Below are 72,089 nucleotides of genomic sequence, written 5' to 3'. Positions count from 1 at the left end.
ACCGGCTCGTGGTTCACACTTTGATGCTACCGGCTCGTGGTTCACATCTCATTTTATAGTGCTACCGGCTCGTGGTTCACACTTTGATGCTACCGGCTCGTGGTTCACATCATGACACTCGTCACATACATGTTATGGTACTACTGGCTCGTTGGTTCATACTATAACATTCACAAATAAATACACTATATACATACATTCATAATTATTCCACTTACCTCGAAATGCCCGCACAAGTCATGTATGTAAATCGCCTCCAAACGCCAGCGAGCAAACCTTTACCTATAATACACATATAGGTATACACATAATCAACATACATTCTCTATAAGAGAATTCGACGCCATCACCCTTAACCAAGGGTTTATACCTACCTCCACAATCCGCCCATTTAGACACCTAAAGTGGACTTCACCAATTACCACTACGGGTGGTAATTCTGACCCATCAAACAAGTACAATTTAACCTAAATTATACTTTACACCAATTAGACCAAACCTAGGTCTTAACACTAAATTACTACTTAGGTAGTAATCATTTCAAACGCCAATTACAACAAAACCCCAACACGTGTAATATTGACCCATATTGCTTTTGACCACGTTTGACTTATGTTAAAAAGATCATTTTAACCCAAAATCACTTCCCACGATTTCTTTCATTCAAAAATGCCATTTAACACTTAACAAAAGTGTTTAACATCCATTTAGTTCAATTTAGTGTCATCCTCAATTTAACCCAATTCAATTACCCATTTTGACCAAAGTCATAAAAACGCCCAAACTAACCAATAATCACTAACACAAGTGAAAATGGCCCTAATACACTAATTAAATCAAATCACAAGTGTTAAACACTTAACTTACCCAATTTGACACATAAACCCTAATTTTGACCCATTTTCAAAATTAATCAACCAAATACACTCAAATGTGTTTCAATACTTCCATAATCACTAAACTAAGTGATTACACCCAAAATCAAAGCCTAATCATGGCTAAAACGTCAATCAACCCAAAACCCGCCATGTATCAAAAATAACTAGTTTCCATAAACCCACTTCATCATCTAAATGGGTTTTACAACTAAAAAGCTCAAAACCCTAACTTGAAATCAAATCATAAAGATGAATTTTGGAGTTAGAACTTACCAACACTATCAAAACGTAGCCGTTCACGAGATGAACAACTTTAACACTTGCGACTTGACCCAGTTCACTCTTCTTCTTCCCCAAATCTCCAAATCTCTCTCTCTCTAAGATTGGGAGTGTTTGAATGGATAAAAAATGAGGATAAGATAAGCTTGGAACCAGTTTTGTGGCCAAAAAACCGACCCTCAAGTGAAAAGACTCAAATACCCCTCAAAAACCCTAAATTTAAGGTTAAATTCGTAACCTGTCAGCACCAAATATTACGGCCGTAATCCACAAAATTGCGGCCGTAATCCCCAATATTATGGCCGTAATCCTCAATGTTATGGCCGTAACTTGGCTGTTTTCAGAAATATGTCTCCCTGCTCAAAAGTTGCGGCCGTAAGGCCATAAATTGCGGCCGTAAGTTTTGGTTTTCAAACCCTTTTTCGTTTTATGACTAGATTAAACAAACTTGGCTAAAGTCAAACACAATAAAGATCGAATACGCACCTTTGAACTTCGTACGTCGACCAAAACAATATACCAAAGGAAAAATGGGGTGTTACAACTCTCCCCCACTTATAATGGATCACGTCCCCGTGATCCTCATCGTTTACCAAGAGGTAAATACTACATTGCCTTAACCCATACATACAATAAGGACCACGCCCTACGATCCTACGAAACACAACCAGGCTCGACATCCATAATATCTTCCGTTAATCCAAAAATTTCACCACATGCTAATAATCACTAGCGTGCATTACCGCAACCAGCGGTATCTCGTACACTCAACGTCAAAATACGGAATACACCATTATCCCTTCAAATTCTCTCGACTAAAACTCGCAACAAGCTGCATCCATAACTATATCGCTCAACGCGATCTACTAGGTCCACTACGCCGTGAACCATGTCTTGCATTAATCCAAATCGAGAAGGATCCATGCCTCATTAAAACTCCGTACTTCATCGGTTCGTAAACCAGCCAATCAAGAATGTTCTCTGAATCAAGAACCAACTTTCCCCGTCTCCAACACCGGGTCATTCCTTGAACGAAGAAATTTCGGTATCACCAAAAAAAAATTCACACTAGGGACACAAACTACCCCATCAATCGATCTGCACATGACCATCAGTCTCCGGATTAATCCAGGGCGATAATAAATACACCACGAACTAGGAAAAACATCAACACTCGACACAGGTTTCTCCTCTAAACCCTACAACACAACCACGTAAGACGGTTTCCTAGTACTAGCATAGAAACCATTTGTGTACTAGAATTCCATCAACAGCGAATTATCATCACAATAAATTCACAATTCGCCACACGACCTACACAAATATCCACCAATGCCGGGTGAATCCTCCAACTTAGACTTCCGTTAAGGTATGGCCTCGACATTTCGATGCGTCCAACGGGTCACAACACTAGGGAAACACCCCCTCACAACAATCAATATATGCGTGTCTCTATGTGAGACAATCGGAACCGGCACTCCCCGCCACACAATCATCCATAAGGTGAAATAATTCGACGACAATTTTCACGACCACATTTCCCGATAGGGAAAATACAGTGTCCATCACCAAATCGAACCCGTACCTACTCAACAGTACTATCTGGGTTTCACACCAACCCAAAATTACATCACGAGAGCACCCGCAACGACATTTACATTCTCTTACTCCGGGATCTCAAATTTTACATTTGGTCTCATACCGCACATTGGTACTACACGACCACTGATAATGCTAAAAACGAACATATATTTCATAGCATTATCCCTCAAGAAAGACAAGCTTTTAGTTGCAACTGTTTTATTTACAAGTGATATTCGTTTAAATAATAAAAGGTGAAGAAAAAAGACAAATTCGACGAATTGAAGACGCAAACGACCAAAAAGCTCAAAAGTACAAAATACAATCAAAGTGGTTCCAATTATTGATAAGAAACGTCTCAAAATTACAAGAGTACAAGATTCAAAACGCAAAGTACAAGATATTAAATTGTACACAAGGACGTTCGAAAATCCGGAACCGGGACCAGAGTCAACTCTCAATGCTCGACGCAACGGACTAAAAATTACAAGTCAACTATGCACATAAATAAAATATAATATTTAAATAATTCTTATAATTATTTATATATTATATTATTATTTATAAACCGTCGGCAGAAGAAACAAACACATGTGAGCCTCCCCAGTTGGCCATGCGATCGCATGGCCTTTAAGGGCAAAGCACATGCAATCCCATGAGCCTCTTTTCCAGCCCACATGTCTATAAAAATCGAGCTTTGGTGCATCATTATACATCCATCCATCCAACTCTCAACGTATATATATATATATATATATATATATATATATATATATATATATATATATATATATATATATATATATATATATATATATATTTTTATATTTTAATTTTAATTTTAATTTTAATTCTAATAATAAGGGTATGTTAGCGAATATTGTAAGGGTGTAAGTCGAAATTTTGTCCGTGTAACGCTACGCTATTTTTAATCATTGTAAGTTATGTTCAACCTTTTTAATTTAATGTCTCATAGCTAAATTATTATTATGCTTATTTAAGCCGAAGTAATCATGATGTTGGGCTAAAAATATTTAAATTTGGGTAATTGGGCTTTGTACCATAATTGGGGTTTGGACAAAAGAACGACACTTGTGGAAATTAGACTATGGGCTATTAATGGGCTTTACATTTGTTTAACTAAATGATAGTTTGTTAATTTTAATATAAAGATTTACAATTGGACGTACCTATAAATAACCATATACACTCGATTGGACACGATGGGCGGGATATTTATATGTACGAATAATCGTTCATTTAACCGGACACGGGAATGGATTAATAGTCTATGGAATTATTAAAACAGGGGTGAAATTATGTACAAGGACACTTGGCATAATTGATAACAAAATATTAAAACCTTGGGTTACACGCAGTCGATAATCTGGTGTAATTATTAAACAAAGTATTAAAACCTTGTTACAGTTTAAGTCCCCAATTAGTTGGAATATTTGACTTCGGGTATAAGGATAATTTGACGAGGATACTCGCACTTTATATTTATGACTGATGGACAGTTATGGACAAAAACCAGAAGGACATATTAAATAATCCAGGACAAAGGACAATTAACCCATGGGCATAAAAGTAAAATCAACACGTCAAACATCATGATTATGAAAGTTTAAATAAGCATAATTTCTTTATTTTCATATTTAATTGCACTTCTAATTATTGCATTTTTATTTATTGTTATTGTATTTAATCGCACTTTTATTTATTGTCATTATATTTAATTGCACTTTTAATTATCGTACTTTTTAATTATCGCAATTTTATTTTATCGCACTTTTATTTATCGCAATTTCATTATGATATATCCATTCTATAAATAAATAAATATCTTGTGTAAAATTGTATCGTATTTAATAGTATTTCGTTGTAAAATATAAGCTATTTCATATACACCTCTACGTACATCAAGTATTTTTGGCGCCGCTGCCGGGGAACAATTTCTGCTTAAACGCCAGAAGCGCAACGCTATATAAAAAAAAAGATTTTTATTTTTAAGTTTACTTTTATAAAAAATACGCTTTTGTAAAAATACGTTTTAAATATTCTAAAATATAAAAAGAAAAACAAAAATATAAATATTTTTAAGAGTTTGTTAAATATTTAAGTTTTATAAAGTTTCTTTATTTCTATTTTTAGTTTGTAAAAATATAAGTTTTATTTAAATTATAAAAATATATTATATATATTTATTTCAACACAAAAAAAATATAAATAAATTCGAGTCCAGTATTGTAGCAGCCCAGACACTGGCCCGAAACCCTAGCCCATGCGATCGCATGGCCGGGTAACTTAGAACTCATGCGATCGCATGAGGGCACCTGACACGCCTGTTTTGACCTATTTCAGCATTAATTACGGGGTATTATTTATTATTATACTTTAACCCTAATTAGGTTATATTTTTATATTATTTAGTTTAGTTTATTTATTATTTGTATTATTTAGTTAAATTAGTTTAATTAATTTATAAATTAATAGTTTTATAAAATAAATAATATAAAAATAATATTTTTATAAAAATTGTACTTTTTACAACTTTTAGTATATTTTTATATTTTGTCCCTTTTTATTCGTTTTAGGTAATATTTGTATTTTTCGCTCGTATTTAGTTTTAAGATATAGTTTTTGCCATAGTTATTTTTACTTCTAGATTTTTAAGATTTGCCGTAAAATCCCTTAAGTGCTTTTTCTTTAGACTAAGATTTAGGTGCTTTAGAATTTTGCGACGCTGTTCTAAGTTTTTAGTACCTTTTTAAGATATTTCCATCTGGGATATAGTTTTATTTGTAAGCTTTAATATTTTTAGACGCAACTTTTAATTCTTAGTTTTTAGTTCCTTTTTAAGTTTCAACGCGCTACTTTCTTATTTTTATTTTTTGACGCCTTTTACCTATGTATCAATTATCACTCCAATTAGTAATCTCAATTTGCAATTTTAATTTTAAGTTAGTGATAATAATAAGGTTGGGTTAGTCGAGTGTTTTAAAGTTTTATAAGTCACTTTTTTTCTTTCTTATTTCTCCAATTTTAATTGTAATTCCGACGCGCTCTTTTTCTTTCTTATTTCTCGCCATTCTAGTTTTTAGGACATAGAATTTTTCTACTTCTTCTCTAAATTTCTTAAAATTACGAAAATTTATTTTAAGTGGTTAAATTGATAGATATCAAAATTTTCTGGTTCGTAGTAATAGTTGGATTTGTATGTGGACCGGGTTATTGGAGACAAATAGTACTCAATTATATTGAGACCAAATGAATCCTGCCCCTCTGCTGCATCTTTTGGCTATTCGAAACGTGGGCAAAATCAAAAAAGTCTATTAATTGGATAACTTATATAATTTTTCTTTCTTTTAAAAAACTAATAGGATATTCAGTGAATGCACCGAGCAAAACGTTCACCACCTTTTGTACGTTCACCACCTGTAACTCGATCAAGACATCTAGCAAATATTGTCGCCGTTGATTTTTCTTTAGAATCGTCATCCAGTCGACCAAGTACTCCAATTCAAATTTTCGATAATTCATTTTTTGAACCCAACCTCACAATTGAGAATCCGGAGAATATTCAGGGACGATTCATAGATCCTGAACCATTAATTTTTCCTCCAGAACCACCAATCATTCAAACAGAGATTGTTGAGGAACGAACCATTGAGGAACGAACCATTAAATCAGAATCCTCTAGTGATTCAGATTCAACAAATTCAATCATGGAGAATCTAGAACCTTTAAGTATGGAAGACCGAATGAGAGCTAAACGCACTGGCCAAGGTCACGCAATTACTCATCCAGACATTAATGCACCAGATTATGAAATCAAAGGACAAATTCTACACATGGTGACTAATCAATGCCAATTTAGTGGTGCGCCGAAGGAAGATCCAAATGAACATCTTCGTACCTTTAATAGGATCTGCACTCTATTTAAAATCCGAGAAGTTGAAGATGAACAGATATATCTCATGTTATTTCCCTAGACTTTAAAGGGAGAAGCTAAAGATTGGTTGGAATCGTTACCTGAAGGGGCGATTGATACATGGGATGTTTTAAATGAAAATTTTCTTAAACAATTCTTTCCGGCATCTAAAGCCGTAAGACTTCAAGGAGAAATTGTTACATTCATACAAAAGCCAAATGAAACTCTATATGAGGCATGGACAAGATTTGGAAAGTTATTAAGAGGATGTCCGCAACATGGTTTAGACACCTGTCAAATAGTACAAATATTCTACCAAGGATGCGACATCACTACAAGGAAAGACATAGATATAGCAGCTGGTGGTTCTATTATGAAGAAAACCGAAACTGACGCTTATAAGATTATTGATAACACTGCTTCCCACTCACATGAGTGGCACCAAGAAAAAGATATCGTTAGATCATCTAAAGCAGCTAGAGCCGATTCTAGCCATGACTTAGATTCCATTTCTACAAAGATAGATGCTGTCGAGAGACGAATGGAAAAGATGACTAAAGATATCCACTCAATACGAATTAGTTGTGAGCAGTGTGGAGGACCACATTTAACAAAAGATTGTCTCAGTATTGAACTGACAATGGAACAAAGAGAGAATGTTTCATATCTAAACCAAAGGCCTGGAAATAATTATCAGAATAATTATCAACCGCCAAGACTGATTTACAATCAAAACCAGAATTATAATCGAAATGTTCCATACAACAACCAACAAGGTCCTAGCAATCAACAAGTATGTAGTGACCCGAACTTTTCCATGTTTATATATATTAATTGAGATTGATATTTACATGATTAAATGTTTCCAATATGTTAAGCAATCAAACTTGTTAAGACTTGATTAATTGAAATATGTTTCATATAGACAATTGACCACCCAAGTTGACCGGTGATTCACGAACGTTAAAACTTGTAAAAACTATATGATGACATATATATGGATATATATATATATAGTTAACATGATACTATGATAAGTAAACATATCATTAAGTATATTAACAATGAACTACATATGTAAAAACAAGACTACTAACTTAATGATTTTTAAACGAGACATATATGTAACGATTATCGTTGTAAAGACATTTAATGTATATATATCATATTAAGAGATATTCATACATGATAATATCATGATAATATAATAATTTAAAATCTCATTTGATATTATAAACATTGGGTTAACAACATTTAACAAGATCGTTAACCTAAAGGTTTCAAAACAACACTTACATGTAACGACTAACGATGACTTAACGACTCAGTTAAAATGTATATACATGTAGTGTTTTAATATGTATTTATACACTTTTTAAAGACTTCAATACACTTATCAAAATACTTCTACTTAACAAAAATGCTTACAATTACATCCTCGTTCAGTTTCATCAACAATTCTACTCGTATGCACCCGTATTCGTACTCGTACAATACACAGCTTTTAGATGTATGTACTATTGGTATATACACTCCAATGATCAGCTCTTAGCAGCCCATGTGAGTCACCTAACACATGTGGGAACCATCATTTGGCAACTAGCATGAAATATCTCATAAAATTACAAAACTATGAGTAATCATTCATGACTTATTTACATGAAAACAAAATTACATATCCTTTATATCTAATCCATACACCAACGACCAAAAACACCTACAAACACTTTCATTCTTCAATTTTCTTCATCTAATTGATCTCTCTCAAGTTCTATCTTCAAGTTCTAAGTGTTCTTCATATATTCTACAAGTTCTAGTTACATAAAATCAAGAATACTTTCAAGTTTGCTAGCTCACTTCCAATCTTGTAAGGTGATCATCTAACCTCAAGAAATCTTTGTTTCTTACAGTAGGTTATCATTCTAATACAAGGTAATAATCATATTCAAACTTTGGTTCAATTTCTATAACTATAACAATCTTATTTCAAGTGATGATCTTACTTGAACTTGTTTTCGTGTCATGATTCTGCTTCAAGAACTTCGAGCCATCCAAGGATCCGTTGAAGCTAGATCCATTTTTCTCTTTTCCAGTAGGTTTATCCAAGGAACTTAAGGTAGTAATGATGTTCATAACATCATTCGATTCATATATATAAAGCTATCTTATTCGAAGGTTTAAACTTGTAATCACTAGAACATAGTTTACTTAATTCTAAACTTGTTCGCAAACAAAAGTTAATCCTTCTAACTTGACTTTTAAAATCAACTAAACACATGTTCTATATCTATATGATATGCTAACTTAATGATTTAAAACCTGGAAACACGAAAAACACCGTAAAACCGGATTTACGCCGTCGTAGTAACACCGCGGGCTGTTTTGGGTTAGTTAATTAAAAACTATGATAAACTTTGATTTAAAAGTTGTTATTCTGAGAAAATGATTTTTATTATGAACATGAAACTATATCCAAAAATTATGGTTAAACTCAAAGTGGAAGTATGTTTTCTAAAATGGTCATCTAGACGTCGTTCTTTCGACTGAAATGACTACCTTTACAAAAACGACTTGTAACTTATTTTTCTGACTATAAACCTATAATTTTTCTGTTTAGATTCATAAAATAGAGTTCAATATGAAACCATAGCAATTTGATTCACTCAAAACGGATTTAAAATGAAGAAGTTATGGGTAAAACAAGATTGGATAATTTTTCTCATTTCAGCTACGTGAAAATTGGTAACAAATCTATTCCAACCATAACTTAATCAACTTGTATTGTATATTATGTAATCTTGAGATACCATAGACACGTATACAATGTTTCGACCTATCATGTCGACACATCTATATATATTTTGGAACAACCATAGACACTCTATATGTGAATGTTGGAGTTAGCTATACAGGGTATAGGTTGATTCCAAAATATATATAATTTGAGTTGTGATCAATACTGAGATACATATACACTGGGTCGTGGATTGATTCAAGATAATATTTATCGATTTATTTCTGTACATCTAACTGTGGACAACTAGTTGTAGGTTACTAACGAGGACAGCTGACTTAATAAACTTAAAACATAAAAATATATTAAAAGTGTTGTAAATATATTTTGAACATACTTTGATATATATGTATATATTGTTATAGGTTCGTGAATCAATCAGTGGCCAAGTCGTACTTCCTGACGAAGTAAAAATCTGTGAAAGTGAGTTATAATCCCACTTTTAAAATCTAATATTTTTGGGATGAGAATACATGCAGGTTTTATAAATGATTTACAAAATAGACACAAGTACGTGAAACTACATTCTATGGTTGAATTATCGAAATCGAATATGCCCCTTTTTATTAAGTCCGGTAATCTAAGAATTAGGGAACAGACACCCTAATTGACGCGAATCCTAAAGATAGATCTATTGGGCCTAACAAACCCCATCCAAAGTACCGGATGCTTTAGTACTTCGAAATTTATATCATATCCGAAGGATGTCCCGGAATGATGGGGATATTCTTATATATGCATCTTGTTAATGTCGGTTACCAGGTGTTCACCATATGAATGATTTTTATCTCTATGTATGGGATGTGTATTGAAATATGAAATCTTGTGGTCTATTATTATGATTTGGTATATATAGGTTAAACCTATAACTCACCAACATTTTTGTTGACGTTTTTAGCATGTTTATTCTCAGGTGATTATTAAGAGCTTCCGCTGTCGCATACTTAAATAAGGACGAGATTTGGAGTCCATGCTTGTATGATATTGTGTAAAAACTGCATTCAAGAAACTTTTTTTGTTGTAACATATTTGTATTGTAAACCATTATGTAATGGTCGTGTGTAAACAGGATATTTTAGATTATCATTATTTGATAATCTACGTAAAGCTTTTTAAACCTTTATTGATGAAATAAAGGTTATGGGTTATTTTAAAATGAATGCAGTCTTTGAAAAACGTCTCATATAGAGGTCAAAACCTCGCAACGAAATCAATTAATATGGAACGTTTTTAATCAATAAGAACGGGACATTTCAGTTGGTATCCGAGCGTTGGTCTTAGAGAACCAGAATTTTGTATTAGTGTGTCTTATCGAGTTTGTTAGGATGCATTAGTGAGTCTGGACTTCGACCGTGTTTACTTGAAAAATGATTGCTTAACAAATTTTGTTGGAAACTATATATTTTTTAACATGTGAATATTATGTGATATATTAATCTCTTAACGCGTTTGATATTATGTGATAGATGTCTACCTCTAGAACAAGTCCCATTGACTCACCTAATAATAATGAAGAGTCAAATGTAAATTGGAATGATTCGTGGACTGATTCACAAGTTCCCGAAGAGGAACCGGAAGAAGAGTCGGAACCGGAAGAAGAATCGGAACTGGAAGAAGAATCGGAACCGGATGAAGAAATAGAACCGGTGGGGGAAATAATAAAACGGTTAAGTAAAAGAAAATCCTCAACCAACCGACCAAGGTTAATTATGGTCAATGGTGTTTCCGCCAAGGAAGCAAAATATTGGGAGGATTACCAATTCTCCGATGAATCAGATTCCGACGAGAATTCCGATGATGTTATAGAAATTACCCCAACTGAATTTAAAAAGGCAAAAGAAAATAATAAGGGAAAGGGCATAAAAATAGAGAAATCTAATTCCAACCCCGATGAACTTTATATGTATCGTCAACCCCCGAAGTCCTTAGGGGAACATCATATATCCCTAGAAACTTGGCAAAACGAACCAAAACCGAAGAAGAAGAAACAAGCGAGTCGGAATAAGATAGTTGTATTCGTGTGGTGTAATATATGTAATATAGTGTACTTATGCTTTATGATATATGTAAAAATTGCTTGTATTAATAAGTATTTTTTTTTATGAATCTAACACTTGTCTATTTTACAGTATAAAAACACAAAATGGATAGACAACCCAATATTTTAAGAGACCTACCCGGAGACATGATTGATGAAATCTTGTCTAGAGTCGGTCAAAATTCTTCGGCACAACTATTTAAGGCGAGATCAGTTTGTAAGACATTCGAAGAACGTTCCAAGAATGCCTTGGTTTAAAAAAGGCTTTCGTTCGAAAGATGGGGGATATCACATTGGGAAATCCATAAGTTACGATGTGTTTACTTTGACGCATATATTGCGGGGAACCCAAATGCTATTTTACGCAATGGGTTAAGAAATTATTTTGACTCAATATATCCGAATATTGGACTTCGTGATTTAGAAAAAGCGGCTAACATGCAACATAAAGAAGCATGTTATGCTTACGGATTAGTAATGTTCGCTTCTCACCAAAGTGAGAACAAGAACATCGGGCTACAACTATTAAACAAAACGTTCCTACAAGTGACGGAGTCGGTAATTGGGGTAAGAAATGAGGTTTTTAGATTGTTACGGGACTGTTGGACATTACGTAACCCTCGTCCCTTTGACGACGTTACAACACGCTGTCTTATCAACGGCCATAATGGTTATGTTCCACAAGACCAAGGATGGGAAGTAATCCTAGTAAAACCAGAATGCATGACTTGTTTCTGGACGTATGAATTACGTGACTTTATTGCCTTTGCTGAACGACTTGTGTACTAGCTAGAATTATCTTCACAACCATCTTGTATCAAATTTATTGTGTGTTATATTTCATGCTATATGTAAAATAAGCGGTATTGTAAGTTTGTAAAATATTGTGTAAAAGTTTGAACGCGAAATATTATTATAATCAGTTTTTCATATAGAATTGTAGTAGTTGAATTGTATATTAGCTACTAAGTATGAACTTAACGGGTAGGTACTACCCGAATTTAAACTTATAAAACGCTAATATGAAGAAAAAGCTTTTATAAATGAGTTCATATTATGCTACGAAATACTATTAACTACTCTTAATATTCTGTATGATTAACTTGTTCCATTTGACTATTTTGAAGGAAATGGCACCGACTACTCGACACACCGTGAATATGAATGAAGAGGAATTTCGTACTTTTCTAGCTTCAAACATAGCCGCAGTACAGGCTGCGCTACATACCAACAATAACCTTGGATCTAGCAGTACAGGAAATCGTGTAGGATGCACCTACAAAGAATTCACTGCCTACAAACCTTTGGAATTTGATGGAACCGAAGGACCGATCGGATTGAAACGGTGGACCGAGAAGGTCGAATCGGTGTTTGCCATAAGTAAGTGTACTGAAGAGGACAAAGTGAAGTACGCTACGCATACCTTCACAGGTTCTGCGTTAACATGGTGGAATACCTATCTAGAGCAAGTGGAACAAGACGATGCGTACGCACTACCGTGGTCAGCATTCAAGCACTTGATGAACGAGAAGTACCGTCCCAGAACCGAGGTCAATAAGCTCAAGACAGAACTTAGAGGGTTACGAACCCAAGGATTTGATATTACCACGTACGAAAGACGATTCACAAAATTGTGCCTATTGTGTCCGGGAGCATTCGAAGATGAGGAAGAGAAGATCGACGCGTTTGTGAAAGGATTACCGGAAAGAATCCAAGAAGATATAAGTTCACACGAGCCCGCCTCCATACAACAGGCATGTAGAATGGCTCACAAACTAGTGAACCAGATTGAAGAAAGAATTAAAGAACAGACTGCTGAAGAGGCCAATGTGAAGCAAGTCAAAAGAAAGTGGGAGGAAAATGGTGATAAGAATCACCAATACAACAACAACAGCAATTACAACAATAATCGCAACAATTATCCCAACAATCGCAACATCAATCGCAACTACAACAAACGGCCCAACAACAACAACAACAACAACAACAACAACAACAACAACTACAAAAATCATCCCAACAACAATAATAACCGCAACAACAACAACAATCAGAAGCAGCTATGCCAAAGGTGTGAAAAGTATCACTCAGGGTTCTGCACCAAATTTTGCAACAAGTGTAAAATAAATGGTCATAGCGCGGCGAAGTGTGAGGTCTACGGACCAGGGGTTAATAGAACGAAAGGAACAAATGGTGTCGGAACGAGTAATGGCGGAGCAAGTAGTGTCGGAGCAAGTTATGCCAATGTAGTTTGTTATAAATGTGGAAAACTGGGCCACATTATTAGAAATTGCCCGAACCAGGAGAACACGAATGGATAAGGCCGCGGAAGAGTTTTCAATATTAATGCGGCAGAGGCACAGGAAGACCCGGAGCTTGTTACGGGTACGTTTCTTATTGACAATAAATCTGCTTACGTTTTATTTGATTCGGGTGCGGATAGAAGCTATATGAGTAGAGATTTTTGTGCTAAATTAAGTTGTCCATTAACGCCTTTGGATAGTAAATTTTTACTCGAATTAGCGAATGGTAAATTAATTTCAGCAGATAATATATGTCGGAATCGAGAAATTAAACTGGTTAGCGAAACATTTAAGATTGATTTGATACCAGTAGAGTTAGGGAGTTTTGATGTGATAATCGGTATGGACTGGTTGAAAGAAGTGAAAGCAGAGATCGTTTGTTACAAAAAATGCAATTCGCATTATACGAGAAAAAGGAAAACCCTTAATGGTGTACGGAGAAAAGGGCAACACGAAGCTACATCTTATTAGTAATTTGAAGGCACAAAAACTAATAAGAAAAGGTTGCTATGCTGTTCTAGCACACGTCGAAAAAGTACAAATTGAAGAAAAGAGCATCAATGATGTTCCCATTGCAAAAGAATTTCCTGATGTATTTCCGAAAGAATTACCGGGATTACCCCCACATCGATCCGTTGAATTTCAAATAGATCTTGTACCAGGAGCTGCACCAATAGCTCGTGCTCCTTACAGACTCGCACCCAGCGAGATGAAAGAACTGCAAAGCCAATTACAAGAACTTTTAGAGCGTGGTTTCATTCGACCAAGCACATCACCGTGGGGAGCTCCTGTTTTATTTGTCAAGAAGAAAGATGGTACATTCAGGTTGTGTATCGACTACCGAGAGTTGAACAAACTTACCATCAAGAACCGCTACCCACTACCGAGAATCAACGACTTATTTGATCAACTACAAGGCTCGTCTATTTATTCAAAGATTGACTTACGTTCCGGGTATCATCAAATGCGGGTGAAAGAAGATGATATTCCAAAGACTGCTTTCAGAACACGTTACGGTCATTACGAGTTTATGGTCATGCCGTTTGGTTTAACTAATGCACCAGCTGTGTTCATGGACCTTATGAACCGAGTGTGTGGACCATACCTTGACAAGTTTGTCATTGTTTTCATTGATGACATACTTATTTACTCAAAGAATGACCAAGAACACGGTGAACATTTGAGAAAGGTGTTAGAAGTATTGAGGAAGGAAGAATTGTACGCTAAGTTTTCAAAGTGTGCATTTTGGTTGGAAGAAGTTCAATTCCTCGGTCACATAGTGAACAAAGAAGGTATTAAGGTGGATCCGGCAAAGATAGAAACTGTTGAAAAGTGGGAAACCCCGAAAACTCCGAAACAAATACGCCAGTTTTTAGGACTAGCTGGTTACTACAGAAGGTTCATCCAAGACTTTTCCAGAATAGCAAAACCCTTGACTGCATTAACGCATAAAGGAAAGAAATTTGAATGGAATGATGAACAAGAGAAAGCGTTTAAGTTATTGAAGAAAAAGCTAACTACGGCACCTATATTGTCATTGCCTGAAGGGAATGATGATTTTGTGATTTATTGTGACGCATCAAAGCAAGGTCTCGGTTGTGTATTAATGTAACGAATGAAGGTGATTGCTTATGCGTCTAGACAATTGAAGATTCACGAACAAAATTATACGACACATGATTTGGAATTAGGCGCGGTTGTTTTTGCATTAAAGACTTGGAGGCACTACTTATATGGGGTCAAAAGTAATATATATACCGACCACAAAAGTCTTCAACACATATTTAATCAGAAACAACTGAATATGAGGCAGCGTAGGTGGATTGAATTATTGAATGATTACGACTTTGAGATTCGTTACCACCCGGGGAAGGCAAATGTGGTAGCCGATGCCTTGAGCAGGAAGGACAGAGAACCCATTCGAGTAAAATCTATGAATATAATGATTCATAATAACCTTACTACTCAAATAAAGGAGGTGCAACAAGGAGTTTTAAAAGAGGGAAATTTAAAGGATGAAATACCCAAAGGATCGGAGAAGCATCTTAATATTCGGGAAGACGGAACCCGGTATAGGGCTGAAAGGATTTGGGTACCAAAATTTGGAGATATGAGAGAAATGGTACTTAGAGAAGCTCATAAAACCAGATACTCAATACATCCTGGAACGGGGAAGATGTACAAGGATCTCAAGAAACATTTTTGGTGGCCGGGTATGAAAGCCGATGTTGCTAAATATGTAGGAGAATGTTTGACGTGTTGTAAGGTCAAAGCTGAGCATCAGAAACCATCAAGTCTACTTCAACAACCCGAAATCCCGGAATGAAAATGGGAAAACATTACCATGGATTTCATCACTAAATTGCCAAGGACTGCAAGTGGTTTTGATACTATTTGGGTAATAGTTGATCGTCTCACCAAATCAGCATACTTCCTGCCAATAAGAGAAGATGACAAGATGGAGAAGTTAGCACGACTGTATTTGAAGGAAGTCGTCTCCAGACATGGAATACCAATCTCTATTATCTCTGATAGGGATGGCAGATTTATTTCAAGATTCTGGCAGACATTACAGCAAGCATTAGGAACTCGTCTAGACATGAGTACTGCCTATCATCCATAAACTGATGGGCAGAGCGAAAGGACGATACAAACGCTTGAAGACATGCTACGAGCATATGTTATTGATTTCGGAAACAGTTGGGATCGACATCTACCGTTAGCAGAATTTTCCTACAACAACAGCTACCATTCAACCATTGAGATGGCGCTGTTTGAAGCACTTTATGGTAGAAAGTGCAGGTCTCCGATTTGTTGGAGTGAAGTGGGGGATAGACAGATTACGGGTCCGGAGATTATACAAGAAACTACCGAGAAGATAATCCAAATTCAACAACGGTTGAAAACCGCCCAAAGTCGACAAAAGAGCTACGCTGACATTAAAAGAAAAGATATAGAATTTGAAATTGGAGAGATGGTCATGCTTAAAGTTGCACCTTGGAAAGGCGTTGTTCGATTTGGTAAACGAGGGAAATTAAATCCAAGGTATATTGGACCATTCAAGATTATTGATCGTGTCGGACCAGTAGCTTACCGACTTGAGTTACCTCAACAACTCGCGGCTGTACATAACACTTTCCACGTCTCGAATTTGAAGAAATATTTTGCTAAAGAAGATCTCACTATTCCGTTAGATGAAATCCAAATCAACGAAAAACTTCAATTCATCGAAGAACCCTTCAAAATAATGGATCGTGAGGTTAAAAGACTTAAGCAAAACAAGATACCAATTGTTAAGGTTTTATGGAATGCTCGTAGAGGACCCGAGTTCACCTGGGAGCATGAAGATCAGATGAAGAAGAAATACCCGCATCTATTTCCAGAAGATTCGTCAACACCTTCAACAGCTTAAAATTTTAGGACGAAATTTATTTAACGGGTAGGTACTGTAGTGACCCGAACTTTTCCATGTTTATATATATTAATTGAGATTGATATTTACATGATTAAATGTTTCCAACATGTTAAGCAATCAAACTAGTTAAGACTTGATTAATTGAAATATGTTTCATATAGACAATTGACCACCCAAGTTGACCGGTGATTCACGAACGTTAAAACTTGTAAAAACTATATGATGACATATATATGGATATATATATAGTTAACATGATACTATGATAAGTAAACATATCATTAAGTATATTAACAATGAACTACATATGTAAAAACAAGACTACTAACTTAATGATTTTTAAACGAGACATATATGTAACGATTATCGTTGTAAAGACATTTAATGTATATATATCATATTAAGATATATTCATACATGATAATATCATGATAATATAATAATTTAAAATCTCATTTGATATTATAAAAATTGGGTTAACAACATTTAACAAGATCGTTAACCTAAAGGTTTCAAAACAACACTTACATGTAACGACTAACGATGACTTAACGACTCAGTTAAAATGTATATACATGTAGTGTTTTAATATGTATTTATACACTTTTGAAATACTTCAATACACTTATCAAAATACTTCTACTTAACAAAAATGCTTACAATTACATCCTCGTTCAGTTTCATCAACAATTCTACTCGTATGCACCCGTATTCGTACTCGTACAATACACAGCTTTTAGATGTATGTACTATTGGTATATGCACTCCAATGATCAGCTCTTAACAGCCCATGTGAGTCACCTAACACATGTGGGAACCATCATTTGGCAACTAGCATGAAATATCTCATAAAATTACAAAAATATGAGTAATCATTCATGACTTATTTACATGAAAACAAAATTACATATCCTTTATATCTAATCCATACACCAACGACCAAAAACACCTACAAACACTTTCATTCTTCAATTTTATTCATCTAATTGATCTCTCTCAAGTTCTATCTTCAAGTTCTAAGTGTTCTTCATATATTCTACAAGTTCTAGTTACATAAAATCAAGAATACTTTCAAGTTTGCTAGCTCACTTCCAATCTTGTAAGGTGATCATCCAACCTCAAGAAATCTTTGTTTCTTACAGTAGGTTATAATTCTAATACAAGGTAATAATCATATTCAAACTTTGGTTCAATTTCTATAACTATAACAATCTTATTTCAAGTGATGATCTTACTTGAACTTGTTTTCGTGTCATGATTCTGCTTCAAGAACTTCGAGCCATCCAAGGATCCGTTGAAGCTAGATCCATTTTTCTCTTTTCCAGTAGGTTTATCCAAGGAACTTAAGGTAGTAATGATGTTCATAACATCATTCGATTCATACATATAAAGCTATCTTATTCGAAGGTTTAAACTTGTAATCACTAGAACATAGTTTAGTTAATTCTAAACTTGTTCGCAAACAAAAGTTAATCCTTCTAACTTGACTTTTAAAATCAACTAAACACATGTTCTATATCTATATGATATGCTAACTTAATGATTTAAAACCTGGAAACACGAAAAACACCGTAAAACCGGATTTACGCCGTCGTAGTAACACCGCGGGCTGTTTTGGGTTAGTTAATTAAAAACTATGATAAACTTTGATTTAAAAGTTGTTATTCTGAGAAAATGATTTTTATTATGAACATGAAACTATATCCAAAAATTATGGTTAAACTCAAAGTGGAAGTATGTTTTCTAAAATGGTCATCTAGACGTCGTTCTTTCGACTGAAATGACTACCTTTATAAAAACGACTTGTAACTTATTTTTCTGACTATAAACCTATACTTTTTCTGTTTAGATTCATAAAATAGAGTTCAATATGAAACCATAGCAATTTGATTCACTCAAAACGGATTTAAAATGAAGAAGTTATGGGTAAAACAAGATTGGATAATTTTTCTCATTTTAGCTACGTGAAAATTGGTAACAAATCTATTCCAACCATAACTTAATTAATTTGTATTGTATATTATGTAATCTTGAGATACCATAGACACGTATACAATGTTTCGACCTATCATGTCGACACATCTATATATATTTCGGAACAACCATAGACACTTTATATGTGAATGTTGGAGTTAGCTATACAGGGTTGAGGTTGATTCCAAAATATATATAGTTTGAGTTGTGATCAATACTGAGATACGTATACACTGGGTCGTGGATTGATTCAAGATAATATTTATCGATTTATTTCTGTACATCTAACTGTGGACAACTAGTTGTAGGTTACTAACGAGGACAGCTGACTTAATAAACTTAAAACATCAAAATATATTAAAAGTATTATAAATATATTTTGAACATACTTTGATATATATGTATATATTGTTATAGGTTCGTGAATCAACCAGTGGCCAAGTCGTACTTCCCGACGAAGTAAAAATCTGTGAAAGTGAGTTATAGTCCCACTTTTAAAATCTAATATTTTTGGGATGAGAATACATGCAGGTTTTATAAATGATTTACAAAATAGACACAAGTACGTGAAACTACATTCTATGGTTGAATTATCGAAATCGAATATGCCCCTTTTTATTAAGTCTGGTAATCTAAGAATTAGGGAACAGACACCCTAATTGACGCGAATCCTAAAGATAGATCTATTGGGCCTAACAAACCCCATCCAAAGTACCGGATGCTTTAGTACTTCGAAATTTATATCATATCCGAAGGGTGTCCCGGAATGATGGGGATATTCTTATATATGCATCTTGTTAATGTCGGTTACCAGGTGTTCACCATATGAATGATTTTTATCTCTATGTACGGGATGTGTATTGAAATATGAAATCTTGTGGTCTATTATTATGATTTGATATATATAGGTTTAAACTATAAGTCACCAACATTTTTGTTGACGTTTTAAGCATGTTTATTCTCAGGTGATTATTAAGAGTTTCCGCTGTCGCATACTTAAATAAGGACGAGATTTGGAGTCCATACTTGTATGATATTGTGTAAAAACTGCATTCAAGAAACTTATTTTGTTGTAACATATTTGTATTGTAAACCATTATGTAATGGTCGTGTGTAAACAGGATATTTTAGATTATCATTATTTGATAATCTACGTAAAGCTTTTTAAACCTTTATTGATGAAATAAAGGTTATGGGTTGTTTTAAAATGAATGCAGTCTTTGAAAAACGTCTCATATAGAGGTCAAAACCTCACAACGAAATCAATTAATATGGAACGTTTTTAATCAATAAGAACGGGACATTTCAAAGTATCCAACAATACTTACTACCAGCAAAGACCTAATTTTTAAAACAAACCACCACAAACCGATGATAAAAAGCCGAATTTAGAAGATATGATGACGAAGCTAGTTGAATCTCAAACACAGTTTTTCACATCTTAGAAACAAACAAATGAACAAAATGCTCAAGCATTTAGAAATCAACAAGCTTCTATTCAAAATCTGGAACAAGAAGTAAGTAACCTAGCAAGGTTAATAGGTGAAAGAAAACCGGGAAGTCTACCTAGTGATACAAATGCTAACCCCCGGAATGAAACAGCTAAAGCCATTACCACAAGAAGTGGTATTACACTTAAACCACCTGAAATACCTGTAATTTTTGAGGAAGCTATTCCTACTCCACAAGAACCACAATCTGATGAAGATAAGGAAACAGAACCGGTAGTTGAAAAGGTTAATGAAGATAACACAGTTAAAGCTAAACCTTATGTTAAACCATACCAACCACCACTTCCTTACCCGAGTAAAATGAAAAAAGAGAGACTTGAAGCCGAGCAATCCAAATTCTTGAATATGTTTAAACAGATAAATGTAAATCTTCCTTTCATTGATGTAATTTCAGGAATGCCTAGATATGCTAAATTTCTGAAAGATCTAATCACAAATAGAAAGAAAATGGAAGAACTCTAGGCTGTTACTATGAATGCTAATTGTTCTGCAGTGCTGTTGAATAAGATACCAGAAAAATTATCAGATCCAGGAAGTTTCACAATTCCATGTTTTCTGGGTAGTCTTAGTTCAATAGAAGCATTGGCAGATTTAGGTGCTAGTATAAATTTAATGCCGTATTCACTATACACTAAACTAGACTTTGGAGAATTAAAACCAACACTAATAAGCATACAACTAGCCGATAGATCAGTAAAATATCCTAGAGGGATAATGGAAAACATACTAGTTAAAGTTGGTACTTTAGTATTTCCAGTAGATTTTGTTGTTCTGGACATGGAAGAAGATTCTCAAGTTCCTCTCATATTAGGAAGACCATTCTTAAACACGGTTAAAACAATGATAGACGTGTTTGGTAAGAAACTAACCCTAAGTATAGAGGACGAGAGTGTTACCTTTTCAGTTGATAGAGCAATGCAACAACCGCAATCTGCAGATGATACATGTTACTATATTCAAACTATAGAATCACATGCAGAATTGTTAGAAGAATTTCCAGAATTACAAGGAACAGGAGAATGTTCTTTAGGAGAAGGTACTGAACCAATTGATGAAACTGAAATGTTAGCTACACTTATGGCTAATGGATATGAACCAACAACAGAAGAAATTCAAATGCTAAAAGAGGAAGACAGATATCGATATAAATCATCGATAGAAGAACCACCGACATTAGAGTTAAAGTCACTTCCAAACCATTTGGAATACGCTTATTTACAAAGTGAATCTGAATTACCTGTAATAATATCACCTTCTCTTACTGAAAATGAAAAATCTCAACTTATTTCTGTGTTAAAAGCTCATAAACCAGCTATTGTATGGAAAATTCATGATATTAAAGGAATAAGTCCTTCGTATTGCACACATAAAATCCTTATGGAAGAAGGTCATAAAACATATGTGCAACGCCAACGAAGACTAAATCCTAATATGCAAGATGTTGTTAAGAAAGAAATTATTAAACTGCTAGATGCAGGTTTAATTTATCCAATTTCTGATAGTCCATGGGTAAGCCCAGTTCAATGCGTGCCTAAGAAGGGTGGCATGACTGTCATTACAAATGAGAAAAATGAGCTTATTCCTACTAGGACTGTAACAAGATGGCGTGTTTGTATTGATTATAGAAAATTAAATGACGCCACCAGAAAAGATCACTTTCCCTTACCTTTTATTGATCAAATGTTGGAAAGATTAGCCGGAAATAGTTACTATTGTTTTCTTAATGGTTTTTCCGGATATTTTCAAATTCCAATAGCACCCGAGGACCAAGAAAAAACCACGTTCACGTGCCCTTATGGTACTTTTGCTTACAAACGCATGCCATTTGGACTTTGTAACGCCCCTGCAACCTTTCAAAGGTGTATGATGGCGATTTTTCACGACATGATAGAAGAATGCATGGAAGTTTTCATGGATGACTTTTCAGTCTTCGGTGATACATTTGAATCATGTCTAGTTAATCTGGAACGAATGCTTATTAGATGCGAACAATCAAATCTAGTACTTAATTGGGAGAAATGCCATTTCATGGTCAAAGAAGGCATCGTTCATGGTCATAAAATCTCAAAAGAAGGAATTGAAGTGGATAGAGCTGAATTAGATGTAATTGCTAAACTTCCACATCCCACCAATGTTAGAGGAGGTAGGAGTTTTCTAGGGCATGCTGGTTTTTACCGACGTTTTATAAAAGATTTTTCTAAAATTGCCACTCCTATGAATAAATTCCTAGAAAAGGATGCTCCATTCATCTTTTCAGATGAATGCATCAAATCTTTTAATATTCTTAAAGAAAAACTCACTAATGCGCCGATCATGATAACACCAAATTGGAATCTACCGTTTGAACTTATGTGCGATGCAAGTGATTTTACAATGGGAGCCGTTTTAGGACAAAGGATTGAAAAAAGATTTCAACCTATTTATTATGCTAGTAAGACGTTACAAGGAGCACAAACAAATTACACAACTACTGAAAAAGAACTCCTTGCTATTGTCTTTGCTTTTTGACAAATTTCGTTCATATCTCGTTCTAGCAAAAACGGTGGTCTATACCGACCATTCTGCTCTTAGATACCTATTTTCGAAACAAGATGCCAAACCAAGATTAATCCGTTGGATCTTACTCTTACAAGAGTTCGATATTGAAATCCGAGATAAAAGAGGAGCAGAAAATCTCGCCGCTGATCATCTTTCTCGTCTTGAAAATCCCGAATTAGAAGTTCTAAATGAATCGGCCATACAAGACAACTTTCCTGATGAATATCTATTGAAGATAGATTATAATGAAATTTCATGGTTTGCAGACTATGCAAACTATTTAGTATGTGGATTCCTTAAAAAAGGATTATCGTACCAAAAACGAAAGAAATTCTTTAGTGATATAAAACACTATTTCTGGGAAGATCCACATTTGTTTAAAAGTTGTCCCGATGGAATAATACGCCGATGTGTATTCGGAGATGAAGCTAGTAAAATCTTAAACCATTGTCACACAGGACCAACAGGGGGGCATTATGGGCCTCAACTAACAGCAAGAAAAGTTTATGATGCTGGATTCTATTGGCCTACAATTTACAAAGACGCGCACCTTCTTTGTAAATCCTGTGATGCTTGTCAAAGGGCCGGAAAAATAAGTCAACGAGATGAAGACTTCCTGTGAACTAAACCATGGTCTAATGCTACATGCTTTGATCACTAAACGTAATAATGACACACTTCCAAGTGAAATAGTATCATTAATCAGAGGTAAATTGGACGGAGTAAGAAAAGAATCCAGATGCGAAAATAATAAGTTACAATTTGGTAAAGGAAAAGCAAAATCCGCAGCTAAAAGAAGAGCACGACACCTTGAAAGATGTCACAAATGCGGAAAATGGTCACACGAAGGTAAATGTTCAAATAATCAAACCTATTCAAATACCGAATTTGTTACTTTATGCAGAGACGGACCGTTCATATGTTTAGAAGAAAAAACACTGAATGCTCGAGGTTACGCCTATGTAGCCATGGAAAATCAATTAGTCCGACTATCTTATGAGTGGGCTAGAGCATATCACTAAGAAATATATTTCACAGGTAAGTTTGTACAGTTTTCATTTTTATTTTTATTTTTATTTTTAACCTTTTGATAATAAACGCTAATTTGTTCGCTATAAAGTATTAAATTGGTATTCGATAAAATTAGGTCTTGCGACCGAAATTATTGATATCATACAAAAATTTATTACATCACTGCGAAATTTAACGTTTATTCTTAAGGTATAAATATCTTTAATCAATCAACCCAAAATATTTCAAAAATTCGTCATGAGTTAAATTAGGTCATGAAACCGAAATTACTTTACCGAAAAGAGGGGCGTATGTTTTTGATAATATTTGATTGTTTAAAGTGGGATAAAAGCCAAAAAGATTTTTAATTTTATTTTTACTTTGTTTTTAAAATTAATATTAAAATAATATTGTAAACTTTTTAAATTAATATATATATTTAAAATTGTAAATATTTGAAAAATTAATATTTTTAATATAAGTTTGTATGTATAAAAACAAAATTAAATTTAAGTTTGGTGTGAATTTATAATATGAATTTTTAATTTTATGCATTTTAAATTTAAGTTTGGTGTGAATTTAAAAACAAAAATTTACTTTATTTCGATAAGTCAAAAATATGATTTTTAAAATTCGTCGTGAGTTGAAGACTAGGTCTTTGAACCAAAATTGCTTTACCCGAGGGAGGGACGAGAACTTTTATTATCATTATTTTTAATCTTATTGAATTAAAGTATGCCAAAAACATTTAAAAAAACCCAAAAATCTTTACTTTTAAAAACCGCGTTTAAAAAGTGACAAATTTTAAAATTTTGTCGAGGGACGGACTAGGACAACGATCCGAAACGCCCTCATCCTAAAAAGAAACAATTTTTTAAAATTTTATTAATTTTATGTTTTATAAAGTGTAAGGTTTTATTAAAAAAAAAAAAAAAAAACCCTGAAAACACTGTCGCCGGCACCCCATGCAATCGCATGAGGTTTACACACCAACCTAATGCGATCGCATGAGGCTGGAAAACTGGCCAGATAGAAAACCTCAGCGAGTCTGTCTTCCTCACCACACAACACACACATACACGAAACTCTCACAAAATCTCACCAAATTTCATAATTTTTCCACCGTAATTCGTCAAATTTTTTTGCTCTAATCATGCTTAGATTCTCATTCTTCAGCAAAAAGGTAAAAATTACACCCCTAAACTCTATAAATTCCTAGTTTTTGTGATAATTACCAATATTTTACCTAATGCAATTTTGTTAATTTCTAGTGTAATTAGTGTTAAATTGTTAGTATTTTATGCATGTATAACCTAGATTGATGCTATTTAACATGATTTGAAGCCAAAAACTTCAAAATTTTTAGAAATCTAGGGTTTGTGTTCTTGAGCAATTTGGGGCTTTTTGATATAAACAGGTTATGGCCGATTTTTGTCATGAATTATTGCTAAATTGAGTAGTGTAACATGTTTAGGTAGTTAAATGATCCAAACATTGATCCTAAACATGATTTTTAAAGATTAAAGAGAACTTTTTAGGTACAAAATTCATGAACTTGATTAATTTGATATATTTGCCATTTGAGACTTGTTTAATTATTAGTAATGACTATTTTGACATGTTATTTGAGTTAAATGCTTATGAACTTTGTATACATTTTCATATGTGCTTATTTGAAAAAGTGTAGAATTGTGAAAAATTGTGAAAATGTGTATAAGTTTAATTTTGATTTAACATGTTATTGTGATTGTTTTAAATTGTTATTTTGCTAACACTAATGCATATTTGGATGCACAAATTTTGTGTTTAATGTGTTTTGCAGAAAGCCGATACTGGAGGTTCAGGAGCATCATCATCTTGACAGCCTGCTCCAGCACCAGAACCAGAACCAGAAATGCAACACGAGCCAGAACCCGAACAAGAACCACAACAGGAACCACAACAACAGCCTGATCAACACGTACCTTATTATGATCCGGTACAGTTTGTTAATGAATTCATAGTATTCCCGATGAGGCCGCCAGTAGAATACCCAACGATTCCTGAGCACACTTTGCATCCTAATATGAGATTTGATAGAAGATGGTGGGATTACGAGACATATCAAAGGAACAAATTCAGATTGGTAACTAAAAATGTAGAGGTGCCAAGGGTAATCGATTGAGATCCTTTGGAAAGAGTTCAGCTAGCTAATAGAGTCAGACTGCTACTGATTCAGAGGTACGGGAACTCTTCTTTTACAGATTGGGAACGTCTTTTCACCATTCGTAGACCTGTATATAAGAAATGGTGTGTTGAGCTCATGAGTACTGTATCACTTGATACAAATATAGTTAGAATAGATGATAGAAGATTTCTTAGGTTTATCCTTGGCGGTAGGATGTACAGAATGTCCATGCTGGACATGGCCAGGGCTTTACAGATATATACTCCTGGTGAGTTGCTACTACCCGATTGTACAAATTTGATTCATTATGGTGAAAGGGTAGATAGCAACTTTGACGCTGACGCCATTTGGAGGCGTATGTCACATTTTGATGTTTTTAAATGAGCGGGAGGACACTCCTATAAACATATTGACAGAGCCGAGCTTCGTATCATTCATAGATTTTTGGCTAACTCGATTACACAAAGAGGTAACAATAAAGAAAAAATAACCTTACATGATTTATTCTACCTAAAGTGTATTCGGGATCCTAGAAGCTTTGTCAATATCCCTTACTGTGTTGGTTTTTATTTATCTAAAATGGTAGAAGGAATGCAGGACAGGAGTATAATAGGAGGAGACATTTTTGTTACTCTCATTGGAGAGTATTTAGGTGTTGATAGGAACCAAGGGGGTCCATTACAGCTTTGTAGAGAACAGGTTGAGCCTTTAGGATTGAAAGTTTATGTGGGTGCTAAGGTATTGAAAAGTAGACGCAACCAGGCAGTACCCTATGAGGGCCCTCATCCTCAGGTATAAAGGGGCTCAGACGAGGAAATGGAGGAGGCGGAAGACATTAGGGATGTCTTTCGAGATGCTATTCTTGACGTCCACGTTCGTATAGATGAGGAATCAATGACGAACGCGGCCAGACATAGTATGTACGAGCAGTGGAACTCCGAGCGAGTATACAAGGATTATAGGCGACGCCAACATGATAGCTGGTTAGTTCATCAGCACCAAATCATGAGCCAGCTATCATATCAGGTACCAAATAATTACGTGCCTACTCGACCTGCTCATTTTCCGCCACACAACCCCGAGATCCGACCACCCTTTAACCGGTATGACTATAACCAAGCCTATCAGGACACCTATAACCAACAATGGAACCCACCTGACGAGATGAACTGGAACCCCTATCCAGACTGATTTAGTTCCATTGGTTATTTTTATGATTTTTATGTTTTTATCTTTTTACTTTTTCATGTTTAAACTTATGTTATTGGATATATTTATGTAATTTTTATCATTTTTATTATTATTGTGTACTAATATTTCACATTTAGGATTTGAAAGTGGGATATTAAGTCCCATTTCAAATTGTCATGCATGTTTATATTTGTATTGTATGTATATTGTTGATTGTACAAAACAGGATAAAACAGTGCATTTTCAAAGACTGGCATTAAGTTCAGCAAAAGCTAGTACTTTTGACGACAAAACGAAAAACAAATGTGATGTAACAACAAGACGGAATGAACAAATGATGTGCACCATTTATCATTCAGCAAATAAACGCCAATATGTTTGGAAAATTTGGTAAAATTTAATTATTTTTCTACGCTAATCACCCTCAATAATTTAAATTGTTACTGATTTCTTGCAAATGAGGACATTGCAAGATCTTAAGTGTGGGAAGGGGTTAAATTCTTTCGGAATTTTAAAATTTTTTTTTTAACTTAAAACACTTGGTTACCATTAAAAATACTAGTAAAGCAGTAGTTGTATTAGAATCTAGTGCTCTCTGATAATAAAGAACAGCCCTAGTCTTATATACTGACTACTCAATTAAATGAATTCAAAATCATGTTTATACATATTTATGAACGATAAAACTAGGTGTTAACACCGAAATTATTGTTACCTCGGAAAGGACATAAATTGAAAAACAAACCAAAATGTTAGAATTCATTTAAAATAGAATAGAGGACAATAAAAAGGCAAATAAAAGAAAATAAAAGCCAAGTGTGGGAAAATTTACCAAGTTATTTTAAAACATATGTCACATATTTCTGTAACAAATAACTGAAGATACTTTTGCCTTGGACTAAACTAAACAGTTTTACCCGATTTACTGTAAAATATTTGAAAGAAAAATGGATCTACACGATGAATCAATTCCATCATTATAAGGAAGTAAAGTCTTCCGAAAAAGAAACGCGCTTCTTGATTTAGGTCATGAAGTTGTCGTCCAGACCAGCTGTAGGTTGACGAAAAATCTAGAAAAGTCATCACTAAAATCACAGGAAATCCACGGACCTCAGCATCGAACAGGGTCGCCAAGTGGTCAGACTTATCCTAACCATGAGAGGATCTGTCTTGTAAAATGGGAAGGACGCCGTGCAAATTAGCTGGATAAGACTAATGAATCAGATCCCTAGAAAGGATAATCTCCTTAAAAGATCAAAAATCAGCTTTTAAGACTGATATTACTCAATCCTAGAGATTGACCTTAAAGATTGAGAATTACAAACTCATGGAATTCAATGATATCTAAACTCGAGCTTGAACGAGAAAATATTTTGATCAAATTACAAACCGATTTGTTTTCTGAAAACTCATTTTCAATGCGTTCATTACCATTGAACGTAAAATCCTAGGAATTCACCTGGAATTCATTAGGTCATCTGAACCAAATCGGGTATCAACCGTAAGAATGGTGGCTGCATAGCATGGTCAAAGACAGGACCTTGTGCCAGACCGAAAAATTATAAGGGTGAGCTTTACTATTGCTCCTACAAAGGATAGTAATTGCGTCCGACACGTTATAGACCATAATTAAAAGCATGTCAGGGGACATTGCCTTAACAGTTGCTTGTTCAACGTTTTCCTTTACAACCGGATGGTAGTTTATCGAAAGGTAATATACAGAACAAGTATACTGGACGTGTTGCTTTCCCAATACAAGGTTAGCAAGTGGGTAACACAAAACCGCAAGTTTTGAGCTAAAATTTCAAATCTGAAACCCACCAAACCCACAAAAACAATTTGCAAACACCGGTGAAGGGTTATTCCGGAAAACTTATCTAGGGTAAAAGCTAGATTTAATTTTCAAAAAGATCAAATGTTTTCATAAAGATCCAATTTCTTAAAGGATCTAAATTTTTATAGTCATGTGGGACTGTAAACCACATCGTTACTACCATTGTTCATACCGCCGTAATGAAATCACTGATGTACAAAGTGTGAAGAATAAAGAAGTGATTCTAGTATATTTCAAGACTATATTGCTTGAGGACAAGCAACACTCAAGTGTGAGAATATTTAATAATGCTAAAAACGAACATATATTTCATAGCATTATCCCTCAAGAAAGACAAGCTTTTAGTTGCAACTGTTCTATTTACAAGTGATATTCGTTTAAATAATAAAAGGTGAAGACAAAAGACAGATTCGACGAATTGAAGACTCAAACGACCAAAAAGCTCAAAAGTACAAAATACAATCAAAGTGGTTCCAATTATTGATAAGAAACGTCTCAAAATTACAAGAGTACAAGATTCAAAACGCAAAGTACAAGATATTAAATTGTACACAAGGACGTTCGAAAATCCGGAACCGGGACCAGAGTCAACTCTCAACGCTCGATGCAACGGACTAAAAATTACAAGTCAACTATGCACATAAATAAAATATAATATTTAAATAATTCTTATAATTATTTATATATTATATTATTATTTATAAACCGTCGGCAGAAGAAACAAACACATGTGAGCCTCCCCAGCTGGCCATGCGATCGCATGGCCTTGAAGGGCAAAGCTCATGCGATCGCATGAGCCTCTTTTCCAGCCCATATGCCTATAAAAATCGAGCTTTGGTGCATCATTATACATCCATCCATCCAACTCTCAACGTATATATATATATATATATATATATATATATATATATATATATATATATATATATATATATATATATATATATATATATATATATATATATATATATATATTATATTTTAATTTTAATTTTAATTTTAATTCTAATAATAAGGGTATGTTAGCGAATATTGTAAGGGTGTAAGTCGAAATTCTGTCCGTGTAATGCTACGCTATTTTTAATCATTGTAAGTTATGTTCAACCTTTTTAATTTAATGTCTCGTAGCTAAATTATTATTATGTCTATTTAAGCTGAAGTAATCATGATGTTGGGCTAAAAATATTTAAATTTGGGTAATTGGGCTTTGTACCATAATTGGGGTTTGGACAAAAGAACGACACTTGTGGAAATTAGACTATGGGCTATTAATGGTCTTTATATTTGTTTAACTAAATGATAGTTTGTTAATTTTAATATAAAGATTTACAATTGGACGTACCTATAAATAACCATATACACTCGATTGGACACGATGGGCGGGATATTTATATGTACGAATAATCGTTCATTTAACCGGACACGGGAATGGATTAATAGTCTATGGAATTATTAAAACAGGGGTGAAATTATGTACAAGGACACTTGGCATAATTGATAACAAAATATTAAAACCTTGGGTTACACGCAGTCGATAACCTGGTGTAATTATTAAACAAAGTATTAAAACCTTGTTACAGTTTAAGTCCCCAATTAGTTGGAATATTTGACTTCGGGTATAAGGATAATTTGACGAGGATACTCGCACTTTATATTTATGACTGATGGACTGTTATGGATAAAAACCAGACGGACATATTAAATAATCCAGGACAAAGGACAATTAACCCATGGGCATAAAACTAAAATCAATACGTCAAACATCATGATTATGGAAGTTTAAATAAGCATAATTTCTTTATTTTAATATTTAATTGCACTTCTAATTATTGCACTTTTATTTATTGTAATTGTATTTAATCGCACTTTTATTTATTGTCATTATATTTAATTGCACTTTTAATTATCGTACTTTTTAATTATCGCACTTTTATTTATCGCAATTTTATTATCGTTATTTACTTTACGCTTTAAATTAAGTCTTCTATTTATTTAATATTTTACATTAGGTTTTAACTGCGACTAAAGTTTTAAAAATCGACAAACCGGTCATTAAATGGTAAAAACCCCCCTTTATAATAATAATATTACTTATATATATTTGTATTTTTATAAATTAAAACTAATATAGCGTTAAGCTTTGTTTAAAAGATTTTCCCTATGGAACGAACCGGACTTACTAAAAACTACACTACTGTACGATTAGGTACACTGCCTATAAGTGTTGTAGCAAGGTTTAGGTATATCCATTCTATAAATAAATAAATATCTTGTGTAAAATTGTATCGTATTTAATAGTATTTCGTTATAAAATATAAGCTATTTCATATACACCTCTACGCACATCAACCACCTTACATAGGAAGACTTACACTTCATTTGATCCTGTCATCACAACTCCACACATAACATTCCAGAATCGTAACTCACAATCGTAACGCACGATCTCGAGTCAACATCAACAACCCGTCACTCTTCCTTGTTAGGAACTCCGAATCCCTATTGAGGCCTAGCACGGTACACTCCGATACTTCGGTATACAATACACCACCGGATCTTCCTCGGGCGGCAGTAAAAACTCTCCCACTTAGGATTCATTCTCCACATTCTCACCGCCAAGATGATAACATCCCGCGGAATTTCCATTCCGTAACCACATGATCAATCTCATCATTGGTCATAAACATCAAATCACCACGAAGTCACTTCAGGCTCTCAGAGCCGACATACACCATCACTTGAAATGTCATAAACGCGACGACATCGCACCTTCACACCATAAATCAGAATTAATATCCCATCATCGTTCGCAAAGCAAACTCCACCAAAGTCCCACATACGCCTCTAAGCCTAGGCATATGCCACTCCGCTTGATCCGTCTTGTTCATCAGTCGGGATCACTCGACCTTCCAGTCAACAAACCTTTATCAATAATTGTTCACTCTCGTGAAAAAGAGTGACCAATCCGACAAAATAATTGCATCGACCACAATATCAACACTTCATCATAAACTTCGGCCCAACCGAACATTAAGTCCGTTACCGGCTCACCGATCATCTTTTACCCGTCTATCACTTAAGAGCAACAATATTTGCTCATTCGTCACTTCATAAGAAGTATTCACCGCAATGCTCTTAAACTTCGACTTTCGCAACCGTCGAATTACTATCACCCGTCGATCACTATTGTAATCTCCGTTGCTTCCAAGGATATCTCACGAACACCCTAAGCACAAAGTGATCACACCACTACCGGAGTTGAACATTACACTAGCAGGTATAAAGAGGAACCTAACGCAGTGTCATGTAGACTCCCACCACAATCATCCGAATTTTAGAAACTCGATCTTCAGGTTCCATACACCCGATGTGACCCATCTCTCTAATAATAATGACCCGCAGTCATACCTACCCGGAAAACCTTACGGTTTATCGTCTCATCGAAAGTTCCTAGCGATCACACGCTACCCGCAATTTCCACAAGGCCAAACGATATAGCCTCGCGAAATCCTTCATCTAACACTAAAGAGATGCTTGGAGACACCAAGTCTTACACTCTTCCGTACCTCGACACAACCACATCATCAAGGGGTATTCCGTTAGGAATGTTACCCTATAATCCACAACACGCTAACACACTATGCAATCACCGTCATACGGGTCCCACTCCCATGAGTTTAACGACCCGAAGACTCCTCGGTTTGCCAATTCCAAGGCAACTCACAACTAGAATCCTTACATGGTTCTCTAACCACACACTCTACCGAGTGTAACCCAATTCTATAATCATTAGACTTGCTACATCCCATCACGAGATTCAAGTCTTCGTCGTATACACACTCACTAATCGGTCCTCCTAGTTACGATAAGTAACTACAACCAATCACAATCTCAACAATGCACCCGCTACGTGGGGTGACTAAGCACGCACTAAACTCGTGAGTTTACTCACTCACCTTAACTAACCGAATCCACCGTATCACTTCCCGACTCACAAAGAACCCGATGTGACAATAAGTACATCACCCGAGACCATTATATCCTAGGAACCAATAAAAGATTTCTAACTCGTCCCGATTCTACCCCAACCATGCCACGTTTCCTCCGCTCGGTACTCGTCATGTCATGCTTGGTGTCAAGATACACGGTTGTAATAATGGTGATCAGTCACTATTACAATTGCATACCTTACCATTTCCACATGGTCACGCAAAGTACTTTACCCGGACTGACGCAACATTCACACAAAACAACACACGATAACTCCTAGTACCCGAATGACCGAATGACCAAAGTCCTTACCGTGAACTTGATCACTCAAAATCGCCAAACATCTGAATCTCTCCAATAGATTCGTATCTAGGACACCGCACCAATAGATACCTGTATATATACAACTATATACAATATAATAATAAATATACACAAGTACACCGCAACAACAAGTCAACCTACAACCTAGGTGACTATTACTAAAACAACGTCCAAGTTCGCCTACTTACATTCGGCACTAGCTATCTAAGGCACTAATTTACACATGAAATAAGGCTCCACATAATCACACTTTGGACAAGCACAAGTCCTAGTTAGTCACCTACTCTAAGGCACTAACAAATCTCAATCTGACCCGTATTCCTACAAGTCCCGCCAATAATGCATAACCGCCAATAAGTCTAAGACTAGGTGATAGTGCTCCAAATGAACATATATTTAGTAGCAATATCGTTCCAATATGTAAAGTTTTTAAATGTAATTTCCTTATTTTTAGTTGTAATAGTTAAATAAATAAGTGCGAAGACGAAAGACGCAAATCGCTCGAAAATGAAGATTTAAAGACAAAAACAAAGATTTGAAAGACCAAAACGTCCAAAAAGCTCAAAAGTACAAGATACAATTAAAAAGGTTCAAATTATTGATGAAGAACGTCTAAAAATGACAAGAGTACAAGTTACAAAACGCAAAGTACACGATATAAAATAGTACGCAAGGACGTTCGAAAATCCGGAACCGGGACATGAGTCAACTCTCAACGCTCGACGCAACGGTGTAAAAATTACGAGTCAACTATGCACAAGAATAAAATATAATATTTAAATAATTCATAATAAGAATAATATTAAATAATAAAAAGTTGTTAATTTAGCATAGTTCAGGGGTCGTAAATGAAAATTCAATTTCATATTTTGCCTATAAAAGGCGATGATTATCGATCATTTTAGAGGCATCCCTTTTTCTATCCTAAAAATTTATTATCAATATCAATATCTAAAAATCTCTATCATAATGTTAATGTAATAAGATATAACAATAATCTTAATTTTAATTTTAAATTATGATAATAATAAGATTTATGATAGAGATCGTTTGAGTGTGTAAGTCGAAATTCTGTCCGTGTAACGCTACGCTATTTTTAATCATTGTAAGTTATGTTCAACCTTTTTATATTAATGTCTCGTAGCTAAGTTATTATTATGCTTATTTAAAACGAAGTAATCATGATGTTGGGCTAATTACTAAAATTGGGTAATTGGGCTTTGTACCATAATTAAGGTTTGGGCAAAAGACCGACACTTGTGGAAATTGGACTATTGACTATTAATAGATGGGGGGTATTGTCTAATTGAGTGACAACTCATTGGAGTCTGTCGAACCTATCTTCAAATTAATTATCCTAATAATTAATAATGATTATGGTTGTCCTATTTAGTGACGTTCATATGGAATCTATTATAATCATTTAATTAATTATTCGGGTTGGGTAATTGATTATTCAAACTGATCAAGTGGGTAAATTAATATTCATATCTAATCAAAACAGGGGTAGATTACATACAGTGATAACTGGTGTAATTGTTGACAGAAGTGATAACTGCGTCACAGTTTAAATCCTTAATTAGTTGGAATATTTGACTTCGGGTATAAGGGTAATTTGACGAGGACACTCGCACTTTATATTTATGACCGATGGACTATTATGGATAAAAACCAGATAGGTATCAAATAAACCATGACAAAGGACAATTAACCCGAGTAACAATTAATTAAAATCAAAACGTCAAACATCATGATTACGGAAGTTTAAATAAGCATAATCCTTTTATTTCATATTCTATCGCAATTTTATTTATTGTTATTTTATTTATCGTCATTTATTTATTTTACGCACTTTAATTATTGTCATTTATCTTTACGCTTAAAAATATAAAATCGACAAACCGGTCATTAAACGGTAAAAACCCCCCTTTTATAATAATATTACTACTTATATATATATATATATAAATATAGTTTTATAAAAATATAGTACGTAATCACTAGCTCCCTGTGGAACGAACCGGACTTACTAAAAACTACACTACTCTACGATTAGGTACACTGCCTATAGTGTTGTAGCAAGGTTTAGGTATATCCCATCCGTAAATTAATAAAACTTGTGTCATATTTTGTAGTATTTCCTAGTAAAAATAATACTATTTCGTACCCTCACGCTACATCATCAAGTTTTTAGCGCCGCTGCCGGAGAACGCTAAAACGCTATATTTTTAATTATAATAATATTGAAATAAAATATAATAATATAATAATATTGAAATAGAATATAATAATATAATAATATTTTAGAATCAAAATTTGATACGTAAAGTTTTAAAAAGTCGTATTTATTAAATACTTCAGGGGTATATTATGTAACTTGTAATTAATAATTTCTATCATGTCGCTTTCATGTGAATAGTAAATTAATTAATTTCTTTTCATTTACTATTCATGAATAGTAAATGAATTAAAAAAAAAGTTTTGAAAAAAAATAATAATTATAAAAAAATTATTAATTTGTAAAAAAAAATCGTTTTTTTAAAAAAAAAAAAAAACAAAAACGTAAAAAAAAAAACAAAAACGTAAAAAAAAAAAAACGTAAAAAAAAAAAATTATTAAAAAAAATATATATATATTTTTTTAAGATTTTGTCTATAAAAAAAATGTTTTTTTTTTAGTTTTATTACCTTTAGATTTTTAGACTATAGTCGCAACTTTTAGTATTAAGTTTAGTTTTGCCATAGTTATTTTTACTTCTAGAATTTTTAGGTTTTGCCGTAAAATCCCTTAAGTGCTTATTCCTTAGACTAAGTTTTAGGTGCTTTAGAATTTTGCGACGCCATTTTTCGCGCTACTTTCTTATTTTTATTTTTCGACGCCTATTTTTCGACCTTTTATTTTTCGACCTTTTTCGACGCGCAATCTTTTTCTTTCTTATTTCTCGCTATTCTAGTTTTAGGACATAGATTTTTATTCTACTTCTTATCTAAATTTCTTAAAATTACGAAAATTTATTTTAAGTGGTTAAATTGATAGACATCAAAATTTTCTGGTTCGTAGTAATAGTTGGATTTGTACGTGGACCGGGTTATTGGAGCCAAACAGTACTCAATTATATTGAGACCAAACGAATCCTGCCCCTCTGCTGCATCTTTTGGCTATTCGAAACGTGGGCAAAATCAGAAAAGTCTATTAATTGGATAACTTATATAATTTTTCTTTCCTTTTAAAAACTAATAGGATATTCAGTGAATGCACCGAGTAAAACGTTCACCACCTTTCATACGTTCACCACCTATAACTCGATCAAGACATCTAGCCAATATTGTCGCCGTTGATTTTTCTTTAGAATCATCATCTAGTCGACCAAGAACTCCAACTCAAATTTTCGATAATCCATTTTTTTGAACCCGACCTCACAATTAAGAACCCGGAGCATATTCAAGGACAATTCCAAGATCTTGAACCACTAATTATTCCTCCTGAGCCACAAACCATTAAATCAGAATCCTCTAGTGATTCGTATTCAACAAATTCAATTATGGAAGTAACGGAACCTCTAAGTATGGAAGATCGAATGAGAGCCACACGCACGGGCCAAGGTCACGCCATTATTAAGCCAGAAGTTAATGCGCCAGATTATGAAATCAAAGGACAAATTCTACACATGGTAACTAACCAATGCCAATTCAGTGGTGCACCGAATGAAGATCCTAACGAACACCTTCGTACGTTTAAAAGAATTTGTACACTATTCAAAATCCGAGAAGTGGAAGATGAGCAGATCTATCTCATGTTGTTTCCCTGGACTTTAAAGGGAGAAGCCAAAGATTGGTTAGAATCGTTACCTGAAGGGGCGATTGACACATGGGATGTTTTAGTTGAAAAATTTCTTAAACAATTCTTTCCTGCATCTAAAGCCGTGAGACTTCAAGGAGAAATTGTTACGTTCGCGCAAAAACCAAATGAAACATTATATGAGGCGTGGACAAGATTCGGAAGGATGTTGAGAGGATGTCCTCAACACGGATTAGATACTTTTCAAATAGTGCAAATCTTCTATAAAGGCGTAAACATCGCAACACGAAAAGATATCGACATAACAGCCGGTGGTTCCATTATGAAAAAAACCGCAACTGAAGCTTACAAAATTATTGATAACACAGCCTCCCACTCGCATGAGTGGCACCAAGAAAAAGATATTTTTCGTTCATCTAAAGTGGCTAGAGCCGATTCTAGCCATGACTTTGATTCCGTTTCAGCAAAAATAGATGCTTTCGAAAGACGAATGGAAAAGATGAATAAAGATATTCACGCAATACGAATCAGTTGTGAGCTATGCGGTGGACCACACTTATTGAAAGATTGTCACATTGAACCAACATTGGAACAACGAGAGAATGTTTCCTATATGAACCAAAGGCCTAGAAATAATTATCAAAATAATTATCAACCGCCAAAGCTAAACTTCAATCGAAATCAAAACATTCTTTACAATCCAAAAGGACCCGAAAATAACTGGTATAACCAACAAGGTCCGAATAACCAACCAACTCAAAACAACACTTTCAATCAACAAAGACCTGTCTTATATAAACCACCACAACAAACCGAAGAGAAAAAGTCAAATCTGGAAGACGTGGTATTCAAGCTAGTTGAATCTCAAACACAATTTATTGAAACTCAAACCCAAACGAACGAGAGATTTGATCAGTCATTAAGAACTCAACAAGCTTCCATTTTGAATCTAGAAAAACACGTAGGTACTCTTGCTAGCATGATGAGTGAAAGGAAACAAGGAAAGCTACCGAGTAATACTGAAGTAAATCCTCGGAATGAAAATGTTAATATGGTTTCAACAAATTCTGAAAAACCAGCATCAGAAGATGGGGAGGTTTTAGATGAGAGTAACAATGAAGAAGTTACACCACCACCACCCGAGTATGTAAAGCCAGTGGTGGCACCATACAAACCACCCATCCCGTTTCCAAGAAAAGGAGTTGAGTATGAGCAAGTGATAGGTAATAAAGATTGTGATACCTCTGGAAAGAAGAAGAAGAAAAAGAATAAGAAAGTGCAAGAAACAAAAGCCGTAAATATAAACCCGGTGAAGACAGTTCCACCAAAACCTCCACCTAGGGTAGGTGATCCGGGTGAATTTATTGTTCCTTGTTTACTTAGTGATTGTGTCATGTATGATGTACTAGCAGATTTAGGTGCAAGTGTAAGTGTTATGCCTCTTTCCTTATATAAGAGATTAGGTGTAGGTAAGTTAAGTCCAACGGATATGAGTGTTCGACTCTTTGATCAAACCATTAAGCACCCAGTTGGAATTACTGACAACCTACCCGTTCAAGTAGGCAATTTAACCTTTCTAGTCGAATTTATTGTCATTGACATAGAAGAGGACCCAAACATTCCTCTAATTTTAGGTCGGCCATTCTTAGCGTCCACCAAGGCGTTATTTGATGTAGGAAATGGAAGAATGACACTTAAAAGTGGTGACAAATCGATCACCTTTATGATTCGAAAGTCTAAATCTCCACCAGCCAAAACCGTTGAACCAGTAAAAACAATTGGTAAGAACCATGTGCTTTTACCAACTCCAACGGTAATACTTAGCAATAATGAAACGCCTAAGTGTGGGGAAAATGAAGTAACACCTAATGATGACCTGATAACAAAGAACCCCGTTGTTGATACGAAATTAAATGATCCCGTTATTAATAGTTCAATGAAGAAACTTATTAAATGGATTCGCGATGCTAGAACCAAGGGGAACTTTAAGTTATGTAACCGGTTAGTATCCAATCTATCACCTAAAGAAAAGGAGAAACTAGTTGAAATTGTGGATATTACACAGGAATCCGACCAATGGCTTAAAGAAAAAGTCACGGATATGCAAGTTGATTATGGACCAAGAGAAATTAACGATGAAGTTAATCACAATTTTGACACCACGGCTACCTAAGTGTAGGGAGATTCAAATGTTCTAAAAAGAAAATGCTATCTAGAGTTAGTTGTTCTGTTCTCGTGTAGTTCCGAGAATGGAACCCGATTGGTCTTTTCCGCTAGCAGACACTAAAGAACTAGTTTTCTCCCTCCATTCTGAATTTTTGTTTTGTAGTTTTTTTTTATGAAATTAATATGCATTTTAATTTAAGTTTTTAAAAACAAAATTTACTTTAATTCATTAAGTTTAAAAAATGATTTCTAAAATTCGTCGTGAGTTAAAGACTAGGTCGTTGAGCCGAAATTGCTTTACCCGAGGGCGGGGCGACAAATTTTGTTATCATTTAATTTTATTGATCTAAAGTATGCAAAAAAAAAATAATAATATTATATTAATTTTTGAACGTAGGGGTTATATACCAAACTTCAAAAATATGTATATATGTTTGTATTTTATGTTATGTACACAACAGGGTAAAACAGCGCACTTTCAAAGACTGTCATTAAGTTCAACAAAAAGCTACTAATTTTGATGACAAGGCGCAAAATATCAAATGTGATGTAAAATAATATGCTTACAAACTGGGTATTTTTAATCACTTTTCTACACGAATCACCCTCATGAATTTATAATTATAGTCTGATTTCATGCAAATGAGGGCATTGCATGATCTCAAGTGTGGGGAAGGGTTATAAATTCTCTCGGGTTTACACTTAGTTTATTTGCCAAATTTTGTGAAAAATTGAAAAATTTTCAATTAAATGAACTCAAAATCATGTTTATACATATTTATGAACGATGAAAACTAGGTGATAATACCGAAATTATCGTTACGTCGAAAAGGACATAAATTGAGAAACACCCTAAAACGCTTGAATTCATTTAAAATGAAATAGAAGAAAATAAAAAGGCAAAGAAAGAAACTAAGTGTGGGAAGAATGTACCAAGTTATTCAATTTAAAACATATATCACATATTTTTGTACAAGATTATTGCAGGTACTTTTGCTTTGGACGATACTAATCAGTTTTACCCGATTTATTGTAATACTTTTGAAAGAAGAGATGGATCTACACGATGAATCAATTCCATCATTAAAAGGAAGTAAAGTCTTCCGAAAAAGACACGCGCTTCTTGATTTAGGTCAAGAAGTTGTCGTCCAGACCAGCTGTAGGTTGACGAAAAATCTAGAAAAGTCATCTCTAAAATCAGCAGGAAATCCACGGACCTCAGCATCAAACAGGGTCGCCATGTGGTCAGATTTATCCTAACCATGAGAAGGATTTATCTCGTATAATGGGGAGGCACCGTGCAAATTAGCTTGATAAGACTAATGAATCAGATCCCCAGAAAAGGATAATCTCCTTAAAGATTAAAAATCAGCTTTTAAGACTGATAATACTCAATCCTAGAGATTGACCTTAAAGATTGAGAATTCAAACTCATGGAATTCGATGATATCTAAAATCGAGCATGAACGAGAAAATATTTTGATCAAAAATAAAAACCGATTTGTTTTCTGAAAAACCATTTTCAATGCGTTCATTACCATTGAACGTAAAATCCTAAGAAATTCACCTGGAATTCATTAGGTCACCTGAACCAAATCGGGTGTCAACCGTAAGAACGGTGGTTGCATAGCATGGTCGGAGACAGGACCTTGTGCCAGATCGAAAAATCATAGGATGATCTTTACTATTGCTCCTACAAAGGATAGTACTAGCATCCGACACGTTTTAAGACCATAATCATATGCTTGTCATTAGACATTGCCTTAACAGTTTCTTGTTCATCGCTTTCCTTTACAACCGGACGGTAGTTTGCCGAAAGGTAATATACGGGACAAGTAAACTGGACGTGTTGCTTTCCTAATACAAGGTTAGCAAGTGGGTAACACAAAACCACAAGTGTTGAGCTAAAATTTTCAAATCTGAAACCCACACAACCCACAAAAAAAAATATTTTGCAAACACCGGTGAAGGGTTATTCCGGAAAACTTATCTAGGGTAAAAGCTAGATTAAATTTTCAAAAAGATCAAATGTTTTCATAAAGATCCAATTTCCTTAAGAATCTACATTTTCATAGTCATGTGGGACTGTAAACCACCTTTCAAATGTGCACTTTGCTTTGGAAACCGAAAGTAAATCGGCTATTTGATTGCAAGTGTCGTTGACCTAAACCCGAGGCAACTGTGGATGACACACCCACCTTTAACCATGGTTCTATCGTTACTATCATTGTTTATACCACCATATCAAAATCACTGATGTACAAAGTGTGATGAATAAAAAAGTGATTCATGTATGTTTTTATTTCAAGTTCTGTATTGCTTGAGGACAAGCAACGTTCAAGTGTGGGGATATTTGATAGTGCTCCAAATGAACATATATTTAGTAGCAATATCATTCCAATATGTAAAGTTTTTAAATGTAATTTCCTTATTTTTAGTTGTAATAGTTAAATAAATAAGTGCGAAGACGAAAGACGCAAATCGCTCGAAAATGAAGATTTAAAGACAAAAACAAAGATTTGAAAGACCAAAACGTCCAAAAAGCTCAAAAGTACAAGATACAATTAAAAAGGTTCAAATTATTGATGAAGAACGTCTAAAAATGACAAGAGTACAAGTTACAAAACGCAAAGTACACGATATAAAATAGTACGCAAGGACGTTCGAAAATCCGGAACCGGGACATGAGTCAACTCTCAACGCTCGACGCAACGGTGTAAAAATTACGAGTCAACTATGCACAAGAATAAAATATAATATTTAAATAATTCATAATAAGAATAATATTAAATAATAAAAAGTTGTTAATTTAGCATAGTTCAGGGGTCGTAAATGAAAATTCAATTTCATATTTTGCCTATAAAAGGCGATGATTATCGATCATTTTAGAGGCATCCCTTTTTCTATCCTAAAAATCTATTATCAATATCAATATCTAAAAATCTCTATCATAATGTTAATGTAATAAGATATAACAATAATCTTAATTTTAATTTTAAATTATGATAATAATAAGATTTATGATAGAGATCGTTTGAGTGTGTAAGTCGAAATTCTGTCCGTGTAACGCTACACTATTTTTAATCATTGTAAGTTATGTTCAACCTTTTTATATTAATGTCTCGTAGCTAAGTTATTATTATGCTTATTTAAAACGAAGTAATCATGATGTTGGGCTAATTACTAAAATTGGGTAATTGGGCTTTGTACCATAATTAAGGTTTGGGCAAAAGACCGACACTTGTGGAAATTGGACTATTGACTATTAATAGATGGGGGGTATTGTCTAATTGAGTGACAACTCATTGGAGTCTGTCGAACCTATCTTCAAATTAATTATCCTAATAATTAATAATGATTATGGTTGTCCTATTTAGTGACGTTCATATGGAATCTATTATAATCATTTAATTAATTATTCGGGTTGGGTAATTGATTATTCAAACTGATCAAGTGGGTAAATTAATATTCATATCTAATCAAAACAGGGGTAGATTACATACAGTGATAACTGGTGTAATTGTTGACAGAAGTGATAACTGCGTCACAGTTTAAATCCTTAATTAGTTGGAATATTTGACTTCGGGTATAAGGGTAATTTGACGAGGACACTCGCACTTTATATTTATGACCGATGGACTATTATGGATAAAAACTAGATAGGTATCAAATAAACCATGACAAAGGACAATTAACCCGAGTAACAATTAATTAAAATCAAAACGTCAAACATCATGATTACGGAAGTTTAAATAAGCATAATCCTTTTATTTCATATTCTATCGCAATTTTATTTATTGTTATTTTATTTATCGTCATTTATTTATTTTACGCACTTTAATTATTGTCATTTATCTTTACGCTTAAAAATATAAAATCGACAAACCGGTCATTAAACGGTAAAAACCCCCCTTTTATAATAATATTACTACTTATATATATATATATATATATATATATATATATATATATATATATATATATATATATATATATATATATATATATATATATATATATATATATATATATATATATATTTATATAAATATAGTTTTATAAAAATATAGTACGTAATCACTAGCTCCCTGTGGAACGAACCGGACTTACTAAAAACTACACTACTCTACGATTAGGTACACTGCCTATAGTGTTGTAGCAAGGTTTAGGTATATCCCATCCGTAAATTAATAAAACTTGTGTCATATTTTGTAGTATTTCCTAGTAAAAATAATACTATTTCGTACCCTCACGCTACATCATCACTAGGCACCTATCCCAAGGTCACCTAATTCCCTTAGACTATGCTCTGATACCACTTGAGACAACCCCAATTCGTTTAACCAAAAACAGAGTACATTTTTTTTATAGGTTAGGTCCCAATAACACCCAAGTATACAAACCATTTCGAAATAGTTATCCATATACAATTTATCATAATAACACGTTAAATGTTTTATCTCGACTCTTGGTTTACAAATGACACCATACATCCTTACGAGAATGTATTTCACATACAAAGTTTGACTCGACACAACCAAACGATGCGACCTCGAAACATTTACACAACACCACGGTTAAGACACGATAGCCCAACACGATACCAAGAGCATAATCCCGAGGATCTACCAAATCCCCAATCCATGTCCAATATACAATAGCTACCCCATTGAGCCCACGTGCTCCTACGCATCTAGTCTAACAACTAGATAGCTTCATAACACAATACCTGTAAAAAGGTAAACAATGAGAGGGGTAAGCTTACGCTTAGTGAATGCAATAATTATACATATACATATATAATATACCTACTTGCAAACACTTACACAAATACCTCATACACGCTAGCAATTCATAATTAGCAAACCATCTCAAGTATCAAGCTAATAATCTCTAATATCGCAAGCTAGCGTAACCAATAGCATATACTCAAACAATATAATATGCTACACTACAACACATACACAAACCATATGGTTAACCATAAATGCTATGGTGCTACCGGCTCGTGGTTCACACCATACGTAATACTATGACGCTACCGGCTCCTTGGTTCACGCCACTACGCGTTTGAGTCATACTCTTTTATAGTGCTACCGGCTCGTGGTTCACACTTTGATGCTACCGGCTCGTGGTTCACATCTCATTTTATATTGCTACCGGCTCGTAGTTCACACTTTGATGCTACCGGCTCGTGGTTCACATCATGACACTCGTCACATACATGTTATGGTACTACCGGCTCATTGGTTCATACCATAACATTCACAAATAAATACACTATATACATACATGCATAATTATTCCACTCACCTCGAAATGCCCACACAAGTCATGTATGTAAATCGCCTCCAAACGCCACCGAGTAAACCTTTACCTATAATACGCATATAGGTATACACATAATCAACATACATTCTCTACAAGAGAATTCGACACCAACACCCTTAACCAAGGGTTTATACCTACCTCCACAATCCGCCCATTTAGACACCTAAAGTGGACTTCACCAATTACCACTACGGGTGGTAATTCCGACCCATCAAACAAGTACAATTTAACCTAAATTATACTTTACACCAATTAGACCAAACCTAGGTCTTAACACTAAATTACGTAGTAATCATTTCAAACGCCAATTACAACAAAACCCCAACACGTGCAATATTGACCCATATTGCTTTTGACCACGTTTGACTTATGTTAAAAATATCATTTTAACCCAAAATCACTTCCCATGATTTCTTTCATTCAAAAATGCCATTTAACACTTAACAAAAGTGTTAACATCCATTTAGTCCAATTTAGTGTCATCCTCAATTTGACCCAATTCAATTACCCATTTTGACCAAAGTCATAAAAATGCCCAAACTAACCAATAATCGCTAACACAAGTGAAAATGGCCCTAATACACCAATTAAATCAAATCACAAGTGTTAAACACTTAACTTACCCAATTTGACACATAAACCCTAATTTTGACCCATTTTCAAAATTAGTCAACCAAATACACTCAAATGTGTTTCAATACTTCCATAATCACTAAACTAAGTGATTACACCCAAGATCAAAGCCTAATCGTGGCCAAAACATCAATCAACCCAAAACCCACCATGTATAAAAAATAACTAGTTTCCATAAACCCACTTCATCATCTAAATGGGTTTTACAACTAAAAAGCTCAAAACCCTAACTTGAAATCAAATCATAAAGATGAATTTTGGAGTTAGAACTTACCAACACTATCAAAACGTAGCCGTTCATGAGATGAACAACTTTAACACTTGCGACTTGACCCGGTTCACTCTTCTTCTTCCCAAATCTCCAAATCTCTCTCTAGAATCTCATCTCTCTCTCTAAGATTGGGAGTGTTTGAATGGATAAGAAATGAGGATAAGATAAGCTTGGAACCTGTTTTGTGGCCAAAAAACCGACCCTCAAGTGAAAAGACTCAAATACCCCTCAAAAACCCCAAATTTAAGGTTAAATTCGTAACCTGTCAGCACCAAATATTACGGCCGTAATCCACAAAATTGCGGCCGTAATCCCCAATATTATGGTCGTAATCCTCAATGTTATGGCCGTAACTTGGCTGTTTTCTTAAACATGTCTCCCTGCTCAAAAGTTGCGGCCGTAAGGCCATAAATTGCGGCCGTAAGTTTTGGTTTTCAAGCCCTTTTTCGTTTTATGACTAGATTAAACAAGCTTGGCTAAAGTCAAACACAATAAAGATCGAATACGCACCTTTGAACTTCGTACGTCGATCAAAACAACATGCCAAAGGAAAAATGGGGTGTTACAATATGGTGCAAAATTTACCAGCTTCAGCAACAACACCGGCACCAACAGTACCACTAATAACAGCACCAGTACCATCAACAATCCATGCCTCAACATCTCATTCTGTTCCTCGAGTATAATCATCATACTACATATCGTTCTACATCATTTACCTTTGTTCTACATGGCGATTATGTAATCTCTAATGTTTTAGAGATTATGTATTCTAGTTCTAATGGTAAACCAGATGAGTTTAATATCACATTGACTCATTAAATCCATGATTACATCTGAAGAAAATATATATGTATATATATTTTCATAAAGATTGTAATTAAAATTCTTTTGTACGAACTGTTAATGGTGAAAATATTTTAACGGGTAGGTAATACCCGAGAAATATTTAGATTTCACATTAATAAGCTACATTGTACATTCTTCGAATCTGATTCAACAGTCATTTACTATCCTACTTACATCCACAGATATACGAATCCGTTCACCACAGAATAATCATTTTCATTCAATTTCATATTTGGATTTTGACCTATCAGAATCCAACAAGTGGCATAATGAAGAAAACATTTGACAAAATAAAATTTGTTAGAAACAAACAAATTAACTATGAGAAATTTTGTTAAGAATCCACGCTAACTGTTCCTAGCTAACTGTTCCTAGCTAACTGATTACATTTTATTTATCGCAATTTAATTATCGCAATTTATATTCTCGCAATTTTATTTATCGTCATTTAATTTCTGTTATTTATTTTACGCACTTTAAATATCGGGACACGTATACAAGGTTTTGACATATCATATCGACGCATCTATATATATTATTTGGAATAACCATAGACACTCTATATGCAGTAATGCTTGAGTTAGCTGTACATGGTTGAGGTTGATTCTACAATAATATATATACTTTGAGTTGTGATCGAGTCTGAGACATGTACACGGGTCACGATACGTATTAATAAATTCGAATATTATAAACTATATATGAATTATTGAATTAGTAACTGTGGACTGCTAACTGTGGACTACCAACATTGGACAATTAAAATGAATTAAAATATTGATTATAACATATGAAACTAAACTATTCTTCAAGTTTGCCACTTGATTTCATCTCAAACCTCATTTGTATCTTGACGATTACAATCTGCGTTCAAACCTTTCATGATTCTGGAAAATACCTCAATCGAGAGAATGAATCAACCGCACTTCATCTACGGAAGGAAAGATTTATGCATATAGTTATGCACATGAAAAATTCTCGGAACCTGAGTAAACGTTTAACACGTATCTGTGCTAGCTCCTTTGGCGTTGTTATTATCGAAAATCACTTTACAATCCCATTCCAAAGTAGCCAATTTTGTCACAGCTTCAGCAAATCAATTTCGACTTTTCATTCGAATAAACTCTATTATAACTTTGATATATAAGTTTGCCTTTCGTCATCGTTACCGGCGAACCGTTTATATTCCATCACGTTAGCAGTAAACTTACCAGCAACTTCATTGATCTTTGACTTTCCGAAAAATCATTATATTTATCGAAACCCTATCCGCATCTTATAACGAGAATTGCGATACCAGTTACCGAGGACTAGCAATCAGTATTTTGAAATCTCGTAACGTTACTACATCAACAGTTATATGTATATATATATAATATTTATCTGTTAGGATTATGATCTTTCATTCTAGAATTCTGAAAAGCAACCGGTCTACGAATCAAAACATCAAATTTTGAAAAAAATGAATGAAGCAGCAAAAACTGTAAATGATCTTAACAGTCAAAAGTTTGATAATAAAGAATAGTATGTTGGCAAAGCTCAGAAAAGTTGAAACTGGAAAACGAATTGAGCAAACCAAGAAGAAAGCTGTGGACAAATCACATAGAATAAACCTGTCTTCAAAGAATCCAAATGATTCGGTATTTGCTGAAGTCATTAACGAATACCTTGCTCCTGACTCTAAGCCTTTACGGATAAATCTTATTCATCATCCATCGATATTGGAAATTCTAATATATCATTGTATCATTCATTATAAATATCCTCAATATTTCTGAAGATATTTTCATAATATTTCTATCTGAAATCATTTATCTCTTCGCACTATCAGTGTTACATTATAAAGGAAACTGTATTAGTTTCTAGATTCTGAAAAATTTGAATTTAAAATATGAATGTTTTGAAGTAGTGTTGGGAACTGATGCATGAGTTAATATAATATAATGACACTTGATCAACGTGATTATATTACAGTAAGTCATGCTGAGTTTCTAATGAAACGTGATGATTCACAGACTATAATGTCATCATGTGCCATGTTACACGACTCTTACATTCTATCTAATCTCCAAACATATCAAGAACATATTTTCTTGATAGTTCTATCTTTTCTCTTGAATTCTGGTAATTTGACAAATCAAATTGTGCTACTACCTTTCCTTTATACCTTGTATATTATGATAATTCAAAACTCCATACCTACGAATTCCGGACCATTATTCGCTTGAATTAAAGTCGGGAATAGAAAATAAAAGGATGGAACCCCAAAATATAAAGGAAATGAGAAGGGTGGATTTATAGTGAAATATCCGACAGAGCAATCAAAACAGATTATCATATTCAACCAAAGAAACTCCTATTTCCTTAATTACCGGTGAATCAAATCTTATTACGAAAATTTTCTCTAAACCCCTTAAATTCCGAAAATCAACCGTGACTACGTCAGCTGGTTAAGACAAATCTTTATTATCTCATTTCAGTCTTTTGTCATAACTTCACTCGTACTCTTTACATAGGAGAATTGTTTTATCCATATTACTCAATGATGATAAAGCTCTAAATTCCAACTCATTTGAGTCATGAAAACATATTTATTGCTAGCAATGACCATCCCAATCAAATTTCGGGACGAAATTTCTTTAACGGGTAGGTACTGTGACGACGCGGAAATTTCCGACCAAATTTAAACTTAATCCCTATATGATTTCGACATGATAAGCAAAGTCTATAACGATGAGTCTCAAAAATTGTGAACTGTTACATGGAAAACATTTGACCTTTGACCATCTCCGACGATTCACGAAAAAATTATTTGTAAATAAATGTGTAAATATATATATGTATGAATATGAATTCTATACATAAATAATATTATATATTATAAGTAATAAATATTAAAGATTCAATATATTATAATTAGTAAATATAATAAAATTTATAAATTGTATTATATTAAATAAATTACAAGTTTGAGTATAATTGTTATATTAATGTGATTCACACTATCTTCATTATAAATGTTAATATTAATATTTGTATTATTAATGTTATTATATAAAAGATATAGATATGAAATTTAAGAAATGTAACTTGTTATATAATAAATTGTTACTTGTAATATCATTAATTATTATTATTACCTTTATCCTTAATAATCATTATTTTTTTATTATAATTAATAATATTATTATTATCATCTTTATAATTATTATTATAATTATTAATATTATTATTATTGATATCATTATTAATATTATTATTAATAAATATCATTACATTTGATATTAACATTTTTATTTTCTGTATTATTAATAAAAGTATTATTATTATTACATTTATAGTTACCAATTTATAAATATTGATTATTTATAAAAAAAATAAATAAAAAGAATCAGGAAAAGAATCAAGCCGTTTCCAATCACTATCTAGCTTTATAAATTTTGTTTTCTATTTAAAGGATTGTTACAGGTTGATCTCGAATCCCTAATGCAAACAAATTCTGTCGTGGGTCTTTATCTACTTTTTAATTTTCTCTGATTAATTGAACAATGGTTGTCGATCAATTTGCATATATAAAAATCACTTGACTTATGTTATCTGACATGAATTATTCGACTTTCCATCATCATCATCTAATACCAATTACCACTAATTCACATTGATGAATTAAAACTGAAAAAAAACGCTGAACCAAGTTCGTCCTCTGTTCGCGTTTTATTTTTTTGAAAACATCAAATTCGTTCAAATTTTCAAAATGTATTAAAATAGTTTTGTTAGGATTATTTGAGTCAATATTTCTGCAAAATAACAGATTTCAATTCGTTTTATCGAGTATGAATTTTGAGGTCAAAATTCTAAATCAAAAAAGTCAAATATGATGTTCATCGAGAAATTTGAGATAACTGTGATGTTTCAAGTTCAATTAAGGTTATAGAAAGTTTCTAGGATTGATTTAAAACTTATTTTGTTCAGGAATTATGGTCTAAAACATCCTAAAATTTCGAAATTGATTTTGGGTTCATATACGAGTATATTTATATCTGCAGTCTTTTTTATTTATTTATTTAATTCTATTTGATTAAATCCAAACACCACTTCATGGTTTTTCTGTTGGTCTGCAAATTCTAAACGAAATCATTAATTCATTGTTATGATTACTGAGGTCCCTGGTCGAGTTGTTTTTGAGAGGGATGAGAAGAAATAGGGAAAATCAAATATACTGGTTAAATATATATAGGTCGATTAATATAACAGAAAAGCAGATGGGCTGGGACGGTTTAGTGGTGTGTCGGGTGAGCGAGAGGTCTTGAGTTCGAGCCCGACTAAGGGCATTTTTTTTACAAAAGCTTTTGGAAGGTAGTTTTTTCTCTTTAAAAATTTCTACTATTATTATTATTGTTATTATTATTAATCTTATAATTATTATCATTGCCATGAATTATTATTTAAGATTAATGCTATTATTAGTTATTATCAATATTATTAATAACATGATTAGTATCCTTAATGTAAATTATATTATTTTCATTTCAAGTATTATTATTAATTAGTATTATTTTTAATACTATCATTAACATTATTATAAATATTACTAGTATCATTATTATTATTATTATTAATTTTACAATTTAGTATTATTAGCATTATTATGATTTTTATTGTTATGAAGATAATATAATTTAATATTATGTTCATAAATACTGATATTAGTAACATTCTATGATTATTAGTATCAGTATTATCATTATGTATTATTATTACTATTATCATTATTAACGATGTTATCAGATCATTATAAGTATTATTAATGTTATCATGAGAATCATTATTATTATATAAGTATCGAAATCAGTATCATAACTATCATTAACAGTAAAATTAATATTTTTATAGTTATATTCATTAATATCATTATTATTATCACTAATAGAATTATTAAAATATTCTTACTTTTCTTTGAAAACTAAAGTATTATAATTATTACCATATTTAATATTATTTTAATATTATTATAATTACTATTTTCATTAGCAAAACAAATGATATATAAATAAATATATAAATATATTTAATACATATAACATAAAAAAATTTATATTTTTATATACAAAATGAATATAGGAAACAGACGAGATGTTTTGTTTTGGGGATATTATTGATGCGCATTATATGTTAAGGTCGGTTACCAAGCCAAGCAATGAATGAAAAGTGAATGTTATGTATCGAGAGAATGATTTTATACACAGGTTATGTGTATGATATTTTTGTACACGAGATATGTGTACGGTTACTAAGATTTATGAAAAATGGTTTCGTACACGAGATAGGTGTACTGTATTTGAATCTTTTGGTCTATCAAAATGATTAATTTTATTGTTTACGATAAACTTATGAACTCACCAACCTTTTGGTTGACACTTTAAAGCATGTTTATTCTCAGGTATTAAAGAAATCTTTCGCTGTGCATTTGTTCATTTTAAAGATATTACTTGGAGTCATTCATGGCATATATTTCGAAAGACGTTGCATTCGAGTCATTGAGTTCATCAAGATTATTATTAAGTCAATTATAGTTGGATAGTGGATATTATAAAATGGTATGCATGCCTGTCAATTTTCGATGTAAAGAAAGTTTATCTTTAAAAAAAAAAAACGAATGCAATGTTTGTAAAATGTATCATATAGAGGTCAAATACCTCGCGATGAAATCAACTATTGTGAATCGTTTATAATGTATATAAACGGGTCCTTTCAGACCACCTAAGTCAAAAAATAACACAAGGACTCTGCTTGAAATGTTTGGTAAAACACAGGGACCACTCAAGTAATTTTTTGAGGCAAAATGACAAAACTACCCTCATGTGCTTGGCACATGCTAATACTTAACGGTTAACTTGGACGGATGTTTGGCATAGGGACCACCTACTTAACATTTGTAAATCACAAGGACCAGTCAAGTCAAAATAGAAATTCAGGGACTCCCGGTGAAATGTGGTGTAAAATACAGGGACCATTCATATAATTTTTTCTAGATTGTAATATGTTAATTTATTGATTAAAAATTAATCCCAAATAAGATAATTGTTCTGTTAATTTTTTTTTTTTTAATATATAGTATAGTAGAGATATACTAGTTATATCATAATCGATTTAAGCATATTAACTCTAGTAGTTTTAAAAACATTTAATAATAGTTATAGTGAACAATTATTTTTAAACCACTATAGAAGAAGAACAATTTTGGAGGGTTTTTTTAACGCGTCTTTTTCTAATCGGATTTTGATTTGGTTAGCTATTATCAAGGTTGTAAAAGTCGCGAGTCGGGGACGCATCGATCGAGACCTAAAAAGGACGCGTCGGTCGAGTAGGAGACGCGTCGGGGACGCATCGGTCGTTGACCAACGTTGACTTTATTAATAATTTCTTAAATATATATTTATATATGTATAAAATAGTTGATTATGTGCCTTAAATTTCTTAAATAAGAACTTGAATTTAAATACAATCAAACTCCAAACTCAATTAATGTTACCGAGTACATAATCAGTAAGGACACAGAGAAAAGAGCGACCTAAAAAATGAAAACAAACCCTAATTTTAAAATATATCACATCTTGACGAAAATTTGACTGATTTTGACCGTTTTTGACGAACTTTGACCATCTTTGACAGACTTTGACCAAACTTTTAGCTTTGACCGTCTATTGAGTCGTTTTCAGAAAAAACGGGACGGAGAACCCAGAAAAAACGACGCATCGGCCGACGCGTCGGCCAAATCGGCCGAATTTTACAACACTGGCTATTATAGAAGTCAAACTTGTTAATCCTATAAATTAGAAGAACAACAACGTCAAGCATCCTGCAGGGTACGAGTTAGGCACGTTTGACATTTTTATGAAAGAGATGGATGAGGGTACCAAGAATCTAATCGGATAGTCCTATTGATATGTTGACACGTGTTGTTTTAAGCTCATGTTTGGTTATGTGTTGGCTGTTGTTTGTTGGTTTAAGTATGTTAGGCTTAAGTGTTGTTTTCATTGGTTACGTTTGCGTTGGATTGTTTGCATATATTTTTTTTTTTTTAACAGCGATTGGGATCACTCGAGGGGGACTTTAACCACCCGTTGCGATCATCTCCCGTTTTGACTATGCCGATGCAGCGATAAACCCCGCCCCCATCGCTGCCCGGGAGGAAACATTGAAACCGATCCAAGGGCACGGTCAAGTAAAACCCCCCTCCCCTTTATCCCCCAAACGATATGGGAAAGGTGTCATGGGTGGATACTTCATGGCTGAGATGAAATTGTGTTTTTAATATGTAGCCAACGGGGGGTCGAACTCCTGACCTCCCCTAAAGGAGGCAGATCACCAACCGCTGAACCACATCACAATTTCGACTTTTTAACTGTTTTAGTTACTTAGTTTTGATTTTTTTTTTTTTTTTTTTTTTTTTTTGTTTGAATCAGGTTCTATCTTCTCATATTTTCATTGATGAAAGAACCTCATTTTATTATTTCTTCGTTTTCTAGAAAAAATGTTAATGCTATTTCTTTTCATATATAGTAAAAATTTAATTTAATTTGGAAGTCAAAGTCGTTTGATACGACAATTAAAAAATTATGATAAAAGCTACGTTTAATGAAAGTATATATATATATATATATATATATATATATATATATATATATATATATATATATATATATATATATATATATATATATATATATATATATATATATATATATATATATATATATATATATATATATAAAAGAGGGAAACACTTTTTTGTGGGAAGTGAGAGAAGTAATTTTTTGAATTTTTTTTTTCAAGCATTAAGATCACATGAAAATATAAATATTTAAAAAAGACACTTTGTGATAAATGTTATTATTTTGGCGAAAAAACGCTCGAAGAAATAAATTATAACATTCATTGCAATTAATGTTTTGTTTCTGAGTTTTTTAAGGGGTTAGAAATTAGGGTTTTGAAATCAGGGGGTTAAAAATTAGGATTTAGAAATTGTGGCTTTGGTTTTAAAAATTAGAGTTTAGATTGAATTTTTAACACAAACGGTTTAGGGTTTAGGGTTTAGTGTTTTGGGTTTAAGCACTAAACCCAAAACCATAAACTCTAAGGGTGCGTTTGTATGCCTCTTAATGGAATGATTCAGCGCTGAATGCTGAACCGTTCAGCATTCAGCGTGTTTGTTTCTGACCTCTGAATAACATATGGTGCTGAATGGTTCAGAATTCAGTGCAGAACCATTCATAGTTGAAACACTCTCTTAACCATTAAACACCTAATTTTTCTGTAATATCATTCTCAAATCATATCCAGAACGTTTAACTAACAAGTATATTGTATTTTTTATTCATGTAACAGGTTAATAAGGTAATTTTACTTGATTCATATCGTTCATTTAAAATGATTATCAAACAGCTTATTTCCATTCAGCACAAACTTTATTCAGAGGTTCTGAACGATTCAGATTCTGAACTATCCAACGCTAAATTATTCAGTTTTATCAAACGCACCCTAAATCGGGATAAATTTCGAAAAAAACACTTCACACAAGATGAAAACAAAACGATGCAAATAAAATTTAATTAAAACATTACTCAAGATAAATGTTATCATTTATTTCTTCGAGCGATTTCCCGTCAAAATAATAACATTCGTTACAAAGTATCTTTTTTAAATATTCATATTTTCATGTGATCTTAATGTTTGAAAAAAAACAAAAAAAATTATTTCCCCCAAAAAAGTCTTCCCTCTTGATGATGACCATATATATATATATATATATATATATATATATATATATATATATATATATATATATATATATATATATATATATATATATATATATATATAAACGGCTTATCATATATTCTTTGTCTCAATCTAATAGTTCAATTATTTTATGTCTGGAATTAACAGTTTATTTATTTCACTTTGTTAGATGTTCAATTTGTGATAATGACGAGAATCGGTCAAGCACACACTTGTCTTTTGTAACCTTTTGTTCGATATATGGTCAAGAACTTTCAAGTGGTGGAACATATGTAACTTCTCGAACCATAGCATGGGTGAAATTCTTCGTGGAAATGCCCCTCGAAGCATGTCAAATCTTAGATCAAATATTTGACAAGCCGTTGAGTGGGTTACCGTGTATTTATTGTGAAAAAATAGAAATTTAAAAGTTTTTCATTAAAGTTTGGAGCGGGCCGGTAGCGGTAAACGAGATTCAAGTTTTAAGTTTCGAGTGAATTGGTAAGAGATTAGATTACACAATAAAAATATCGATTGGAACACGTGGCGCACAAATCGGGATGTATACTTGCACTTTTGATACATTAATTTGTTGCAATCTTTCCACCTCGTAGTATTTTTAGTCTAGGTTGAAGGGCTTTGCCATTGCGTTGGTTTTTCATGGTTTTTGTATCTTGTTCGGGTTTTAATCTTGTTTTTTTTAAGAAAAAAAGAAGTGAAATTCCAAGAGTAAAATTGTAAATTTAATAAAAAGATTATATTGTAATAATGATATCGAATTATTAAATTGTAGGGCATTGGGGCTTTGTCAAATTCAAACTTGAACTTGGTTGTATACGAAATGTACAAAGTAACGGTTTTAAAGAAATAATCGGAGAGTGTGCCTGTAAAGATGGATCAACAAGGTATTTTGGAGAAGAGAATACCTACAGACTAAAAAAGAAATCTGGAATCTACCTTTATGGTTGCAGATGAAACAACACCTAAAGTTGTTTTGTCAGGTTCTGTTTATACCCCTAATACTACGATCGTACAGGCCTGTTCTCCTATTACGCCCATTTCATCTTCTAAAAATAATAGGACCACATCTTCAGTTAAGCCCAACGTAAATGGGCCTGTACAAGATAACTCTTATTTTGACGTTGATCTCCCTACGGAACCGAGTTTTTTACACTCTGCAAGGTTTAAGCATAATAAACAGGATTTGCAGCGTTGTCCTACATTAGATTGAAGAGCTTCATGTGCGTTGCACAAGAAGAATTCGCTAAAATCGAGGGTTATTGCGAAGAAAGATACGGGCTCTGTAGTTCAAAGGAGTTTTTGGAAAGGGTACAAAAGGAAGAAGCAAAAATCGAGGGATTTACATGATGAATTGGATACGAAGTCTGATGATAAATCGTTAGAGGATGATGCAGATTGCACGAATGAGGTACAAACTATTGAATTTTGTAGAAAACCTATTAAGGTTAGTGGCAAATTATTAAACCCTAAATTATTATGATGATAAATCGTTTGGCTCGTGGAATTTTTTTGGATGGAATGGAATGTGTCAAAGGAATTGGAATCCGAAGGAATTGGAATTGATAATTTCCATGGAATGTGAAAAATGTGTTCTATTTTACATGGAATGGAATTGAATTTCATTTTATAAAATAATTAAAAAGTTATAAAAAGAATTACGTTACTAAATTTTGTGTTCATTTCCGGGCTCACTTTTTCAAAAAAAAAAAAAAAATTTAGATTCGCGATTTGAGAACGCGTGTTTCGCATGCGCTGCGAAAATACAAGATCGCGCGTTTTCGGACGCGCTGCGATATCGCGTGTTTCGTATGCGATGCGAAAATGCGTTTTTCCGGACGCGCTGCGAAAACGTGCATTATTGCAGGGATCTGAAAATCCGCATTTCTGGGCGCCCTGCGAAAACGCGCGTTTCAGCAGGGGATCCAGAAACGCGCGTTTCCGGGCGCGTGCGAAAACGCGCGTTTCCGGGCCCCCGCGAAAACGCGCGTGTCCGGGCGCCCCGCGAAAACGCGCGTGTCCGGGCGGCCCGCGAAAACGCGAGTTTCCGGGCGCCCCGCGAAAACGCGCGTTTCCGGTGAAAACGCGCGTTTCCGGGCGCCCTAGAAAACGCGCGTTTCCGGGCGCCCGCGAAAACGCCCGTTTCCGGGCGCCCTTCGAAAACGCGCGTTTCCGGACGCCCGCGAAATCGCGCGTTTCCCGGCGCCCGCGAAATCGCGCATTTCCTTGCGCCCTACGAAAGCGCGCGTTTCCGGGCGCCCTGCGAAAACGCTTCACGAAAACTTGAGCCGAAAACGCGCCCCGTAAACACGCTTTGAAAACGCGACACGAAAACGCGCACCAAAAAAGTGACCCGGTCCGCGAAAAAACGTCTCAAAAACCCGACTCGAAACGCGCCACGAAACGCAGCATAAAAACGCGACCCGAAAATGCGTACCGAAAACGCGACCCGAAAACGCGACCCAAAAATGCGCGTAAAAAACGCTCCCTGAAAACGCGCCCCGAAACCGCGCGCCGAATAGCTCCCTGAAAACGTGCCTCGAAAATGAGCGCCAAAATGGCGCTCTAGAGTCGCGACCCGATAAATTCAATGCTGAAAGGAATTCAAATCCGTCAACATCTTGAAGGAATGAACATTCCATAGATGAAGGAATCTCAAGATTTCAAGGAATATAATTCCTTCCAAATTATGTCAACCAAACGGGGTGGTCTAAGGAATTCAATTCCAATTCCATCAAATTCCTTTGGAATTCCACGGGCCAAACGGAGCCTAAGAATAATAAAATAGATAAGAACAATGGAGTTTTTAGAAAGTTTTTAGAAGGAATGTTCGATAGCAACGAACGTCCGACTAAATCAAAACAATAAAGATTGATACGGAGAACTCTACAGGACGTGGGAACTTTTATATGGGGCAAAGGGTGGGTGTTTTGGTCAAATAAGTTTGAATGTCAGGTTATGATTCTGAAGGGTGGGTGTTGTAATTGAATATGGGTTATTGAGGTGGGATGTATGGATTTCTTTTCCTTTTAATAGATAGATATGAAGATAATCATGTTCAGTGTTAATGGCTTTGTGAAATCTTGCTACGATCGATATGAATACGGAAGTTGAATTCCAACGGACGCATTCTTTAGAAAAGGTTTTCATGGTTTTAATGGGTATTCGGGTTATGTAGCTTCATATATCGTTTTTTTTTTGTTTGTTTCGTGTAAGCTTGCATTATTCAAGTGAGTTCATTCAAGATAGCTACATTTTTTTGGTTAGATATTCAACGTGGGATTCCGGTTAAGTGAGGGTTAAGTTAGAGGTATTGGTTAAGAGACGAAACGGAGGATATCTGTGGTTGCTGTTTGGTAAATTTTGAATTAAAGTAGTCATATGGTTGAATCAACTGTTGATGCTTCTATAATTGTGGAGTCAATTTAGTTATAGTGGATGGTGAATGTTTATGTTTTTGTAGAAGGTTGTAAGCCTTTTTGCTTGGAGTATTACAAATTGGGTGAAGGACTGCTAGAAACGCATTGGTGTTAATAATGGAGTTCTCATATGTTGAGTCATTACACTAGATCGGTTAAAGTTAAATGTTGTTCAATGGTTAGTAAATGCCAAAATTTGTGAGAGCCTCCAATTTTACTTGATGCTTATGTGTTCGAGTTCGTGCAGCAGGCATGTAGGGAGAGAGCTTTAGTTTTGTTAAGTCTTCAAATAGCTCTCTGTATGTGTATGTGTATGTGTATGTTTTTGGTTTTTGTTTCTTTGTCATTCATATGGACCTTATCATCTGTATCTGGGTTACCAGAATGTAAGACTAATAAGATCATTTGATGTATTCTTCAATTTTTCACTTTTTTTGAAAAATTGTTATCTTTTTTTATTTCAGTTTTTGGCCAAAAAATAATAAAAAAAAAATGTGTTTATTTAGAAAAGTGGATTATACTTTTTAATTAAGAAATTAAGATGGAGAGTATCATTTAATGGTATCGTGTGAGTGTGGGACATGACTGCTTTTGTGAAGAGTAAATTAGGGTATGGGTTAGGTTGACGTACCCGAACAACACGGAAGAATGTGTTGAATGCAAAATGTTGTATTGTTTATTAAATTCTCATTTATATAAATTAATAAATAATAAGTAAATAAATAAATGTTGTGATATCATGAAATATCCCTCAAATTCAAGATATGGATGATAATTTTCTTGCACCACATCTCTTTACTATTTCACCTTATTTGTATAATTGAAGATAACTGGAATTACATATTAACTTTTGTAATATAAATACACCATGAATGTAAGCTTATAAAGATATACAATTGCTTACACATATACAAGTGTTTACTTCTTTCTCTCTATTTACTTTTCAATCATAGATCACAAGGTGTTATTTAGTGTTCATTTTTAGTATTAACTTGAAACACTGATTGAGGAGAGAAAAATATGAGATATCATTCAGTATTTATTTTCAGTGTCCATTTTATTTATATTATTATTATTATCCTTTTTACCATTTTGCTATAAGCTTATTTAATTTATATTCTATAAAAAAAAATTAATACTTGCAAATATAAGTAAATCATTACACTAATAGAAAACTAAATATTACTTAAAATCAAAGTGCGATTACATTTTCACTACGATTACATTAAATTAAACTACGATTACATTAAACTAAAACTACAATTTAATAATTACACTACATTACAATATTACATTAACCTAAAACTACGATTACTTTTAGAATACAACTCAATTAATATAATATCTCTCCTCACTACGATCAGTCTCGTAGGGAATGTCGTCCCAAATATCATTAGTATACAACGCGACATGTGTCGTGTGTATTATAGTTTTTCCAAGTATTTCGATCCATTAAATATCGTCATTGAGCCACTATGATATAGGCTAAAAAGTCACGTTTTACTACCAATATTTACCCCATTAATGATAAAGTAATTAACTTTATCATCAAAATAAGCATTTATTTGCTTTATTTGATAAATTATTCCATTACGAAGTCTATGTTTCAAGAATCACTAAAACGGATAAAAAAGAGGAAAAACGAGCAAAATCGGCTAAGAAGATTCACTCGCATTTAAATTACTTATTTTATAAAGTTTGTAAAGTTGATTTTTTTTAATCTTATGCTGTAGGATATTTGATATCTAACGCATGAGCACAAGAGTCGCTGAAAACAGACAAGAAATGAAGAAGTTAAAGCAAAAACAGTGAAAACCAAGCTAGGCAACCCGTGTACACAGCTTGACCACACCGGCTGTCATGATTTCAGAGGCACACGACCTCCTTACACTTGCTGCCCATTCTACACTCTCTCCTTACACTTGGTGCCCATTCTATACTCCATCCTTATAATTGTTGTCTTAACTACACTCCCTCCTTACACTTGATGTCCATTCTACATTCCCTCCTTACACTTGCTGCCCATTTTACACTCCCTCCTGACACTTACTACTCATTCTACACTCCCTCCTTACACTTGGTGCTCATTCTGATATTTGGGTATAAAAGGAGGTGCTTGCTTCTCATTTGAAGACACCAAAAAACAACACATTCTAACTTTCACACACACTTTTACTCTCTCTAATTTCTCTCACTACTTTCAATCTCTCTAATAAAAGTATGAGATTTATTTAATACTTCGGAGTAGAATCTAGTTTAGCAATGTAACGTTTTGAATATTTTAAAGAAATACAAGTATTATTCTACCTTTTTTTTCTTTTTTTTCCTTACTTTTTGGGCCGGAGGTCCTTTTGGAAGCAATCTTTTTATCTGTCGAATAGAGAGATGGAGGACTTTCTCTACTCTTGTGAGTGTTTCATTAGGGGTGGAGAAATGATTTCTTTTTATTCTAGGATAGAGGTAGGATTGTCTACATCTCACCTTCCCCATACCTCACTTATGTGGGATTGGGTCTGTTGTTGTTGTTGTTGTTGTTGTTGTTGTTGTTGTTGTTGTTGTTTGTATACAAGTATTATTCTATACACAATATTTATTGCTAATATCTATCATTTCTTTTATTAATTTGTCATAATTATCTTGTTTGTCATAATCTACTTCATTCCTCTCTCATTTCCAAAACCTAGAAATTCAAAGAGATAAATCGACCAAGTTTACCTCAAAACACTTGTCGAAAATTCCGAAACACCAGATTGTTTTTGATAGGTCCTCTACAAGGCATATTTTAGGTGAAAAACACCTCTCTCTGGGCACAAGAAGAAAGAGACAAAAGTTTTGAAGAGGGGATATGTTAAAAAAATTAAGCAAACCCTCAAATATAAAGGAGAGAAAAATCTTCAAATAAAAACATTAATAACCAAAGAAAATGAAGATTGTAACCCAGGAGGATTGCAGAAAAGAAGCTAAGTAAATTCTTGACAAAAAGTCTTCGTTAAAATAAGCACCCTCTAAAAGAACTCTTCAACAAAAATAAAGTATCATCTTTCCTAATAAAAGGATATCCTTAATAAATAAAAATCTATTTAATCTCTTAAAATTTCAAAAATTCTAAAATCACCCATTTTGCCATATCAAAACCTTCACTTTTCTCCACCTACCAACCTTTAAACCGCTCTTCCTCTTGAAAGAATGATTAGGGAGAAGATCAGTGTCATCCTTATCTAACCGGTGGAGATTTGATTCTTGTTCAAGCCTATGACAATACTTGCAGCATTACTGGCTATGAGCGAATTCATTCATAGAATAATAGGGAATCCTAAACACTTGAGTGATTATAGTGACCCGTTGTGAGAAAGCCAAAGCTATGTAACCTCCCATCATGCTTGCAGAGATAGTTTCTACCTTTTCAGAAGACGGATTGTCTGATTTTGCTCTTATAATAAAGCACAAACCACTTGAATAATAGAATGGAAACCACAGAAGTATCCTTGAACTAAATTTAAATGAAAAGTTTGCTTAAGGACAAGCAACGTCTAAGTGTCGGATATTTGATATCAGCTAAAAAGTCACGTTTTACCACTGATATTTGACCCATTTATTGAAATGTCCCATTCATATCGATTATAAACGTTTCATATTAATTGGTTTCGTTGCGAGGTTTTGACCTCTATATGAGACGTTTTTCAAAGACTGCATTCGATTTTTAAAACAAACCATAACCTTTACTTTATCGATAAAGGTTTAAAAGACATAGCGTAGATTACCAAATAATGGTAATCTAAAGTACAACGTTTACATACGACCATTACATAATGGGTTACGATAATATATTACAACAACTTATTTTATGAATGCAATTTTTCTTTAAACATTATCATACAAGCATGCTGACTCCAAATCTTGTCCTTAATTTAGCATGCAACAGCGGAAGCTCTTAATAATCACCTGAGAATAAACATGCTTTAAAACGTCAACAAAAATATTGGTGAGTTATAGATTTAACCTATATGTATATCAATTTGTAATAATAGACCACAAGATTTCACTTTTCATAAACATCCATCTCATATCAGGCATTTCGCAAACTGCATAGAGATAAAAATCATTCATATGGTGAACACCTGGTAAACGACCTTAACAAGATGCATATAGAATATCCCCATCATTCCGGGACTCCCTTCGGACATGATAAATTCTAAGTACTAAAGCATCCGGTACTTTGGATAGGGTTTGTTGGGCCCGATATATCTATCTTTAGGATTCGCGTCAATTAGGGTGTCTGTTCCCTAATTCTTAGATTACCAGACTAAAAAGGGGCATATTCGGTTTAATAATTCAACCATAGAATGCCACAGGTCGATTCACGAACCTATAACAAATATATACATACATATCAAAGTATGATCGAAATATATTCACAACATATTTTATTACGTTTTAACGATTTAAGTTTGTTAAGTTAACAGTCCAACGTTAGTAGTCCACAATTAGTTGTCCACAGTTAGTAGTACAGAAATAAATCAATATATATTATCTCGAATCAATCCACGACCCAGTGTATACAAGTATCAGACTCGATCACAACTCAAAGTATATATATTATTTTAGAATCAACCTCAACCCTGTATAGCTAACTCGAGCATTACCGCATATAGAGTGTCTGTGGTTATTCCAAATAATATATATAGATGACGTCGATATGATATGTCAAAACATTGTATACGTGTCTATGGTCTATCAAGATTACATAATATATGTTAGAATACATGTATAATACATTATAAGTTAGTTAAGTTATGGTTAGTATAGATTTGTTATAAAATTTTCGTAGCTAAAACTAGCAAATTTAACCAATTTTGTTTTACCCATAATTTCTTCGTTATAAATCCGTTTTGAGTGAATCAAGTTGCTATGGTTTCATAATGAACTGAAATTTATGAAACTAAACAGAAAAAGTATAAGTTTATAGTCGGAAATACAAGTTACAAGTCATTTTTGAAAGAGGTAGTCATTTTCGTCGAAAGAACGACATCTTGATGACCATTTTGAAAAACATACTTCCACTTTGAGTTTAACCATGATTTTTGGATATAGTATCATGTTCACATGAAATATCATTTTTCCAGAAAACAAACTTCAAATTCAAAGATTAAGATAGTTTTTATTTTTCCAACCCAAAACAGCCCCCGATTTTACTACAACGGCGTATGTCCGGTTTTACGGTGTTCTTCGTGTTTCCAGGTTGTAAATCATTAAGTTAGCATATCATATAGATATAGAACATGTGTTTATTTAATTTTAAAAGTTAAGTTAGAAGGATTAACTTTGTTTGCGAACAAGTTTAGAATTAACTAAACTATGTTCTAGTGATTACAAGTTATAATCTTCGAATAAGATAGTTTTATATATATGAATCGAATGATGTTATGAACACCATTACTACCTCAAGTATAGTAGGTAAAACTACTGGAAATTATGAGAAAATAACTTGAGCTTCAAAGGATCTTTGATGGCTTGGAAGTTCTTGAAGTAGAATCATGACACGAAAACAAGTTCAAGTAAGATTACTACTCGAATTAAGATAGTTATAGTTATAGAAAGTGAATCAAAGCTTGAATATGAATATTAAATTGAATTATAAAGATAACCTACTGTAAATAACAAAGGTTTCTTGATCTTAGATGATTGATTGGAATGGATTAGAAAGCTTGGAAGTAGACTTGCAAACTTGAAAGTGTTCTTGTTGTGTTCTTGAGTAGTTGTTTTGTAAGTTGATCTAAGTTAGGATTTTTGAACTAGATTGATGTAGATTTTGATGAGGATGATGAAGAACACCTAGAACATCAATAGAGAACTTGAGAGAGTAGTTTGATGCATGGAAGTTGAAAAATGAAAGTGATAATGGTGATGGTGAAAAACGTGATTTAGCTCTCCATATAAGGTTCCATTTAGTTTGTAATTTTGTGAGATATTTCATGCTAGTTGCCAAATGATGATTTCCAAATGTTTAGGTGACTCATTAGGGATGCTAATAGCTAATAATTGAAGTGTATATACCAATAGTAAATACATCTAAAAGCTGCGTATTATACGAGTACGAATACGGGTGCATACGAGTAGAATTGTTGATGAAAATGAATGAGAATGTAATTGTAAGCATTTTTGTTAAGTATGAGTGTTTTGATATGTGTCTTGAAGTCTTCCAAAAGTATATTAATACATATTAATACACTACATGTCTACATGTATATACATTTTAACTGAGTCGTTAAGTCATCGTTAGTCGTTACATGTAAGTGTTGTTTCGAAACCTTTAAGTTAACGATCTTGTTAAATGTAATTAATCCATTGTTATTATACTTAAATGAGATGTTAAATTGTTATATTAACATGATAAAATGGTGTATGAATATATCTTAATATCATATGTATATATGTTAAAATACTATTACAACGATAATCGTTACATATAAATATCGTTTTGAATTTCTTAAGTTAGTAGTCTTGTTTTATGTATAAAGTTCATTGTTAATATACATAATTAGATACTTACTTATCATTTCATCATGTTAAACATATATATATATGTTCATATATATAATATCATGTCATATACAAGTTATAACATTCGTGAATCATCGGACAAACTGGGTGGTCAAACGTTAACACAAAATCCGTTTCAATTAATGAAGTCTTAACAAGTTTGATTGCTTAACATGTTGGAAACATTTATTCATATAAATATTAATCCCATATAATATATAATCATGGAAAAGTTCGGGTCACTACAGTACCTACCCGTTAAATAAATTTTGTCCTGAAATTTTAATCAGTTGGAGGTGTTGTCTCATCTTCTGGAAATAATTGCAGGTATTTCTTCTTCATTTGATCTTCACACTCCCAGGTGATCTCGGGTCCTCTACAAGATTCCATAGAACCTTAATGATTGGTATTTTGTTTTGCTTAAGTCCTTTAACCTCACGATCCATTATCTCGACGGGTTCTTCAATGTATTGTAGTTTTTCGTTGATCTTAATTTTGTCTAAAGGATCGTGAGATCTTCTTTGGCTAAGCATTTCTTCAGATTCAAGACGTGAAAGGTATTATGTACGCTGGCTAATTGTTGTGGTAATTTAAGTTGATAAGCTACCGGTCTGACACGATCAATAATCTTGAATGGCCCAATGTATCTCGGCTTTAGTTTTTCCCCGTTTTCCAAAACGAACAACACCTTTCCAAGGTGATACTTTAAGCATGACCATGTCGCCAATTTCAAATTCTATATCTTTTCTTTTACTGTCAGCGTAGATCTTTTGTCGACTCTGAGCAGTTTTCAACCGTTGTTGAATTTGAATAATTTTCTCGGTAATTTCTTGAATAATCTCCGGACCCGTAATTTGTCTATCCCCCACTTCACTCCAACAAATCAGAGACCTGCACTTTCTGCCATAAAGTGCCTCAAACGGTGTCATCTCAATACTCGAGTGGTAACTGTTGTTGTAGGAAAATTCTGCTAACGGTAGATGTCGATCCCAACTGTTTCTAAAATCAATAACACATGCTCGTAGCATGTCTTCAAGGGTCTGTATCGTCCTTTCAATCTGCCCATCAGTTTGGGGATGACAGACAGTACTCATGTCTAGACGAGTTCCTAATGCTTGTTATAACGTCTGCCAAAATCTTGAAACAAATCTACCATCCCTATCAGAGATAATAGAGATTGGTTATCCGTGTCTGGAGATGACTTCCTTCAAGTATAGTCGTGCTAACTTTTCCATTTTATCATCTTCTTGCATTGGTAGAAAGTGTGCTGATTTGGTGAGACGATCGACTATTACCCTAATAGTATCATAACTACTTGCAGTCCTTGGCAATTTAGTAATGAAATCTATGGTAATGTTTTTCCATTTCCATTCCAGGATTTCGGGTTTTTGAAGTAGACCTGATGGTTTCTGATGTTCAACTTTTATCTTAGAACACATCAAACATTCTCCTACGTATTTAGCAATATCTGCTTTCATACCCGGCCACCAAAAATGTTTCTTGAGATCTTTGTACATCTTTCCTGCTCCGGGATGTATTGAGTATCTGATTTTATGTGCTTCCCTAAGTACCGTTTCTCTCACATCTCCAAACTTTGGTACCCAAATTCTTTCAGCTCTATACCTGGTTCCGTCTTCCCGAACATTAAGATGTTTCTCCGATCCTTTGGGTATTTCATTCTTAAGATTCCCTTCTTTTAAAACTCATTGTTGCGCCTATTTTATTAGAGTAGTAAGGTTAGTTTTAATAATTATATTCATAGCTTTTACTCGAATAGGTTCCCTGTCCTTTCTACTTAAGGCGTCGGCTACCAGATTTTCCTTCCCCGGGTCGTAACGAATCTCAAAATCATGATCATTTAACAGCTCAATCCACCTACGCTGTCTCATGTTCAGTTGTTTTTGATCAAATATATGTTGGAGACTTTTGTGGTCGGTATATATGGTACATTGGACCCCATATAAGTAGTGCCTCCATATCTTTAATGCAAAAACAATAGTGCTCAATTCCAAATCATGAGTCGTATAATTCTGCTCATGAATCTTCAATTGTCTGGACGCATAAGCAATTACCTTCTTTCTTTGCATTAATACACAACCGAGACCTTGGTTTGAAGCGTCACAATAAATCACAAAATCATCATTCCCTTCAGGCAATGACAATATAGGTGCCGTAGTTAACTTTTTCTTCAACAATTGAAATGCTCTTTCTTGCTCATACTTCCATTCAAATTTCTTCCCTTTATGCGTTAATGCAGTCAAGGGTTTTGCTATTTTGGAAAAATCTTGGACGAATCTTCTGTAGTAACCAGCCAATCCCAAAAATTGGCGTATCTGCGTCGGAGTTTCCGGTGTTTCCCATTTTTCAATGGTTTCAATCTTTACCGGATCAACCTGAATACCTTCTTTACTCACTATGTGACCGAGGAATTGGACTTCTTTCAACCAAAATGCACACTTTGAAAACTTGGCGTACAGTTTTTCTTTTCTTAACAATTCTAGCACTTTTCTCAAATGTTCTTCGTGCTCTTGATCATTTTTAGAGTAAATAAGTATGTCATCGATGAAGACAATGACAAACTTGTCAAGATATGGTCCACACACTCGGTTTATGAGGTCCATGAACACGGCTGGTGCGTTAGTTAAACCAAACGGCATGACCATAAACTCATAATGACCATAACGCGTTCTAAAATCATTCTTTGGGATATCATCCTCTTTCACCCGCATTTTATGACACCCGTAACGTAAATCAATCTTCGAATAAACTAACGAACCTTGCAGTTGATCAAATAAGTCGTCGATTCTCGGTAGTGGATAGCGGTTCTTGATGGTAAGTTTGTTCAACTCTCGGTAGTCGATACATAACCTGAATGTACCATCCTTCTTTTTAACAAACAGAACAGGAGCTCCCCGTGGTGATGTGCTTGGTCGAATGAAACCATAATCCAAAAGTTCTTGTAATTGACTCTGTAATTCCTTCATCTCGCTGGGTGCGAGTCTGTAGGGAGCACGAGCTATTGGTGCAGCTCCTGGTACAAGATCTATTTGAAATTCAACAGATCGGTGTGGAGGTAGTCCTGGTAATTCTTTCGGAAATACATCGGAAAATTCCTTTGCGACAGGAACATCATCTGTGACGACCCGGAAAATTTTGACTAATTTTAAATCAAACTCTCGATACGATATTATATTTTGACATGATGAGCAAAGTCTGTTAGGTTGAGTCTCAAAAATTTTGAACTGTTTCATATATTCAATTGACCTTCGACCATTCCCGATGATTCACGAACAACTATTTGTAAATAGATGCATATATATTTATATATATATATATATATATATATATATATATAATAAATTGAATTGTAGTAATTTATAAATATTATATGTAAAAATTTATAGCAATTATTTATATGTAAATAATTACAAAATAACATATAATTGTTGTGTTAACACTAAAATTATTATTGTTACTTTTATTATTATTAATATTAATATCAATATTAACATTATTAACATTATTATTATTATTATTATTATCTTTATTATTAATTATTAATATTAAATATTAAATAAAAAAAGATATATAATTGTACAAAATCTGTTTCCTATCTCTTTCAACTTTAAAATTTCTTCTTTCCTTCTATACATCTGTGAACCATGATATTATTGATATTTGATATTGTGTGTGTGTTTGTCTCCTTTTCCTTCTAATCAGTGATCCTACCAAGAAAATATCTATATACATATTTACATATGCAAAATAATGTATATAGAACACACACATACACTAACTAAATTCTTTCTCTCATCACTTCTTCTCTTTAATATATCAAAGCTTCCATAATCACCTTCCTAACCTACTACTTACTTATGTTTCTTGATAAACTAAATGCAAAACACAAACACACACCAGCAAATCATCATCAATCACTTATAGTTGCTGCTATTCTTTTTTATTGTTGAACCTTGACCGAACCAAGCTGCAACCCATCTTCATATATGCTCTATTCTATCTCGACTACACGAACCCACAATGGCTTTTTTATTCCCTCTTTGTGAACCCACTTCTCTTTACATGATTATAACCGCAACTAGTACTCTCTTTTGGTTTAATCAACCGCCACCCATTTAGTCATCACAAGACCATCACACCACCTTCACTTTCCATTCACGTTCAACACCACCTACAACCGGAGCACCACAGCCACCATCTTAAAACACCAAACCACAATACACCATCACTATTTACAACCGTCAAACCCATTTAAATTCCTACTACGGGCTGTGAACACAGTCCATCACCACTTTTATCTCTCCCCCCCCTCTCTCTCCCTCTCATATTTTCTATTTCTCTTGTTTGAATACTGCACTTTACATGTCTGTTTATTTAGGCTGCTGTGTAATTCTGTTAGCTACATGCTGTTATTCGGTTACTATGAACGCCAAGAACAATCACCATCCACCATCGAATCATAATTATTATTATCATTGTAATGCTACCATACAGTCACCATTGCAGCTGTTTTTCCTTTAGACTAAACCAAACTCAACATTTACTAAACATCATCGATACCCACCCATGATCATCTCGTCTACTGTTGCACGATAAGAAGACACATTTACCTTTGCCTTGTTCCTTCTTTAACGAGTCGAATTGATCACCCTAGTTTCTATTTCTGTTGATAAACCGTAACACGACCCATCACTTTTGTTGTTTGCTCTTTACTTGAACCAAACCCAAAACCCACGATATATTTATTATTCAACACCCACTTGTTTAATTCACTATTATTTCCACCAAATTCCTTTTACTAATTGATGTGGATGTCAGTTTAAAAGAAAATGGATAAAGTGGAAATCATGGCCGACATTGATGGGTCACCCAAATTGACGAGTTGGTGTATTTTTTTGTATATTCATGAGGATAATTACAAGCATGGGGATGATGAATATAATATTAATTAAAGATGAAGATGATACTTATAGCTAAAGAGATGAATGGTGAAGGTATTATGAATTCATGGTTGCGTTCTTTTCCTTTTATTCCTGTTAAGCAAATGATGATGATGTTAATTGTTACCACCTATTGCTACTATATGACCTTGCTTTTGTTAGGAATGAAAACAAGAGAGATGGTGATGAGAGGATTAGGATGATAATAATGATGGCTAGGATTGACGATGTTTAGATGATGATGACCATATAAAAGTACATGAAACAGCGAAAAGGAATTAAAATATTTATGATGATGAAGATAATCGTAAGCATGATAGAATGATCTTATGATTATGATTGTTAATTTGATTTAGTTGAAGAAGAATGAAACAGAATAAGAGGGATTAAAAGAAATTATGAATCGGTTAAATCATAAAAAATAAGACAGAGCAGACGGTTAGTGGCATGTTTGTTAAGCAGGAGGTCTAGGGTTCGATACATGGCAGCTACCAATTTTTTTTTTATTACATAGCCATTGAAGCAGCCCATTTAGGATGTACAAGGCCCAATCCTTGTCTATTCCGGTTAGGCTAAATTATCTATTGGGTCGTATTCTTGTACGAGATCCAAATTCTGTTTCGTGTGGGCTGTAATAAAAAGGATTCGAAATTGAGATGATATCAGATAATTCGATGAAGAAGAAACTGAAGCAGGTTAGAATGGTTTATATACAATTGTGTTGTGTATCAAATTAAGAAAGCTGAGATGGAGGAATGGTTTGAGGATGTTTTCGGGTTAGCGGGACGTCGCGGGTTCAAACCCAGACTTGGGCATTTTTTTAAAGAACTACTTCTTTGAGGTAGTTTACTTATTACTCATTATTATTATTATTATTATTATTATTATTATTATTATTATTATTATTATTATTATTATTATTATTATTATTATTATTATTATTATTATTATTATTATTATTATTATTATTATTATGTTAAGGTTAGGTTTAAAAATAAAAGTTAGGATTAAGTTTATGATTTAAAATAAGTCAATGATATGATTATGATTATTAAAAAAAGTATGATTAAGTTTATGACAAATACCTATTATTATCTTTGAAAATTATTAATATTATTATTATTAAAACTATTATTATTATTATTAAGTATCATTATTATTATTATTAGGATTATAATTATTTTCATCATTATTATTTTATTATAATTCCATTATTATTATTTTTAACATTAATATTATTATTTTTACATTATTAGTATTATTATCATTTTTATTATTACTAGTATCATTATTATTTTTATAACAACCATATTAATATTATTATTATTATTATCAATATTACAACTAATATTATTATCATTACTGCAATAAAAATTAGTCATATAGAATATACTTAACTAAACTATATTAACATTTTTATTTATTTAAAATATATAAAATAAATACATTTAATTAAGTTATTAATGAAACACATAATTTATTAAAATAACAAATAAGATCACTAATAATATATATATTTGTTCGATTACCATTACATGTGTTAATATACATAATTGAATATAG

This window comes from Rutidosis leptorrhynchoides, chromosome 10 (assembly GCF_046630445.1).
Source record: "Rutidosis leptorrhynchoides isolate AG116_Rl617_1_P2 chromosome 10, CSIRO_AGI_Rlap_v1, whole genome shotgun sequence".
Classification (NCBI taxonomy): domain Eukaryota; kingdom Viridiplantae; phylum Streptophyta; class Magnoliopsida; order Asterales; family Asteraceae; genus Rutidosis; species Rutidosis leptorrhynchoides.
Note: the sequence above shows the minus strand (reverse complement) of the source record.